General features: G+C 32.3%; 3 protein-coding genes across 3 annotated transcripts; 1 reads left to right on the plus strand and 2 right to left on the minus strand.

Annotated features, from left to right (window-relative positions):
* Nucleotides 1-8,889: 8,889 nt before the first annotated feature.
* LOC145334039 (uncharacterized) lies at nt 8,890-12,111 on the minus strand. Its single transcript, XM_080179317.1, has 6 exons — nt 12,064-12,111; nt 11,936-12,007; nt 11,771-11,876; nt 10,611-10,697; nt 10,357-10,530; nt 8,890-9,705 (listed from the first exon to the last, which is right to left on the minus strand). Exons 1-6 carry the CDS (start codon nt 12,103-12,105, stop codon nt 9,449-9,451), a joined length of 738 nt encoding a protein of 245 aa, XP_080035443.1. The 5' UTR covers nt 12,106-12,111; the 3' UTR covers nt 8,890-9,448.
* Nucleotides 12,112-12,122: 11 nt separating this feature from the next.
* Nucleotides 12,123-17,839, minus strand: LOC145333363 (zinc metalloproteinase nas-1-like). Its single transcript, XM_080178480.1, has 10 exons — nt 17,789-17,839; nt 17,110-17,170; nt 16,284-16,337; nt 15,716-15,783; nt 15,203-15,298; nt 14,731-14,787; nt 14,372-14,426; nt 12,605-12,713; nt 12,429-12,524; nt 12,123-12,128 (listed from the first exon to the last, which is right to left on the minus strand). The coding sequence occupies exons 1-10, from the start codon at nt 17,829-17,831 to the stop codon at nt 12,123-12,125; spliced, it is 645 nt and encodes a 214-aa protein (XP_080034606.1). The 5' UTR covers nt 17,832-17,839.
* Nucleotides 17,840-32,646: 14,807 nt separating this feature from the next.
* LOC145333523 (uncharacterized) lies at nt 32,647-58,119 on the plus strand. Its single transcript, XM_080178681.1, has 10 exons — nt 32,647-32,853; nt 44,439-44,570; nt 46,617-46,726; nt 47,804-47,858; nt 48,699-48,775; nt 49,284-49,354; nt 49,609-49,668; nt 55,630-55,694; nt 56,595-56,672; nt 57,531-58,119. Exons 1-10 carry the CDS (start codon nt 32,764-32,766, stop codon nt 57,651-57,653), a joined length of 861 nt encoding a protein of 286 aa, XP_080034807.1. The 5' UTR covers nt 32,647-32,763; the 3' UTR covers nt 57,654-58,119.
* The last annotated feature ends 2,829 nt before the right edge of the window (nt 58,120-60,948 follow it).

The raw sequence follows: 60,948 nt of genomic DNA on the forward strand, positions 1-60,948 counted from the left end.
GTTGTTCGGAATGTTGAATTTCAGATTGGAGGTCACAGTTTTCGAGAAGATTGTTTTGTTATTTCCAACATGACTGTACCTATGAACCTAGGCAGTTATTGGTTGAACAAAAATAACGTGAAGACGATATTTGCCAAAGACGGCAACAGGATTGAGATGCATGGAATCAGTGTGAATTTAGTAGCTAAACGGAAAATTGTAGTGACGAATTTGGTTCATACAGTTTTGGAGAAAATGGAGAAAGCAAGAACTAAGAAACCTGAGATTAATGTAGCTGAGTTACAAGACCAAAAATGGATTTGTTCATTGAAAAATCGAATAGAAATTCCTGCATTGAGTACAGTGGTGGTAGAAGTTTCAACTAAAGGAAATATGCCTGAAGGACAGTTGTGTTATATAGCTCCTAGACAAGGTTACTGTAGCCGAAACAACTTGTTGATAAACGAAGGAATTACTGAGGTGGGAAAGAACGGTAAAATTATGACTAAAATCACGAATTTTGAAACTGTTACGAAATCTGTTCCTGCTGGTACTTTGGTTGGAAATTTGTTTGTGGCGGAGAAGATAGCAATGCTGCAAGAGAACAGGGTTAAAGAAGATGTGTCAACAACATTAAAGAAGATTCGTTTTATTAAAGATAAATTGAAGTTAGATAAAGTTCCGTTTTTAAAGGATAATGTTTCTTTGAAAGGAAGGATAGTTGGTTTGTTTTTAAAGAATTTCAAGGCATTATCGATTGATCCTACGGATATTGGATCTTGTACTTTGGAGGAGTATGATATTCAGTTGGTTCCTGGAGCTCAACCTTTCAAGAATAGGATGATTAGACTCAATCCTCATCATGCAGAGAAACTAAAAGAACAGATTGAATTATGGTTGGAAACAGATGTGATAGAAGAATGTAATTCACCGTTTAATTCTGGAATTTTTGCTGTTAAGAAGAAGGTTGGAAATACTAACGAGGTGAAAGTTCGTTTTGTCCTGGACTACCGCTCATTAAATGAGATAACTGAGAAGATCTGTTACCCTTTGCCTAACATTGGTGAGCTATTTGACAAACTTGGAGGAAAGAAGATTTTTACGTCTATTGACCTAACTTCAGCATATAATTCAATGCATTTGAAGGAATCTGTCAGGAAATATACAGCATTTTGTTCTAATGGACGGCAATATTGCTTCAAGAGGCTTCCGTTTGGATTGACCAATGCTCCAAGTGCATTTGTAAAGTTGATGGATAGAGTAATGGATTTGAGTCCTGAATTAAGGGCATTTTGCCTAGTTTACCTGGACGATGTTCTTGTATATAGTATGAATGTGGAGGAACATCTGGAACATTTGAATATTCTACTACGAACATTCTGTGAAGCAGGCCTCAAGATTAATCTTGGAAAATGTACATTGTTTGCAGAGGAAGTGAAATTTTTGGGCCATATTATAAATGCAGAAGGCATATTTATGGACCAAGCATATATTGAAAAGATTAAGAATTGGCCAGTACCTGAAACAGGTAAAGATATTCAAAGATTTACTGGTTTCATAAATTATTATGGTTCATATTTCAAGAATTTTTCTGATATTACAGCACCATTGAACAAATTTAGAAACAGTAGTAAAATAGAATGGGATGAAAAAAGTATGGAAGCTTTTACAAAGACTAGAGAATTGTTCTGTAAAGAAATAAGTAAATCGTTTCCGGATTGGAGAATGGAGGCTGAACCATTTGTGTTGGATACAGATTGGTCATCTACAGCTATGTCTGCGGTGTTAAGTCAAAAACAAAATGGACAAGAGAAGATGATATCGTGTTGGTCACGTGTTTGTTCAACTCATGAAGCCAATTATGCAGCACATAAAGGAGAATTATGTGCATTAGTAAATGCTGTTGAAAGATTTGAATGTTATTTGAGACACAAGAAGTTTATCGTGAGAACTGATTCAGCTGCACTGAAACATCTATCTACTTGGAGGCAGAACGGATATTTTGTTGGTCTCACCATAAGGTGGATAAATTTTTTATCCACCTTCAGTTATGAGGTTGTACATAGGCAGGGCAAGATGCATACTAATGTTGATATATTGTCACGTACTGCATTAAAGGATAGTAAAGATAGGATATCTAAATTATCGACAGACGAACAAGGAGAGTTAATATTGGATACTGTATATCAATTGGAAGATCCTAAATTATGTCTTATTGCAGGAATTGGAGCAGAGACGGCCAGTCAAATATCATCCAGATTGAAGGCGAGAGAATTTAGTCGTAGCCTGGAGAAGGATCCTGTTTTAGTTGAGGTGAGGAAATTTATTGTAAATAATGTCAAACCTACGTCCAGAGAATTGTCTCAAATGCCTTATCGTGGTAAACAAATATTAAGATTTTTTGAACATCTGAGTTATAAGGATGGTTTAATTATCCTGACTTCACCTATGCGGCTTCAGAAAGAATTTCAATTTATTGAACGGGTAGTGGTACCTATTGGAATGTACAATAAAGTTTTCTTGTTAGCTCATGCAGATGTTACAGCGGGGCATAGGGGTTATTTGGAAACTTTGAGCAGGATTAATCGTCACTTCATTTTTCCCTATGTATCTAAATATGTAGCGGCGGCAGTTGCAAATTGTGTCATTTGTTTGAATAGACGTAAAAAACCTAAACATAATCATAATATAGAATTTTCTCCTTTGGCTGGGGAAGCTATGGCAGAGTTGGCCATAGATGCTTTAGGTCCTTTGAATGAGTGTGAATATAATGGAGTCATTTGTAAGCACATTTTAATAGTAGTTGACAGTTGTACTAGATATGTGTGGTTGTTTGCTATTGAGGATGTTAAAGCTGAAACAATTATTGAATGTCTGAAGTTTAATTTATTTTCTGTTTGGGGACTATGCGAGCGAATTAGGACTGACAATGCACAAAGCTTCAAATCAAAAGTTTTTAGGGAAGTTTGTTTAAGGTTGGGAATTGAACAAATTTTTATCCCTCCAAGATCAGCAAATTCGAATTACAGTGAAAGATACAACCAATCGGTGTATTCGTTTCTTAAGACTGATTTGCGTTTTCAAGATGGAGATTGGGCTTATAAACTTAAAGCTACACAATTTTGTATGAACACTTCTTTCAATCGGAGGTTAGGATGTTCCCCGTATTTTAAGATGTTTCTAAGAAACCCTAAGCTTCCACTTGACTCATTTGACCCGTTAACACGCTCGAAAATTAAACATATGAATTTTTCAGAGTTATTGGAGTGCCTTGACAAGAATTGGAGGACTGGACAAGATAGAACTGAGAAGTATTTGCAGGTAGAAAATACAGAAAGGATAGGTCGGCCGGTAGCTATAAATTCCTATTGTTATATTTTTTATGACGTCACAACGATTGGTGTAGCTCGTAAACTCTGCTCGTTATGGGTGGGTCCGTGTTTAGTGACAAAAGCAATTTCTGATAGTTTATTCGAGGTCCAACCCCTAGAAAAGTGTAGATTGAAAGATAAAGGGGTGAGAATTGTACCAAGAGATAAAATATATGTTATTGAGAGTACTTTAGACTTGACTCCAGATGAAAAGATTGACTTAGTGATTACAGATGAATGTTTCTCTGTGGATAATACCTTGAAAGTAAACTATGACTTTCCCAATACTTTGAGAAATTTAACTTGTTCAGGCGTTTCTGAAGAGGAGAATAGTTGTGGCGCTAGTCCAGAGGTGGTTGGAAGGCGGAAGGATGGACAGGTAACACCAGATTTTTTGGAGAAATCTTTTTTGGGTGTTGGGTTGTCACAGCAAAGGTCAAATGTATCTCAGGATAATGAAAATTTAGATGATTTAGTTGAGGATCTTAGTGATACTTTGGAAAGTACTCATATTTCTGATAGTGTAGATTCAAATGATATGACTGACAAAACTAAGTTAGACTCTACATATTCTACTATTAGTAAGGATAGTGTTTTTCATGGAGATTATGCCTCTGATAATAGCTTAGTAGACAACAGTTTGGGTGTAGAGGATGTTAACATGGAATCTGCTAGAGAGTTAGAGTCTCGGATGAGTATTTTAGAGGACACTTTTCCAAAATTGCAAAGTAAAATTGTAAACTTGGAACAACGAAGGGGAAGTGTTAAACGAGGTAGAGATGTTGAGGAGGATGAATTAGATAGATCGTTAGATAATGCAAAATTGCAAAAAATGTCTGAGACTATTCCTGTTAAAGGTCGTCCTAAAGGTTCTACAAATGAAGTGCAATTACAAAAATTAGAAGAGGATAGACAAAACAGAGAAAAAGACAGATTAGAACGTTATTCAGTAGCCGATGTAGTAACTAGGAACCTCGCAAAATTGATTAAAAAATAATATTTGCAATAATTTGTATAATATTTGCAGGAGAAGAGATTACCACGAGAACCGTAGGGAGCGTGATGACAAGAGAGGAAGCGGCGGTGATAGACATGACCGGAATGACCGGAATGACCGCAATAGACGAGATGGAGATCGTGGTATGCGCAAGAGGTCACCGGACGCTTGTAGTTCAAAGAGTGGACGTGCTGGACCAGTACCTGTGAAGAAATCCAAGGATGATAGAGGAGTCAGGTACTTGGATATTTTGTTATTTGTTGTTGTGATGCAGTTTTATTGTCTGATTGTTGTTGGTGGTATGTATACGTCACAGGATCCACGGTTAGCAGCTTATGATTGTTCTCAAATAAGTAATGTTGAACTTAGATCAGCTGCCTGTTTGCATGATAGGATGGAACCGGTTAGATCTGTGGAATTATTGGGGTTAGCAGAAACCGATTTTATATTGTCAGAAGCCATTAGTTGTGAGGTTAGACTAAAATTGGAGCGCTGGTTTTGCGGTACCGCGAGTCATGTGCACGTACTAGACGTGCCACATGAAAAACAGGTAGAGTTGAGTATGGACGAATGTAGAAGGGTTTTTCATTCTGGAAAGTATCAGCATGATGGTATTAGTTTTAAAGTAAATATAGACTTGCCAACTGTTCACAGTTTCACAGTTAATGGAACATTGTCACCTTTCTGGGATGTTGGTGGTGAAAATATTCAATGCAAGACACTGGGAATATACGCGCACAATATGTGGTTCAATTTAGGTTTTGCTGTTGGGACTTTGCATATTTTAGTAAAAAATACACCCGTTTTGATCAAGGGAAACGTTGTTATGGATTATGATAAAAAGACGATTGTGGCGAATTTTGAAGATAATCATTTGTGGGCAACATCAACTTCTCCATATTTTCCGTATGTAGTACGAAAACCGGCCAGTAATTTTAAGGTAGTTTTTCAAGATACATTCAATTTGACTACTTGGAATGAACAACTTTTTGTTTCTAACTTGGAAAGGAATATTTTAGTTAAAATTATGGGAACAGAGAAACTTACTTTGCAGCATCTGGATTTCAACATTTTTGTAACAGAATTGGAGGGTATCAAGTTTTTAGAGGAACCGAAGGCGGCTGTTAGAAGTTATTTTGGGGATTTGTTAAAACAGGAAGCTAGATTTGATTTGAATGCTATGTTTTTGGCTAGTAGAGAAAGGAATGAGAGGATGATGGAACTTTTTAGTATTTCTAGATGTGCTCAAACAGAAGTTAGGTCAAATGTACAGATGCATCATGGGTTTAGAATTATATTCCTGGGAGAAATTGCTAAGTATGAAAAGTGTACAGCGGTTGAAATTCCAGTAAAGTTAGGTGTGGATTATGGATGTGCAGTAGGACACTTGATGGTGGATTATAAAGGTGAAACAGTTGGAATACAAGAATATAGTAGAATGATTGTAGCAGTAGAGGATATAAAATTGTTAAATTGTTCGCAAAGTCCGGTATTTTTGAAGTTGACAGCTAATTTGTTCCTTGGGAATCAGGGGCAGGGACTCGAACTTCTGCATATTGCCAATGAAAAATCAGAACACGTGGGACAAAAGATTTTTCTGAACGACGAAAAGGTGTTTATTGCTGATTTTAATAAGACTATTAAATATCAGGAATTAGAGGATTTTGAGGATTTTAATGGACAAGCTTCTAAATTGGATTTTGTTGATCATAAGTTGTCATTTTTCGAACAGGTTACAGGTCCTTGGTTTGGTTTAGAACATTTGTTCAAAGATATATTACCATTGTTTGCCAAGTTTGTTTTGATTGTGTTAATGTTGTTGTTAGGTATAATTCCTATGTTGGCATTGTTGTATTGCTGTTGTTCATGGTGTCATAAAAAAAGATTTACTGAGGAAGAATTTAATGCTAGATCTTAAATTTTTTATGCTGAAATTTAATTATATTGTATTTTTGCAGGTTGGTTACGGCGGCAACAATGAATCAAAAGTTATTGAGCAATGAAGAAGATGGCCGTCACAAACAATCTGACAATGAAGGAAATCATGTCAAACCTGGTCTACCAGTATCTGCATTGGTCAGCAACTCTGCATCCCGGCTGGTGTTGGTAATGTCGCGCGTTGAGCTGCCCACGTTGAGTGTGGGCAGGGCGACAAGGAACATATTTTTGAGCAGTGAGGACATGCCACTGGCAGATTTAGCTCGTCTTATTGATAATGAACCAAGGTTTAAGTTGAATTTGATAAACATGTTATCGGTGCAGTTGGAGATGGGAAGATGCATCCACTCCATAGACTGGCCTGTGGACAGGATCCCTATCTTTACCAGCCAGAATTCAAGACACCTCAACCTGATGGCGGCTGGTGAGCATTCTAAAGCTATAAATAAAAAGTTGTCATGGAACGAGACAACTAGTTTGAATAAGTTGAGTGCGACCATATTTCTCTCTAAGCTTGTTTGCGAAAATTTACCAAGTTTGGTGTTGCTTGCTAAGATTGAATACCTGGATGGAGATGAGAGAAAAAGCTGTCAAACGTTGGGCGAATTGTTACCCATAATCAAACATATGGGGGAACTTGAGGATTGGCATCAACTTTCAAAAATTGACGTCATACCTGCAGATGGTAAAATGAGCCTTCAGACGGTGTTGAGAACGGTGGGTAACAGCGTTGATCCGAGGTTAAAGACGCAGGTTGTGTCAGCTATTCGGCTCCTGGCACATTGGAAAGATGTCGTGAATAAAGTAAGCTTTATTCTGAAGCAAATGCCATCCACAACTTTGTTAGAGTTACAGAAAGATTGGCTTGATGGAAAGTCTGAACAGGATTTGAGTGCTAAAGTGTTTATTGACTCCATTCAGGTGAATGAATACATGAACTTAACAGTCTACATTCCACGCATTGTAAACATGAATTCGGTGAGTTTAATCACCAGTGGAGAGATGCCTGCTGAGATACGTTATGTTAGATTGGATGGTCAAAGAGAAATAATTGATAACCTGGTGAGTGCCACATATGCAGGTAGTCTGTTGAATGATAAAGTAAACGCAAGAGTTCTGACCTGGGAAATGCAGATGCGCTGCAAGCGTCTCCGTCCGACTCTAGCCAAACAGATATTGTTATGTGATCCAAGTACCACTTTAGAGAATGTAGTGAAGGAAATCAGATTGGAGTTGGATGGAAACGTTTATACAAATTTGTTGACAACCAATATTGAGTGGAAGTTTAATCCTGAACACAAAGTAAATGAGTGGTTCGAAGGTGATTTCAAATTGGTTACTCGGTTTGGGGATCCTGTTTGTGTTCAGATGGATCAGCCCTTAAATCCGAACATTCCTGTTTGTCTGGACCTTGAATTGTCAAATCAGCAATGGCGTGTTGATGAACAAGTGAGGGAGGAAATGAGGATGGAACACACGCCTGGAATATTGATGATGCTGGATAAATTTGGAGAGGAGGTTAGTCGCAAGCATCAAAAGATTTTGGATAATCAGGAGGAGGTTGATAACGTTGCAACCTCGATTTCGGTTGCGGTTACTAGTGGATTTGAAAGATGTCTTCATATGCTTGGTGATACTGAGGCAAGGATGTCTCAAGACGGCTTGTGTGATGAGACCGCAAAACTTGGAGTGAATGATGATGAAGCTATCATGCCCATGGATATTGAAGAATCTGGCAAGAAGAGCAGAACATCTGGAAAAAGAAAGTAATAATTATAGTTATGTGTATTAATTCATATTTATTTTATTTTATGTATTTAATATTTGTTGAGGCAGTAGTAGTCTCAAAAAAGTTTAAAATTCATGTTTCATATTAATGCTCTATAATACCATGCTTAAATCTGATGGTTATATGTTAACCAATGTTATTTTTATATCATGTATTTATGATAACTATGTAATTAATGCATTAGGTGTTAATCAATGCATTTTTCAATGATTATATGTTAATCAATGTTTTTTTCTTAAAAAAAATATTAAAAAGAAAAAAAAAACACATAAAGAAAAAAGGAAAATAAAAAAAAAACACAAAAAGAGTTCTAAGGAACCAAAATAAATAAAAAAATGTGTATATGAAGTGTTTAAAGATCTGGAATAAAAATATATAAAAAACAAAAAAAAAATATGACAGGTGTCATACCAGATCAACTATTATCTATTTAATAAGCGTTCAACGCTACTTATAATATCTATGATAAATAACATGTAAAACCTATTGTATATTTAATCTGAAATATTACAGTTTGAAATCCAGGTTCATGTTAAAGCCAGGGAGAAATGTGATGTATAGTCCCTTTCTTCCTGACTTAAGAGCAATGCATGTATTATATAGTTTAGCTTTTAGTTCTTGTGTCAACGGTTTCGGAGCAAGACATTGCTCTGCAACACGACACGAACATAAAAGTGAACAGTTGTCTTAATATTAATGTTATTATTGTATGTTAACCTTGTATTGAATTAATACACTTTATAAGAATATTTAGCTGTTTGTTCTTGCTATTACTATACGTCAAATGATTAAGATTATTGTAACAAAACTAATACTAATTTTTTCATAATTTATTTTATGTACATATTTATTCTACATAATACAATTCTTTTATTTTGTATACAAGGCGTTGCTACAATAGACCTAATCTACAAAAGACCTACACCTACAAAAGACCTACTCAACAAAAGAACTAAACCTACAAAAGACCTACTCTACAAAAGACCTACACCTACAAAAGACCTACTCTACAAAAGACCTACACTTACAAACGAGCTTCTCTACAAAATACTCTACAGTATAGTTCCAATAAAGAAGTGGTGTATATAACTTATTTACAATAGAAATATGTAATACTGAATTAATAGAAATTCTTATAAAATCTCTTATTATACCAAATTAAATGTTTGAAATACATATTTTATATTATCTAAAATTATCAATATGTCAGTGTACATTACAATAAGTATTAAATATTTTCCATGATGTAAACTAATATTTTAGTGATAACCAAATTTTTTATACACATTTATGATTGAAATAAGAATTATTGTTTTAAATCTTCAATAGTATTGAATTGGTTTTATATTTGAATTTGAAAAGTAGGATAAAACATTAAAATGATGCACAATAATTGGCTCTACAAGAAGGGACATTATCAAGATAGTAAACAAAATATGTTCCACAGTTGGTCATTTTACCCCTTGTTGATATTCTACAATCATTAGCATTGCCAGCATCTGAACTAGAGTCAAAACAAATGTCAATATCTACACTTTCTCCAGCCTTTCCAGGTATTGTAGAGTTGGACCATCCAGCTGAATATCCACCACATCGAGAACTACCAGGTGGGAACTGTGCCAGCCTAGTCCCTGAAATGTAGTTTTATTTTTCTCATCTTCATTCAAAACCAATTAATATCCGGTGAATTTGAACTGGTTCTCATCCATATGAAAAAATTATGTCTAGTATCATATTATATACAGTTTTCTACAAATAAAAAAATGTACAATCATAAGATTAAAACCATTTTTTAAGCCCAGGCTTTTGGCATCTTGGGGCTCAAAAATCTGGTTTAATCTTTTAATTGTTCATTTTATTTCTTTAGAAAGCTGTTTGTAATACAATGTGAGAAATAACTATTTTCTATTTCATTTAAGATATATTAAAGCAAAGTTATGCTAATTATATCTCATGAAAAATCCACAATATGTTTAGGATTCCCTTTTATATGATATAATTCTTTCTTACAATGTATAAGCTTCTCATAGTCTTTGGCAAGGTTCATAACTATTTGGGGGTAGGGTACCACTACCAATACTCTTAAAAGAGAAATTACCTCAAGAAGAAAATGTGATTAAAAATTTTATTTTACCTAAAAAAAAAAAAATATTTTTAAAAGTGGGGATTCAACCTCCCACTCCACACTTTAAGGGACTTTAGAGAGTTTAAGGTGTACATGGTGCTGTTTTTATTTAGGGAAGATAATGGATACAAATAAATAACAGTAAATAAGTTACTACCTGCAGGTGCTTGAAATCTGTACCATGACTTTCCACGCCACTTTTGGCTTTTTGAGGTATGGCTAGGTTTTACATGATCACAGTAGCCTTCTTCTTGAGTTTTTAGGTCATTAAAATATTGGGTACTTCTTACATTCTCATCAAGAATCTTGTAACCTTGACATTCATTGGAATCTAAATTTTAGAAAAAATATTGCACACAAAAAAATTATTTTTGATAGAATCTTTTTATGAATACTTGTTTAAGAACTTACTTGACACTAAAGATGTCTTTCTTGTAGGATTAGTTGTTCTAGTAACAGTTGATCTTGCAGTGGAACTGGACAGTGTATTAGAACCGGCTAGAATTTTAATGCAATGATTAAATAAATGAATAAATCTGTAATTTATTTGATTTAAAATAAGATTACCAGTCTAAAGAATTAAATCTATACACACATTAATATTATTTAATATACTGTATACATAATGACTGTTGAAACTATAGTTTTTAAACTTTTATTGATCCCTTAATATTTGAGCTATGTTAGTGAAATACAAAGGATTTGGCAGCCTACTACTGACCGTTTTATAGGATAATAAGAGGTAATTAATAAAAAAAAACAAGGATGACAACATCCATAAAAGCAAAGCACTGAAACGGTAGGACAAACGGACATTAACACTTGTATAGTGTCAGAACTGAATAATCATAATATAAATGTATAAGGGTCAAAACAAAATTGTAAGTAAATTTGTTGAAAAAAACTGCTTGATTCGGTATAATGTTTATGGACTTACTTACATTTTTAGGACTTGATTATAGAGTTGCTTCGCTTATTACATTATACTTTGTTGTTTCAGGAATCAATATACCAAAAATTAGATCAATCAGATGATTAGTTCACATAAAAATTTGTTGTTAAAAAAGTAAAAAAATCAACAAGTTTAAAATGGACGTACGAACATTTAGGTAATGATTATAGAGTTGCTACGCTTTCTAAATCGTACCTAACTACTAAAGGAATCACCATACAAAATCGATAGGACAATTCTAACATTCCTAAATTAATGAAAAAAGCTATCCGTTACAGACGGACGGACGGACGGACGGACCGACGGACGGACCAACCCTAATTATAGAAAAGCTTCGCCTTTAAAAATTAAGTACCTGGTGAGAAGCCCCCACTCCACCACTAATTTTAAATAATAGAATAAAAAATTGGGGGGGGGGGGATTTTTTCATTTTTAGGGGGATTGGCTTAAAACCACCACAGGACCAATAGGTATATACCCTGAAGAGTAGAATCTGATTGATTCAGTGGTTATTGAGATCTTAAGGGACAGACAGGCGGACAGACAGACATTGTTCTACTTTGTATTATAAAAATTAGATAAAAATAACCTGTAGTTTAGCATAAAATATTAAATAGACCTGGTTTTCTAACTGGTTTAGTTGTTGAAACTTCTTTAGGTGTTGTTGACTTTAGGCCTTTATTCTCTGATGACTGAATAAGTTTTTCATATTCAAGGTATTCCCACTGAAAAAAAGGGATACTTATAAGTTAGTCTTACTAAAACATTTAAAAAAAGAAATTACCATGACTTGAGGACGAATTGTACAGTTATAAGCTGAGGAAATTTCCACTATGTCTGCAGCAGATAAATTTTCCTGAAATAAAAAGTTTATTTATAAAAAGAAATAATAAATTAAATGTTATTACTTACTGGATATGCTTTTAAAACTTCTTTCCCTGTATTCATTAACATGCTTCTGTAAAAAGTAACTATGACTTATTTTAGTAGAGAAATATTCCTTTTTATAAAAAATCTTTGGTTTTTATTTAAATGCATAAAATATTCTAGAATAGTTATTTCTTGCATTGTATTATAAACAGCTTTCCGCGGATATAGAAAGTACAATTATGAGATTAAAACTAGTTTTTTTAGCCCCATGGTGCCAAAGGCACCGGCTAAAAAAACTGGTTTTAATCTTATGATTGTACATTTCTATATTCGAAGAAAGCTGGATATAATCTGATGCTAGACATAGTTTTTTCGTATGGTATACGAGAAAAACAATTCATAATTACTTTCCTGTAAGGTTCCTTGACTTTGATGCATTCTGATTTACCAATGCACCCCTTTCCTTTAGGGTAATGCATAATGGAGAAGAAGTCATAAACAGTCTATTAAAATAGATAAAGTTTGTTAAGATATATTTTAACTTATAGAAATTTTTTTGAAAAATTAAACAAATGTGTCATACCTTAAAAGTGTTACCATAAAGTGAAGACCTTTTTGGCAGTCTATCATTAGATACTATTCCATCAGAAACTAATTCTTCTAACACATCTATATACTGGTTTCTATCTGGCCTGTTTATTATAGTTTTACATTTACAAATAATACAATTTATTTTAATGGTTGATTAATGACACATGCTGGATTCCAACAGAAATTTTCTTTTTGGAATTGGGGAAATGTTTAGAATAAAAGATCAAAGAAGATAAAGTATAAAAGTATAGAATAGAAAATCCTAAATATTTCTTAATAATTTGAAAGATAGATTGACTTTCGCAGTAATGGATATTATACCAAAGTTTAAAAGACAGTGACTAGTTAGACAAAACTAGAAAATTTTAATTTGTATCAAAAAAAGGTGTATCAACTTTTTTGCTTTCTATTTAAGATAGCTAGCCGGATCTTTCAGTAAGTAGTAGATGTAAAATTTTTCATAGAATTCAGATATGCAATCGTTTTTTTTTGTAGACCTTTTATTTTTTAAGTAATTTAAGTTTTAAAAAAAATAATTAAGTCGGTTTTAAGGTACTAAAACGAAACAAAATAAAAGAAGAAAATGGCCAGTATGAACAAAAATAGTAAGATCTTTAATTTGACACCTTACTTTTAAAATTCTGTTGAGTAATTATTGAAAAAATAAATTTTTTTACCTCGGTTTAATAAAAACTTTAGACCTAAATATTTTCTCAAACAGACATAAAAAGCATGGGTTCATATATACCTTTAGAATCAGAAAAATATTACGAATCCATTCTAAGCGAAATTGAAAAAGTTTTAAAAACATGTAATAAAAAATAAAAAAAATAAAAAGTTTATTTTAAGAATTGTAACTACTAAACTAGCCAATCACAAATCGCGAAAATTGACGAATCGCGAAGCTTAACCTATAAAGTTAACCAATAGAATTGCCAAAAAAAAAGGAGAACGTTCATACAATAAATACTACAATAAATATAGTGATATTACATAACATGTAAAGAATGAAAAATTATGAACAAATATGCATCAGTCTGTTTATAAACTTCAAAACAATGCATTTAAAAATACATTATTGTTTCTTGTGTTTAAAAAATATCTGCTACATTGTATTGTCTTTTGTTTAGGTTTTGTTTGGGTTTTATTCAAGCTAACCCTTTAAAGCCGAAAATTATGATTCTTAAAATAAACTTATATTTTTTATTTTAGTTTTATAAAAGTTTTTCAATTTTGCTTAGAATGAATTCGTATTATTTTTCTCATTCTAAAAGTATATATGAACACATACTTTTTATGCCTGTGAGAGGATATTTTTAATTTCAAAGTTTTGATTAATCCGAGGTTAACAAAATAGATTTTTTCAATAATTACTTAAAAGAGTTTTAAAAGTAAGGTGTCAAATTAAAGATCTTACTATTTTTGTTCATACTGGCCATTTTCTTCTTTTATTTTGTTGCGTTTTAGTACCTTAAAACCGACTTAATTATTTTTTTTAAAAACTTAAATTACTTAAAAAATAAGAGGTCTACAAAAAAAACGATTGCATATCTGAATTCTATGAAAAATTTTACATCTACTACTTACTAGAACTGGCTAGCTATCTTAAATAAAAAGCAAAAAAGTTGATACGCCTTCTTTAATAATTCTATTCTATACTTCTATCTTCTTTGTAGAAGTTGTATTAAGTCTCTACCCAACTTTTTTTAGTATTAAAAAAAATCTTCAACTTTTTTATCCTGACTTTATAAGCAAATACCTGTTTTGCTCATGAATTGCTCCAATGACATGAACTAACTCATGCAAAATAACACCTGAAATTAATATTATATTGATAATGTAAAAAAGGAATACTACATTTAATTACATCAAAAAAAAAATCCTTTTTAAAAAGAGTTTGAGTCTGCAGAAGCTGTCATATCATTATCAGCTGATGCCACAATTTTCTGTATATTAATATAAAAAAATATTTGTACACATTTCTCATAGAAGCATTTTTTAGGTCTTGGCTGCGGATTTTTTTATTTCTCTAATAGAAAGACTATAAGAAAAAAAATACAATGATTTAATGAAAAGAGCTTATGTTCCCACATTCATATTATGTAAATTATTACTCACCTTTTTCTTCAAAACATTCTTGAGCTGAAAGTGAAATATAAGAATCTTCTCTCATTCCTAGACAAACTTTAGAGTAAAACACTATAGGGAGAAAGGGTTAAATATCCGTATCTCACCATCGCAACCACCTTGTGCAACCTTTCTATTGGGTCAATAAAAATCAACCAATGGTGTCGCTTATATTAACACATCCAAGTAGCAGAAAATAATTTAGAAGCAGATGAAAGAGGTTTTTGAAAAAGGAATGGAGGTAATTGTCTGTATATACATCTATACTGTAGATATGTTGGATAAACATACATATTACATATACTTATGAAGCTTTATCATTCAAATTATATATTTAAAAGCCTTGAAGAACAGTACTTGCCAATAGTTTTAAAAAGTCAAATGTTAATATTTGAAATTACTATGCAGAAGAAAGAATTGAAATTGTTTATTCACCAATCAATAAGAAATCTAAATATTTTACCAATTTTTGCAGTACAGCCTTGTCTATCTTTGTTAATATTCACACATTGATAATCACAGCTATATTTTGAGGGAACTTCATTACATTCTATACATCCTAGAAACAAATAGAAGAGACTAACATTTATGCTATGGTACACAATATAATTGAAGAAGTTCTGACTATAAAATAAACTTTTCTTCACCAGTTTTACTGTTCTTAACTCATAAAAAATAGCATGATCTTTATATTGTTTCACTACCCTTTGGACATAACTATCTACTAATTAGTACCTTGAGGGTCTTTACCCAAGAGGGGAAAGGGTTAGCCAACCTATTTTTTGTTTTTATAAAAGAAGAATTTTTTCTCAAGAAGTGTCATTATACCAGGAAAGTGAATGACGAACATTTTGACCCTTTAAACAAATGTAAAAATTCCCTGAAACTTGCAGAACAAACTGTTTGTGAGGTCCTATTAGACATGTAAAAAGTCAGATATTATATCATTGTATAGGTTTGTGATATTTTTTATTACCTTGGCTAAGTTGACTTTCCAAAACATCCATAGCTTTTCTAACCTTCTCTTTCTCACTTGAGCTAAAACTATACTCTTATTGTGATTAAACTATTCAAAAAATAAATAATTTTTAGATTACAAAAAGACTGAATTGCCCAAAACTTTCAGTTTTTGATTTAGATGTAACATTAAATTTTAAAGAACATGTCCTAACTTTTGTAATTTATAAAAAATAGCTAGTCGGTGCATTTAGTAAGTAGTAGATGTAAAATGATCCATAGAATTCAGATATGCAATCATTTTTTTTTGTAGACCTCTTAGTTTTGAAGTAATTTAAGTATCTAAAAAAAATAAGCTGGTTTTAAGGTACTAAAACGCAACAAAAAAGAGTAAAATTGCCATTTTGAACAAAAATAGTAAGATCTTTAATTTGACACCTTACTTTTTGAATTCTGTTGAGTAAATATTGAAAAAATTTATTTTATTGAACCCCGATGAATCAAAACTTTGAACTTTGGGAGCTCATCACAAATGGCTTAGAGAAAAATCACAAAAGTTAGGACACATTCTTTCTAAAATGTTGTACCTTGATTGAATCTGATATCTTACAATACCTCCAGGCCAGAGCAGTGATTGATCACTAAATAAAAAAGTAAATAATTCTAACCTGTGACTTCTAAGGAGTAAGAGGGTGATTCCGGGGAGTTCAACCCCCCCCCCCCCCATAAAAACTTTGCTCAATAGGCACCCCGAAATTTTTAGTTTTACACCTTTTTATACCCCATGTGAATTTTATCTCTAGATTAAAAACAAGGATGACAACATCCATAAAAATTTTAAAATAGTAGAATAAAAACTTGATAATCATCAGACCTTTAAAATCACGGAATCAATCTAGGAATCTATCTAGCACCTTAATTAATAGACAAATCTTAATAAAACCAAGAGAAAATTTGTAGAATGTGAACTTTTTTAATCCCTGAAAAGTAAATCAAGAAAACTTAAAGATATAGGAATAGATCAAGCACCCCAATCAATAAGCAAATCTCAATTAACTGGGTTTAAATATGTAGAATGTGAAATTGTTTGATACCTAAAATTTTCATCTGTCTATCTTAGATAGGAGCCGAGAAAATCACATTTCCCCCTTTTGGTGTCTAATGGACAGACGGACATTCCGAACTATAGAGTAGCTTTGCTTTTAAAAATTTCTGTGGGAAAGGTGGATAAGTTTATTTTGCCACACTTTGTGCGCTTTCCTTCCCCCCTCCCCCCACACACACACTTCATGATATTTGGGCCCTCTCCCTTTAAAGGTAAAGCTTGGACAATGACATTCTTGGTGCTTACTTCTTAAAAAAAAAAATTTTCAAAGTAAGTTTTTATCTTTCCAATAAGGAAAGTAAATATACCTGACAAAACTAGCCCCTTCTTCATAATTAATTTCACCAACATCTTGGATTATCTGAGCTCCTAAAATTTTATGATTCTTGAATTTTTTTAGTATTTGAACCGTGGATGAAATATGTTTAAGAACCTCTGACCCCTAAATGTTTTTTCCTCAGGTAAAGGTACGTTGAATGGGGTTTAAACCTTTCCATTTAATTTATTTTTAGTGTTTTTCGCTAAAAAAAACCTGGTTGATGGTTTTTATTTATAGTATTCAATATTTATTTATTAAATTGTATGATAAACGTTTCCGCAAATAGTAAATTAAAAAAAAAAGATATGATTGATTCCAAATTTGTTGGCCCTGAGAGACCATAGGAGTGGGCCAAAAAACAAGGATTAATTTTATGGTTTTTGTGTAAAATTAATTATAATACCATTCAATACATAATTTTTAAGCATGGCTCAGGAAAGGTTTTACTCCTCCATATATTGTTAATTAATGATTCGGAGCAACACTGGGAAAAATGAATATAGGACGGGAAGAAAATAGCACAAAAAATGCATATTAAGTCATAAAAATGAGGTATTATATATCTCTTTTTGTAGGGGTTTTCTTTCCCACTTCTCCTCTCATCTCCCTTATTTTTATGACGCCACATGATAATTTTTTGAGCGACATTCTCCCTGTACAAAATATACCTGAAATGATGATCAAACAGCAAAAATGAAAAACTCTCAACATGATAATTCTTATCTGGAAAATGAGATTTTATTGTACTTACTGTATAGAACTAGATTAAACCAATAGTTGCATGAATATACGATTTTTTTCAGCAATTCATGATTAAAAAAATATTTAATAAACTTTGAAAAAATACATTGACAGACATTTCTTTGTTTTAAAGTGAATATGAAATCACTCAGTATTGAAATGTATAACACAGATGAAAGTAGAAAACATACTAAATATACATGCTAAAGTACAACCAAATTTGAAAGTGGTGTGTAATTGGAAGAAAAAGTTAATAAATCATATTTTATCACTTGTTGTGGTCGACGTGCCCCGCTGTTATGACGTCAATTAGTTGTGTTTAAAGTAGTAATTCACAGTAATTTTTTTAGTAGAGTTGCAACTGTATAATTGTGCTTTATCTCTCTTTAAAATTGCAAATGATTAAGTTTTAATTGAGATAAAGTTATAAAGAATAAAATAATCTGGCTTATTCCTATTTGATATAAAAGTTTAGTTTAGATACTAGAAAATAAATCATACATATAAGCAGGGCTCGGCAGCTGCGCGTCAGCCGCTACTAAGCCTCAAATTTAAACCCATTTAGATGCATGATAACTTTTTTGAAAAGGATTGCCATATTTGATTCAGTTATTTTTAAAAAGTTTTAACTAAAAAAATACATACAATCCTCAAGTTAATCTTATTTTCTGTTTGTAAATGATATACTTATAACTTACTTGTAGTCAGAAATTCTTGATCAAACAGGGGAACTGCATATAATCTTAGCCACCTAACTCTAGTAGGAGCTTAGCTAACATTTCCTTGGCCCATAAGGGTCTGGAAGACCTTTACAGTTATGATATGTAGTAAAAAATAAAGCTAATTTTCGCCTTTATAGACATCAAATCAAAATCAAATAAATCATTATGTTTCTATGTATATCAGAGCATTACCGATAGATTTGTGTTACGTTCTATGTGGATTTTCCTTATTTCCTCATAAATATTATAGATGAAATGTTGGACCAAGTGAGTTATAGAGAATGTTCGCTTTGGGTAGGATATCTTCACAGATGTATATCTGTGATAGTAGCTGAGTAAATTAAACTTTTGCTATTTAAATCAAAGGACTTTCAAAGCATTACAGACAGACTGACAGACAAAATATATGCTGAGCTGGAACTTTTAAATCATTTTAGTTGTGAGCCGGATCGGGGTGCGCCAGAGGTGGTCCAGAGGTGGGCCGAAGGTGACCCACAGCCACTGCTAAAAAACATTGACCTTTAAAAGATCTTTGACGCGGTGTTGCCAGATCGCTGGCGACACTCAATAAAATATCCATCTTTAAATACTTTTTTTTGGCTCACCCCTCCAAAAAATAATTTATTCATATTCCAATCTTGTTAATAATATTGTAGTCATAAATATCAAAAATAACACATCATAATGATATTTATAGCTTCAATGTTTAAATTTCCTAAAATTGTCACCTATATGTTTTGCAGGCAACATATCCATACGAGCCAGTAAAACTTTATAACTTAAGCTGGGTCAGTACGGTAATTTATAAAAAACAATATATAATTTATTTTAAAAATAATTATAAAAATGTTTTCACATTCAGATCGCCAATGCTATTTTGATTTTAAAGATCAATATAAAGTGCGCCAATCTGGACCACCTCTGGTGCACCCTGATTCGGCTCACCACTAAATGATTTAAAGATCCAGCTCTGGATACCCATTAATTTATGTAATCTTGACAAAAATGGAGCTATTTATCTTTAATAACATTGTTTTAATTTAAAAAACTGAAAAACTATGTAAAAGTAAAAAAATGAAAGTGTGAAAAAAGAAGATTAAGAGTAATGTGATGTTCGACTATTGGCTTTAACACATGATACTTTTCTAGACAATTTTATAAATTAACAAAAAGATAAAAAGATGTGAAAAGAATAACTTTATTTTAAGCCTTTTTTTATACAAACTCCAATTTCAAAATATTACAAATGGCATAAATTTTAATATCTAAATTTAAGATAACCCTTCTTTGGGCACCATGGTAAACTGTTAATAAAGAAATTAGCTCAAAACAGGCAGTTGGAGATTTTTGATTGTTTAACTTTTGGTTATTGTGGACTTCATTTATTCGTCGGCAATCGTTAGACCACCAAACTTTGTAACATTAAAAGTTTTATTTAAATTATCATAAGAGGTTTTTCCCCACTACAAATCACATTGAATGGTTCTCACTAACTGCCTGTTTATGGTCCATGATTTCATAGTAGGGTTGGGCCGGATATCCGGTGTGGCCGGATATCCGGCCGGATACCCGGCCATTTTCAATATCCGGCCGGATACTGGATATTGAAACTATCCGGCCGGATATCCGGCTCTATAATTTTTTATACTTTACACCAAAAATCTCTGCTTTTTAAAATTTTAAATGGCTATAATTTTCTTATTATTTAAGCTAGAAGAACATTTTTTCTGAACAAGTTTAACTTTATGTAAATTTATATAAGATTTCTGAAGAAATTTTTTTTTGCTACTTTAGTATCTGGTAATTTGGCCGGTTATCCGGCCGGATATCCGGTAATTTGGCCGGATAACCGGATATTTGCCGGATATCATTTGAAATCAGCCGGATATCCGGTATCCGGTATCCGGCCAAAAAAGTATCAGGCCAACCCTATTTCATAGTATTAGTGAGTGTTTCTTACATTCAACAAATTACAATTTTTACACATAAAAATACATAATTATTAATTTTATACAAAAATATTACAAATATATATCATAGTAGAATATGTATAATAAATGATGTTGTGATGAATATTCTTTGTTTGATTTTGACAATTTCATGTAAATCATTGGTCCCATGGTATGGTTCGTTCTTGTTGGAGCTGTTTATATGGTGTTGGCTGAAACATAAGAGACATATAGAAAACTCAAAAGGATGATTAAGTGTATGTAATAATACTTTTATACAAATATATCTCTCGTTGATTATTTGCTACATTGTGTAGGACCAAAGTATTCAAGTTTGAGTCTACTCTATAATTTGGGGTGTAACAACATTCTACTATACTAGAGATGATAAAAATATTCCTAATATTCATTCGAATCCGGTGGATAAGAACCGGTTCTAATCCATACGAAAAAAATAAGTCCAGCATCTTATTATATCCAGCTTTCTACGAATATAAAAATGTACAATCATAAGATTAAAACAGTTTTAATCTTATAATTGAACATTCTATATCCACAGAGAGCTGTTTATAATACTATGCGAGAAATAACTATTACGTGTTTATTACAAATTAAGTCTTTAACATATTTGTTTTAAATCTTTATACTAAAGTAACAGGATGTCTGTCTGTGTGTCTGTACCGAAGGATCTCGCTAACCGCTGAACCGATCGGGTTCTCCTTAACAGGGTAGCTTCTCATAAGTCCCGGGAAGGTTAATAACTATTTTCTTGGGGGGGTGGGACACCCCCAACCCCCCAAAAATGAAAAATACCTCCCAAAAAAAAATTCCCACCCCCCAATTATTTTTTAAAATTTTTCTTTTAAAATCTAAAATGAGAAATTGGGTTATCAAATTCGACTCCACCCTCCTCAAGTGCCCCTAGAGGCCTCTAGGGCCGTAGCCGCTAGTAAATAATAAAAAATTAAAATAATAATCACCAAACCTTTCCATAAAAAACACACGTACAAACAATACAAAAGTTAGCGCTTGAAAACAAAACGCTGCGACCTAGCCTGATACATTTATCTATCTATCATTCTATCTATCTTTCTATCTCTCCATAGTCAGAACCACACACACGCACACACGAAATATCCTTTACCACGCACGCACGCTTTACATGGAGATTTCTTTCTTAAATTTTGATAAATAGTCAGCTTTGAACAAACTTTTAGGAAAATCTTTCATTATAACTGAAATTGCAATTTTTACAGCTGCAGAATGTTACAAAAAGCCTCGCAGCTAAATCTTAAAATACCTAAATTAAACTTAATTTTAACCTTTTTGATTATCAAAATTTTACGATGTCTGTTTATGTGCCGCTTATAACCTTTTACATTTCACTAATTTTAAATTGTGCTTTTCAGTTTTATTTACAATCTTTTCGGGTATAGTCCCTTTCGTGGCAACGCCCCTTAAGATTTGTTGTATTTTATAAATGGCTTTTAAAAGGTTATTTTAGGTTAGGTTAGGTGATTGCCCCGCAGGGGCTGGAAATAAGAGACAAGCTACTGTGTAAATACGAAGAAACGCCCCTTATGGGGCGTTGCCACGAAAGGGACTATACCCATCTTTTCTTTTCCCATATCTAAATTACTAAAGCTGACTAAAATTCATGTCGAAAAAAAATTTCAATTTTACCAAAAAGACCGATGGAAAAAATGTATGGGATCGTAGAAAAAAATCTTTTAGTTATGTTAAAACTTTATGTTGTCAACCATCCAAGAAAATTTATTTCATAGTGATTTAAAGTTTAGTTAAAGTGTCATAATGTGTCCAGATTGTTTGCTTTGAAGAAATGACTCATTAAATAGTAGACTTTTCATGGGCATTTAAAAAAGAAACTGTCTGCCCGCCGACGATAAGATCAAAATTTTTGCAGAACAATGGTTGGACAATCTTGCTTATTATAATAGGGATTTTTTTTTAAAGCGAAGCTTTTCTATAATTAGGGTCGGTCCGTCCGTACGTCCGTCCGTAAGAGATAGCTTTTTTCGTTAATTTAGACATGTTAGAATTGTCCTATCGATTTTAAACTTTGTATGGCGATTCCTGTAATAATTAGGTACGATTTAGAAGGCGTAGCAACTCTATAATCACTACCAGAATGTCCATAGGTCCATTTTAAACATGTTGATTTTTTTACTTTTTTAACAACAAATTTGTATGTGATCTAATTATCTGATTGATCTGATTTTTTTGTATACTGATTCCTGGGACAACAAAGTATTATATTATAAGCAAAGCCACTCTATAATCAAGTCCTAAAAATGTAAGTATGTCCATAAACATTATCCTTTATTAACATTACCGTTTCAGTGCTTCGCTTTTATGGATGTTGTCATCCTTGTTACATAAGGACTTATGATTTTGCTTCTACCTAAGGGAGGGAGGGGACATAGGACTGTTTATTAAACTGGTACCCAAAAAGTTTTATAATAAATATTTTCGTCGTTGGCTTAACAACTTTGGGGACTTTTATTATATTTAATTTGTTGTTCATTAAGTTAAGTGTATAAAAGTTTAAAACACTGATTATAATCTACAGAAGGGAAATTTTTTTATCATTTTTGGGTGTAAATTAATGTATCGGGCATTGTCTTATCCCCTTAGATCCCTGTCTTTTGTTTTTTTTTCAATATGTATTTTCATCTGTGGATGTACGAAAAAAATTGCTTTAACTTATTTTATTTATTGTTTTAGGCAATTTTTTGTCCTAAAATATCCCTTCGAATACAGTATCTTTTTAAAGAAAGTGCGGATCAATGCTACTTAGGCTGCCAAGCCTTATGCAGTAAAATAATTGAAAAATGGTGATTTTTAGTTTTGGGAAAAAATTTTACAATTACAGAAAAAATAAATATTATTAGAATAGAGCAACCACAGATTTAGGTAAAGATTAAAGAACAAAGCAAACTACATTTGATTAGACTTATTTCGTAAATAAAGTTTGAAATTAATATGGAAATTCTAACATGCTTTTTTCTAGTTAAGAGCTATCTATTACGGACAGATGGACAGCACCTATTTCAGAAAAGCCCCGCTTTTGAAATGGATCATTTTAACTTTCTTATTCAGGGGAAAAGGGGACTTAAAGATATGTTTGTTACTTTTAAGATTTATAAACCTAAATTTTACATGAAACAAGGATGACAACATCCATAAAAGCGAAGCACTGAAACGGTAGGACAAATGGACATTAAAACTTGTATAGTATCTGAACTGAAAAATCGGAACATAAATGTGTAAATGTCGAATCAAAATTGTAAGTAAATTTGTTGAAAAACTGCTTAAAATCAGGATAATGTTTATGGACATACTTACATTTTTGGACTTGATTATAGAGTTGCTTCGCTTATAATATTGTTCTTTGTTGTCCCAGGAATCAATATACCAAAAATCAGATTAAACGGATAATTAAAACACTTGAAAATTTGTTGTTAAAAAAGTAGAAAAATCAACATGTTTAAAATGGACGTACGGACATTCTGGTAATGATTATAGAGTTGCTACGCTTTCTAAATCGTACCCAACTACTACAGGAATCATCATGCAAAGTTTTAAATCGATAGGACAATTCTAACATGCCTAAATTAAAGAATAAAAGCTATCTATCTCGGACGGACGGACGTACGGACCGACCCTAATTATAGAAAAGCTTCGCTTTTAAAAATAGATTACTTAATAGAAAAGTTATTTTAAGATTATCAGATTTTCTATTAACTGAATGATTTGATGATATGTGTTGTGGTGCAATGCCAAATAAGAGCATAATTATCTTATTTTCGACAAAAGTTGGGTCGAATTGGGGCATGTGAGTGTGTTCTTGTGTGTGTGTATGTGTGTGTGTGTGTTTCCGTGGATGTTGGTTTATTGAGTGCGCGAATGCATATGTTTGGGGTGTCTAGAAGCGCGTTTTGAGTGTGCGTGTGTTACGTACGCACGTATGTAATAATAAATTTAGAATGTATAGATCCCAAATCCCTTACTAGTACCAATAGAATCATAGTGTAGGAACAATTCCATCACATTATTTGTTAAAATATGTACATATTTTGGTAAAAACTTTACTTCATCCATATAATAAGTCAGCTTTAAAAGGGTGGATTGCTTAGGATAGCCTAAATTTACCTTACCTCGTAAGGGCGAGATTCTTCTTCGATTTTTAAGAGATCATATAGAGAATCCAGAGCATCATCCGCTTGCAATGGGATGCGATACTCTAACATATTTGGCATCCAACTGACAATCAACCCTTTAGATGCACGACCTTTGTCGGAGAAGCCCGTTGCGCCTATTTTTGGGCCAAGGCATTCCCCCTACCCTAACTATTTATGTCGTGAACCTGACTTAGCAGCGGTAGGAACATTTTTAATGCTAAAAATACCTTTTTTATGTCGGCTGATTGGCCATCTAGAGTCATAAATCTATTTATGGAATCTTTGAGGAAAATCAGGGGGAAATTTTGATGGCCTAAAAAAAGGACCAAAACTTGGGTTTAGCATTCAAAGATACAATTAGTACAATCGTTAGTTCTAAGACGTTTGGATCAAAGCTATTTTAAGAATAAGATTAAATCTACTGTAAAATCTTTCTAAAGATTAACTATTCTACTAAGCTTTATTTATTTACCTTTTAGAGGAAAAAACACACTTTTACTGAATCGAAATCTTGGTTACATTTGTTAGAGTTTTATATTGCTTGGTATTTAGGCCTTAAAATGTCTGTTATGTTTTTACTACAGAGAGAAAGATAGATAGACAGTGTTAAAAAGAAAGAAAGTTTGATAGTGAGAGAGAGAGAGAGAGAGAGAGAGAGAGAGAGAGAGAGAGAGAGAGAGAGAGAGAGATGGAGTGAAAGAAAAAGATAGAAAAGATAGTCAGAGAGAGAAAGAAGGAGAAATTCTAAAAGAGAGAAATAGATAAAAAAGAGAGAGATAGATAGATAGATAGAGAGAGAGAGAGAGAGAGATAGAGAGAGAGAGCGAGAGATAGAGATAGAGAGAGAATTAGACAGAAAGAGAGAGAGAGTGAAAAAAAAAGATAGAAAAGATAGTTATAGAGAGAAAGAAGGAGAAATTCTAAAAGAGAGAAATAGATAAAAAAAAGAGAGAGAAAAAGAGGGAGAGAGAGAGAGAGAGAGAGAGAGAGCGAGAGATAGAGAGAGAGAGAGAGAGAGAGAGAGAGAGAGAGAGAGAGAGAGAGAGAGAGAGAGAGAGAGAAAGAGATAGAGAGATATATAGAGAGAGAGAGCGAGAGATAGAGAGAGAGAGAGAGAGAGAAAGAGAGAGAGAGATAGAGAGAGAGAGAGAGAGAGAGAGAGAGAGAGAGAGAGAGAGAGAGAGAGAGAGAGAGAAAAAGAGAAAGAGAATGAAAAGGGGAGGGGATGAAAGATACAAGGTTAAGTTTAAGAAACTTCCCTAGGCCAAAACAGAGACACATAGTACAAAAAATTCAAGAAATTTAAGAAATATTTTTTTGCTTTACTTTAATATAGAGGATTTTGATAATATAAGGAAATATTTTCTCTATATGAGAAAGCCTTAAATGTCACATGTGACGTCATAAAAATCCATCTTTTTGGGGGGGTTTCCTTTCCCACTTCTCCTCTCATCCTTCCTTTTTAGACGTATTTTTATGACGTCACTCGTAACATTTTAAGCTTTCTTATATATAGAAAATGTATCCATCTATCTATTTATCCCATTTGATAAGGTATCAAGGTATCTGTATGCAGAACCAATAAGATCTCGTAAACAGAACGATTGCCACATAATTTTCACTTGAAGCTTAGTAATGGTCGGTGGTTGTACCCAAGTACGTCCAAGCTTTTTTTTCAGGGGTATATAATCTAATATCAAAACCATCCCAAGATAATTGTTTTTGTCGTATTCATTCGAAACCGGTTCTCATCCATACGAAAAAAACTATGTCCAGCATCGTAATATATACAGTTTTCTACGAATATAAAAATAAAATGTACAATCATAAGATTAAAACATTATAATTATACATTTTTTATCCGCGGAAAGCTGTTTATAATACGATGCGAGTAATAACTATTATTAATCTTTATTCGTATCCGAAATTTTTTAGTCTGCTTTGGGGCTAAGGAAAAGAACTGATAAGAGACGCGCTCAATTTTAAGAGAAACTTCATGGTTTCAATTTTTAAAAGCGACGATTTTCTATACTTGGGGTCGGTCCGTCCTTACGTCCGAGACGGATAGCCTTTTTCTTTAATTTTAGCATGTTAGAATTGTCCTATCGAATTCAAACTTTGCATGGTGATTCTTGTAGTAGTTAGGTAAGATATAGAAAGCGTAGCAACTCTATAATCATTACCAGAATGTCCATTTTAAACAAGTTGATTTTTCTACTTTTTAACAACACATTTTTATGTTATGTAATTAATCTGATTGACCTGATTTTAGGTATATTGATTCCTGAGACAACAAAGTACAATATTATAAAGCAACTCTATAATCAAAAATAAAAATGTAAGTATGTCCATAAACATTATCCTGTATGAAGCAGTTTTTCAACAAATTTATTTACAATTTTGCTTCGACTCTTATACATTTATATTCTGAGTATTCAGTTCTAACCCTTTACAAATGTTAATGTCCGTTTGTCTTACCATTTCAGAGCTTCGCTTTTATGGATGTTGTCATCCCTGTTTTTACTTAAAGGAAGATTAATCCTTTATCCATGCAATATTTTCTATTAAGTTGTGCTTCCAATGATCTATAAACGTAAAAACTTTGGACACCAAACATTGATGGGGTTGATTAAGGCCACAGTAAAAGTGTCTGACTATGACGTCAGAAAAAATTAACAACTAACCAATGAGAGGCCGCTATATATTTTACCATTGTGAATACTGGCTTCTCATTGGTTAATTGTTATTTTTTTTCTGACGTCATAGTCAGACACTTTTACTGTGGCCGTTGATTAAATCTTTCAGTGTCCATTCTTTTTGACCAATTGTTTAAATCTACACGAGGCGTAATTTTGTTAATATTTATTGGGGGTGTAAATAAATTTATAGTACTTATGTTATATCCAACAAAATGAAAGTCCTGGAATGTCCCTTAAGGATACATGAATAGATAGATAGATACGACCTGACCTAGGTTTTTCAAGAGTTACGTAGAGAAACCATAAGCACACACACACGCGCGCACACATACGCATACACACATAAAAATATACGCCAACCAGTTTTATTAATGGAATTTGTGTCCGACAGTCCGTCAGTCGCTATTTTCTTCACTACTGTGTGTTTTAAAACCTTTGCTTTTTTAGCATGGTGAAAAAAAAATGGCTTTAGTCAGTGAAATGTGCTTTAAACAGCTTTTAAAAATTAAACAAATTAAAAATTAATATGTATGTAACAACATTTTTAAAGGGAGTGTGAACGTAAATATTTCTCATCTGATTATCAAATCTTAACATTTTCTAAGCACATTTCACTACATTGATCAACCAAAAACGTCCTATTAACAAAAATATCCAGAAATAAAGCCTTGATTTTATGGTATTTTGGAAGGGAAAAAGGAAAAAACAGGGAAAATCTGAACGTTTTTGTTTCTTATAATGTTTGTAGGAATATTTAACTTGTCATATATAGTTGAAACAATTTACTTACTGTTAAGGATTTATTTTATGATATAAAATTGCCAATTAGATTTTTTATAACGTAGTAATTAGGTAATAAAGACCTATTTTAAATTCGTATTATTGACAAAAAAAAATACCTCACTGTCTACAAAGGGTTGAATCTCATAAGTTATTTAAAATAAGAATATCCCTTTTTATTGTGTTGGACAATAAATAACCCACTTTGGAGAATTAGTTTACACTTTTATCAGACTGTTTATAAAGAAATATTGCGTCTTCATTATTTACAAATTTGTAATTAAAGGTGGGCGAGAGATGGGCCATCTAAAGTTAATTGGATACTAATAAAATAACCTGTTTCTAGCTTTGTTATTGTATTTGGTTTTCAATAATAAATATTGCTTATTTTATCAATTTCTAAGTAACTATACATTGGTTTAAAGCAAGGATTATGTTAAAAGTCAGCTTAACCGTTAGGAAAAATCCAGAACTATGTGAAAAAGTTTAATTTTAGCTATAATGGGAAAAAAAGCAATTTAATGCACATTTTATATAATACGGAAAATTTCTTCCTTTCCCTTTACCTTATAAAAATCGTCGGAAAAAGCCGTTTTTTAAGCAAACAAAAGCGCGTTTTGCTCTATCTGTGAGATATTATGAATGAGATAATGTTAAGATATGATATAAAGATGAGAAAAATTTACGTTCACAGTCCCTTTAATCCTATCATATAAAGTAGTAAGCTTTTTTTGTCTGTAGCGAAGAATCTCGCTAACCGCTAGAACGGTATGGTTCTTTTTTACAATGAAGCTTTTTATAGGTCCAGGGAAGGTTTTTAACTCTTTTTGGGGAGGGTATCTCCACCCTCCAATAAATTTTTTTTTCTTTTCGAAACTTAAGTTGTAGATGGAGGTTCGACCTCCCACCCCTAGAGGATTCTAGAGGGCCTAGCTGCTAGAAGAATTATAAAGAGATAAGACAGTACACATGTCATCAAAGTATATCCCCAATGATAATAAACAAAATTACCTACTCTGTAGAGCAAAAAACGCTTTAAAAGTCCTAAACATTTTCATGCATTTCAGCAGTTTTGCAACAAATTACCATACACTTTTGTTTTGACTTATATTGATTTATGTTTTGCTTATTAAGTTCTGATACTATCCTCCTACCATTTTAGATCTTCGCTTTTCATCCTCTAAAAAAATCAACTAAATATCTACTTTTAGAGAATCTTTGCGTTTTATTTTTAAAAGCGAAGCTATTCCATAATTAAAGTTGATCCGTCCTTACGTCCTTCCGGAACGGATGGCTTTTTTCGTTAATTTAGGCATGTTCGAATTGTCCTATCGATTTCAAACTTTGCATTGTGATTCCTGTAGTAGTTAGGTACAATTTAGAAAGCGTAGCAACTCTATAATAATTACCAGATTGTCCGTACGTTCATTTTAAGCATGTTGATTATTTTACTTTTTTAACAACAAATTTTTATGTAATCTAATTATCCGATTGATCAAATTTTTGGTATACTGATTCCTTGGACAACAAAGTATAATATTAAAAGCGAAGCAACTCTATAATCAAGTCCTGGGTAGTATGTCCATCTATAAACATTATCCTGTATCAAGCAGTTTTTCAACAAAACTTACTTACAATTTTGCTTCGACTCTTATACATTTATATTCTGGTTATTCAGTTCTGACACTTTACAAGTGTTGATGTCCGTTTGTCCTACCGTTTCAGAGCTTCGCTTATATGGATGTTGTCATCCTTGTGTTTTTATAATAAAATCTCCAACGATTATTTCAGCCTCATTAACCTTTACTATATGAATGGATATTGTTTATACATGGATATATCGACAGGGGAATATTTGTCGTCAATTTAGATTGATAATATAGGCCACATATATTGGTCATTTCGGTCATACAGTAGGAGGAGAGGGGTCGGGATACAGGGGGTTAATGGGAGATATCGTTATTTTAGCAAGTATTACTTTATTGGAGTTCATGAAAATCTGGTGTAACATCCAATTAATAATATATCGACTATTTGCTGTATTTGTTATGCGTTAAAAACTTTATTTTTACAATCTGATTTATGCTTTTTTTAGTAGCGAATATACACTAAAATTACAGCTGTACGTTTGTTTAAAAATTGCTAAATGTCATGTAAAATGTTCTATATGAGATAGGCTTCTGATTTTCCCTGTAAAGATTCCACTGACTAATGAGCTTTTAAGCTACATCTGAATTTGTTTGTCAATATTTAATATTGAATTCTTTGCTTCGCTTGTAAAGGATGTTTTAGCTTTTACTTATTATTTTTATTTTAAATTCCTTATAATAAAGTAACAGTATGTCTATTTGTCTGTGTGTTTGTATGTTTGTACCAAAGGATCTCGCTAACCGCTGAACCGATCAGGTTCTCCTTTACAGGGTAGCTTCTAATAGGTCCTGGAAAGGTTTATAACTTTTTTTGGGGAGGGTACCACCTGGTCCACCCCGCCGCGCCCCAAGTTTTATTTTTTATTTTTCTTTTTAAATCTAAAATGAAAATTCAACTCCACCCCCCTCAAGTGCCCTAGAGGCCTTTAGGGGGCGTAGCCGCTAGTTATAAATAAGCTAAAAGTGTATAAAGCGAATCTGTTCTATAGTTATATTACTTTCTTTATTTCATTGAACAATGTATAGGATCTCATTTCCTATCTAAGCACACACAGAAAGATATCCTGCTACTTTAGGACTAGCAGCTACGCACCTAGAGGCCTCTAGGAGCACTTGAGGCAAGGGGAGTTAATAATTTTTTTTTTTTGGGGGGGGGGCTGACTCATTTTTATTTTTAGTTAAAAAATTAAATTTAAAATTTTTCTGGGAAGGGTTAATTTTTTTGGGAGGGTGGTGGTTCCCTCCCCCAAAATAGTTATAAACCATTCCTGGACCTATGAGAAGCTACCCTGTAAAGGAGAACCCAATCAGTTCAGTGGTTAGTGAGTTCCTTCGGTACAAACAGACAGACAAACAAACAAACATACATCCTGTTAATTTAATATTGGGATATGTATAAACACAGGTTATTTTTTTAACATTTTATTAATGGAAGACAATTGTTTCACTATTAAATAGATCATCAGTTCCAATTAAGATGTAAAAAATGAGTGTTATAGATCCTTTATATAGACTCTGGATAACCAAATGTAAAATTCTTAAATTGTAAACTACATTGTAACCACAAACCAGTTTAATTTGGCCTAAAAACTCTATGACCTCGTCTGCTTGATTCACCCAACACTTTCTATGTACTAGTTACTTCAAATTTAAAGTCGAAAAATTAGTACATCAATAATAAGCTAATAATTCAAGAATAAATTAGCAGAATTAATAAACTTAATGAATATAATATAATGGTTATTTATTATATTAAAATAAAGAAATCTATATTAAATTGTTTTGAAGCCATACTGAAAAAAGAAATAATTCTATAGTGTTTTTTTATTTTCCTTTGCGTGGACAATAATACTATTATAGATGGACATACACTAAGCTAAAAAGGTCTAAGCGAGTTTTGTAACTTTTGTAAAAAAAAAACATTTTTGGTTAGGGGCGAGTAAGAGGTTGACAGTTTAGGAAGTTTTTTTGGTATGATTTCTCTTAAGACCTGCCTTTTTACAATTTATTTGTATTTGTTTATGAATAAGACCAATGTTTACTTTACATACTTATCAAAAAAGAAATTTGATTTTTAAAATAAATAGGAACTGCTGTGCATGTCTTAATGTCGGTCCATTTGTCTCCTTCCATACGTTTGTTCTTTTCTTCCACAGACTCATATCGAACACAGTAATAGTGTCTGACTGATTATGACGTAACAAAAAAAATTAGCCAATGAGAGGCCACTATAAATTTTATCATTGGTCAATAACGGCCTCTCATTGGCTAATAGTGTCTGACTGATTATGACGTAACAAAAAAAAAAAGCCAATGAGAGGCCACTATAAATTTTACCATTGGTCAATAACGGCCTCTCATTGGCTAATTTTTTTTGTTACGTCATAATCAGTCAGACACTATTACTGTGTTCACTCATATCTTGGTAAAATAAAATGCGCAATTTTTTCCAGTATGGCTTATAAACCGATAAAATCCACTAAATGACTCGGTTATCAGAAATACTGAAAAATCATGTAATATCATCGTATTACAGACAATTTTCTACGAATACTTTATAAAACAAAATTATAAAATTAGTACCAGTTTGTTATCCCGGGCCTTAATTTTCATTTCAATATCCGCGGAAAACTGGTGATTTACAAAGTGTCCTAAAATGTGCCGTGTAACATCATAAAAATGAGGGATGAGAAGAGAAGTGGGAAAGGAAAGCAATTAATAAGAGATGGATCTATTGACGTCTCATGGCTCATTTTTTAGGACACTTCCGGAAATATATGTTGCTGTAAATAACTATTAAATATTTTTTTTTATCTCAGAAATATCAAAAGTGAACTATAATATTATTGACATATTTATGTGTTAAAAAATGAAGTTATTAAATGAAAATATATATAAAAAATGAATCGGTTAATTTGCTGTAATTTTTTGTTACTCTCTGTGGCTGCCACTGGTTTAGCTGGCTCCGCTGGTATATTGACAGAAAAACAGGTAGCGTAGCAACTTTATAATTTTATCTTTATTCGGCATGCAACAGATCTATAGTATAGTTGTATATACAGACAACTACCTCCCTTCCTTTTTCAAAGACCTCTTTCGCCTGCTTCTATATTATTTTCTGCTACTTGGCTGTGTTAATATAAGCGACTCCATTGGTTGATTTTTAATGACCCAATAGAAAGGTTGCATAAGGCGGTTGCGATGTGGAGATGCAGTTATTTAACCCTTTCTCCCTCTAGTGTTTTAGTCTAATGTAATGCTTCCAAATTTTGATTGATCGATTAATCATATACACAAATCTTCGGTTTCAGGACAAACGCAGGAGTGACAAACGTCGGAGTGGACAGACGAAGGAGTGTATAAAATATTAAGTTAACTAAGTATTTCTATACAGGTTAGGTTAGGTTAAGATATAAATATACAAATAAGCCCCCATCCCCCTAGGGGTTAGGCATTTCAAAAACTCATGAGATGGTTTAGAATAGGTTAGGTTAGGTTAAGTGTCCACTCCGACGTTTGTCACTCGAGCGTTTGTCCTAAGACCTAATGTTCTACCAAATATAACCCCAAAAAAATTGGAAATGATTCACATTATCCAAATAGGTTTTGCACCTAGTTGTAGTTCTACTCATTAGATTTATATATATTATTAGATGGGTATACCAACAGTTCTATAGTATACATATATGTATATACAGACAACTACCTCCCTTTCTTTTTTAATGACCCTTTTTGTCTGCTTCTAAATTATTTTCTGCTGTATGGCTGTGTTAATAAAAGCGACACCATTGGTTGATTTTCAATGACCAAATACAGCATGACCCTCAAAAAAGTATTTTTAAGCATCTGCAGCCCTTATTTCTCAATGAATTAAAAAAAAATGCATATGTCCTTGTTCTCCATAGTATTCCACATAAGTAGATATAAAAATATTTTTTTTACCTCCATTAACACCGGAGATTTTTAGAGCTAAAGTTTTGAAAAAGTGACTGAGGAAAAAGTAACTTTTAACATGAAACGACTTTTTTAGCAAAATTAAGGTAGAAATCCTTTTATTTTTGTTACTAGCAGAAACTTTATACAAAAATGAAATAAAAAATTTTGTTTTTGAGTAAAAAGCATTTTTTTACACATATTTTTTGAGTCTTTTTAGTTTAATGATATTTTGAAAAACTTACTTATTAGGCAAAATTTTTTAAGATTAAAAAACCAAATAAATCTTTATGAATATAGCAGGAAAATTGTTTTTGTTTCACAATCCTAACTTTAATAACAAAAAAGTTATGAAGAAAATAAAATTAAAACATAATGATTTTTTTGTCTAAAAAGCTTAATTAACCCCCTATTAAATGATTGAGATGTCAGAAAAGTAGGCAGAGCAACTGTCATAATTAATCCTTTTCTCAAATAAGGGTTAATAAATAACCTAAAATTTGCAAATTATCAATTCATTCAGTAGTATTTTTTGCCATTAAAAATTTATATTTTTTGGTGGAATAAAAAAGAAATATTGAGTTAACTTGTTTTTCTTTGTGTCTCATTATTCAGTTGCCAGAAAAACATAATATAACCATCCAAAAAATAAGAGAAACAAAAAAAATTCTTTTTCTCAGTCACTTTTTCAAAACTTTAGCTCTAAAAATCTCCGGTGTTAATGGAGGTAAAAAAAATATTTTTATATCTACTTATGTGGAATACTATGGAGAACAAGGACATATGCATTTTTTTTTAATTCATTGAGAAATAAGGGCTGCAGATGCTTAAAAATACTTTTTTGAGGGTCATGCTGTAGAAAGATTGCACAAGGTTGATGCGATGGGGAGATACAGTTATTTAACCCTTTCTCCCTCTAGTGTTTTACTCTAATGGTATACCTAACTTCTATGTGATTCGACCTAACGACAGTAATCATATTCAGTTGCAAGTTTCTTGAAATAGATAAATAGAGTCTAAAATTAATTTTCATAACATTAACATGAAATATTGCAATATTAATTTAAAGCATTATTAGAAATTTTCTTTCTCTATTTTTTCTAGTGGGTTGCTATGCTTTACCCCTCCCCCCCCCCCCCTAGATTTATTTTAAATTAGTTTATAAATAAGGAAGAACTTTTCATTAAATCATAAATCTAAATGTAACACTAATTTAAAAACAGCTTTTTTTAGTATTTTCTAGGTTTCTTGGGGAAAATCTGCACAGCCGTTTCTACATACACAAAGACAGACAAATACCCCGTTAGCTAAAGTGCATAAGGCTAGGTCGATATTTATCTTATTCATTGATGACCTTGTTTTCTCTTGTGTGTCAGGAAAAAAGGTATAATTAATATTTTCTCTTGTGTGTCAGGGAAAATGGTATAATTAATATTTTCTTCTCTGTATCAGGGATGAAGGAACACTCAAAAATGACAGGGCAAAATATTCCTTGTCTTATATGCTTTTATAAAATTTGTCCAAATTAGCAAAAGTAAAAAGACAAGGTTTAATAATAATTTCAAAAAATTGCGTTTTTGCCGGGTTTTGTAGCAATGTTCGCCCCAACAAATTATCCCAAAACCTTCACATATATAGCTTTTATATGGACAAAGCCCAAATTGTGTTAAAATTGTGTCAAAATTATCCATGTGACGTCATAAAAATGAGGGAGATGAGAGGAGAAGTGGGGAAGAAAACCGCAAAAAACGTAGCAGGGATGATTTTTGATACAATTTTGATACATTTTGGACTTTGTCTTAAAGATCCCTATTACATTATCCGTGATTAATAGTCCCTTTCGTGACAACGCCCATTAAGGGGACGTTTTGTCATATTTTCACTATATATTTGCTCCTATTTCTAGTCCCTCCTAGGTTCTCTAACCCTGCAGGGCCAATTGCCTAACCCTTCGGGGCAATCTCCTAACCTAACACAACCTAAAATAACTTAAGAGGTGTTGTCACAAAAGGGACTATACCCATTATTTTAGCTGTCCTTTGAGCAATCAACCTATTCTATAATTCCTGGCGTTTTTTTTTTGCCTGAAGGTAAACTCAGATAACTCAACTAAAATTCTCACCTTTTTGGCCGCCTCAAGGGGAAGTTTAAAAAATATTTACACAGATACAAGTTACAAAGTAACATTTTGTTATTGTCTATCCTTATACTAAAGTAACAGAATGTCTGTTTGTCTGTCTGTTTGTGTATACGGAAGGATCTCGCTAACCGCTGAACCGATCGAGTTCTCCTTAACAGAGTAGCTTCTCATTGGTTACGAGAAGGTTTATAACTATTTTGGGGGAGGGTACCAACACCCTCCCAAGATAAATCACAAAAAATCACGATTTTTTTATGCGCTGAGATATTTCAACGCAACATATGTATCGTAGAGACTTGAACCAAAAGACCAAACATTTAAAGTGCCACTAGAGGCCTCTAGGAATTTAGTCGCTAGTACTCTATATAGTCCATAAAACACAGGTCTCATTAATTTTATTTATCTAAGGGTCTTAATTAAAGGATAAAATGTCTAAAAGTTTTATATTGTCACATGCCTAACATTATAGCAGTTAGTATTTATTATACAACGATGGTAGCTTTTAATAGCATTTTTACTTGTGGTTATAATTATCCTTACTTCTTAATTATTTCCTTACAAATTATAAATGTAGGAGTATCCCATTAGAAAATGCATTTTTTGTACAGTCTACAAGAAAATACACTCTGCTAACCTATGCATTTTTTGTGTTTACATGGGGCGTATTCTGTGCTTTTTTGCTGTTATTACATCAGCTTATGACGTTTGTCATGCATTATGGCATATGGTCTAATAAGCGTTGATGAACCCTTATTTTTGAAATTAATAGTAAAAAGAGAGGGTCGTTTTTTTTCCCTAAGTCTACCTCTGCGGGGGGCGTAACCATGCAGTACTACCCATTACCTAATATAGCCTAACCTAACTTAAGAAACAGAGTATAGTGTCCAATAAAAGATGACGTCATACAATACAAATAACCAATGACAGTATACAATTTATCATTGTATAAGGGCCTATCATTGGTCATTTGTATTGTATGACGTCATCTTTTATTGGACACTATACGCTGTTTCCTAACTTCGCAACTCATGGATATAATTGTCGTAGTAACATGTAATTAAAGAATGACACGGAATTTTATGAAAAGAAAACAATGATAAAAAGATTAATAAATTAATCACATTTTGCTTGCTCATAATCGTTATTACCCAAGGGGATAACAGGATCGATTAAGCTCAATAGTGGCAAAGCGATTAGTTGTTTATGATTTACTAGAGGCTTCGCCCCTAGCCTCTAAGGGCTTTTTTTCTGAAGGTTCAGGGGAGAATTTTAAAATTTTCTTTACATTTTTTTTAGATATTTTCTGTATTTTTTAACATTTTATAACTCTTTATAACATTTTATAATCCTTTACAACATTTTATATCTCTTTATAACTTTTTATATTTGTTTATAATGATTTATATTATTTAAAACCTTTGAATTTTTCTTTTTTTTATTGTTTTTTTTTAAATTTCTTTGCCAAAAGCCTTTTTGGGGCTTTGCCCCTACAGGAGAAGAAAGGTTTCACAATCTTTTTGAATTTGATAAAACAAAGTTTAAAAGAAGAAAAGAGTTTAAAAAAAGATTTATAATTGAAATTGTTATTTTGGGGGGAAATTTTTATTTTTATGGGGGTTGGGGGTGTTTCACCCCCCAAGAAAATAGCTTAAAACCACCACAGGACCAATAGGTATATACCCTGAAGATTAGAATCCAATCGGTTCAGTGGTTACCGAACTTCGAGCTTCAGTCGGATGGACTGACAGATAGACATCATTCTACTTTGTATTATAGATTAAAATAGCAATCTAACATGTTTTCCTTCAAAGTGCCAAGCAATCATAGTAACCCTCTTACCGTATTTTTTAAAAATTGAAAATACAGGGGTTACTCTTTTGGCTAACCACTGCAAATAGGACTAACCCTACAGTGCTTACTTTTTCTCTACATAAGCTATGCTAAATCTAAAACATTAGAGTAAAACACTAGAGGGAGAAAGGGTTAAATAACTGGGTTAATCTCCCCATCGCAACCGTCTTGTGCAACCTTTCTATTGGGTCATTGAAAATCAACCAATGGTGTTGCTTACATTAACACAGCCAAGTAGCAGAAAATAATTTAGAAGAAGACGAGAGGTCTTTGAAAAATGAAGAGAGGTAGTTGTCTTTATATACATCTACACTATAGATCTGTTTCTAAAACTACTTTTACGCCCAATATTTCAAATCTATATCGAAATGGTGTGTGGGGGGGGGGGGGTTGTATTTGATAGGCTATTTGAGGGAAACCTCCTTGTATTTTAAATGATAATACAAAATAAACTTTTTATTTTTACTTATTATTCTTATAAATTTGTTATTTTGAGCGTTTTAGAACTAGGTTAAAGGCATGTTTGTCCTATAAAAGTCAAACTCAATTATAACACCTTTATAAAGACCAGAAAAACGCCCACATAAAAACTAAATTAAACAAGGAATATTAGGTTAGTACAAAATCACAGCATAGCTCTTTTGTAATTATATGTAGACTACCTAAAAATAATACAAGTCTTTTCTCTTTGGAGTTTGAGCAAACTCCACGCAAAAGGGCCAGGACCAAACGGGATTCTCTAGAAAGTCCAACATTTCTACAAATGCTCGACATGGGCCTAAAAGGTTATATAAGTAACACATTCACTGAAAAATTATTTAACATAAACCTTAAAAATAGAGTAAAACTTTATTACATAGTGACCGCACTTCTTAAAAAAGTGAGAGTTTGATTTTAAAGATATATATAACCATTAAGATATTTTGGTGAATGATGTTTTCCGCATAAAAAACTTTTTACATATTTGGCCAAAATGCATTTGGAGGGGCGAGGGGGGTTGATTCAACCCACCAATTTAATTTTTAGTTTTCTAATCCTTATATCATCAAAGTTTTGTTTTAACAAAATGAACCTCTCATGTTTTTGTTTTTTTGATTTTGAAAACAGATTTATAGTATAGATGTATATACAGACAACTACTTCCCTTCCTTTTTCAAAGACCTCTTTCGTCTGCTTCTAAATTATTTTCTACTACTTGGCTGTGTTAATATAAGCGACACCATTGGTTGATTTTCAATGACCCAATATAATGAATTTACAAGGCAGTTGCGATGGGGAGATATAGTTATTTAACCCTTTCTCCCTCTAGTGTTTTACTCTAATATTTTGAAAGTGAATAGACTGGATTTCTGTGGAAGTAATGGCACACCAAACAATGTTTTCTATATTTTCTATTCAAAGCAATATCTTTAAAATACAACAGAGTCATAGATCAATAATACTAGTTGATCGGAAATTGTATCTCATTTAAGCAACATTGAAATCCTTATATTAAAGTAACAGAATGTGTGTTTGTCTGTCTTTGTGTCTGTACCGAAGGATCTCGCTAACCGCTGAACCGATCAGGTTTTCCTTAATAGGGTAGCTTCTCAGAGGTCTTGGTAAGGTTTATAACTATTTTGGGGGAGGGTACCACCCCCCTAAAAAAATCAACCCCTCCCAAAAACTTTTTTAAAAAAATTTTCTTTATAAATATCTCCCCTCCTCAAGTGTCCCTGGAGGTTTCTAGGGGCGTAGCCGTTAGTAATATATAATTGATTGATTCCCTGCCCTTATTTTGAAAAAAAAACATATTTGTAAAACGAGAATCATCTTTAATTTTTTGCCAATTTTCTTTGTAGATAACACTTAAAGCATGCTATTTTATAGTATACCTATCGATTTGTGTAAATGATCCTTATTGGGTTGAGAATTGGTAGAGGCATAATATATTTTCTCGTATTCATTCGAATCCGGTGGATAGGAACCGGTTCTCATCCATACGAAAAAACTATGTCTAGCATCGTATTATATCCAGTTTTCTACGAATATAGAAATGTACAATCATAAGATTAAAACCAGTTTTTTTAGCCGGTGCCTCCGGCACCTCGGGGCTAAAATAACTAGTTTTAATCTTATAATTGTACATTCTATATCCGCGGAAAGCCGTTTATAATACGATACGAGAAATAACTATTCTCGTATCTCTTCAAAACCGACCAATATCCTCTCAGCTATTCTGAAAAATTATGTATAGCATCGAATTACAGAAAGTTTTTCACAAATATTGAAATAAAAATCATGAAATTAATACCGGTTTTATCATCTCGAGCCTTTGGCCCCTCCAGGCTAACACAACTGGTCTTATCTTTCATTTTCACTTTCGCGGAAAGCTGTCTATAATACTATGCTATCAATAACTATTCTCCAATTGTAATATTCCAATCTTTATGTTTTAAATTCAGTAGGTATCCGTTTGCGTCTTGTCTGTAGAATGTTAAAATTGCGGATGTTGATTTAATCTAGGATATCCAGCAGACATCAGCATTAGGATATATAAGTTGAAAGGAATTTTAATGTTAGGGGGAGATTTGAAAAGTGCATCAAATTTTAAGGATTTTTTTTATAAAATTCGTTTTTTGTATAATTCTTTATCTAAAAGCGGAAATATAATTTAAGTTAATTAATTTTGACATCTGTGATTGTTGGATTAAAAACTATCTGCGCTCTGATTGGAGAAGTTTCGTACATCATTCAACCAATTAGAGCGCAGGTAGTTTATAATCCACCTATCCTATTGGTCAAAATTAATTAACTTAAATTGTGTTTCCGCTTTTAGATAAAGAATTATAAAAAAACGAATTTATGAAAAAAATTCTTAAAATTTGATGCAGATTTCAAATATCCCCCTAACATTTAAATTCCTTCCAACTTATATATCCTAATCAGCATATTCAAAAGATTAAGGATAGCTGCGGCTGTCTTAAAAAGTGCAAATTTTAATAACTGCGGCTGCTGAACACTAATTAGTAAATTAATAAAAGAAAAGCTTCGCCGCTATAAAACAAGGATAACAACATACTTAAAAGCAAAGCTCTGAAACGATATAAAAATTAACATTATTACCTATAGAGTGTCATAACTAAACAATCAGAATATAAATAAATACAGGACACGGTTTAAGGACATAATTACATTTTTTGAGTCTTGGGTATTTAGATGCTTCGCTTATAACATCGTACTTTGTTGTCCTATGAATCAGTATTCCAAAAAATCATATCAAACGGATAATTGTATAACATAAAAATTTGTTAAAAAGGTTAAAAATCAACATGTTTAATATAGACTTACAGACATTCTTGTTACGATTATAGAGTTTCTACTCTTTTTAAATCATACCTACCCACTACAGGAATCACCATGCAGAGTTTGAAATCAATAGGACTATTCTAACATGCCTATTCGTCCCAGACGGATGGACGGACAAACCGACGGACTCTAATTATAGAAAAGCTTCGCTTAAAAAAAAAACAATTTTGGTGGTAGTATGAATTGGTCGGGATATGGCTAAATTATGTGGTCTACTTAAACTCAGGGATCTTAAGGGATACGACAATGAAAGATAAATTGATGTAAGTATCCAATTTTAAACCAAACAAATGAGAGAATATTTTTTGAGCTAATTTATTGTCCAATGTCCCTCCCCTACCTCCCTGGCGTAAACTCAAGTTCAAGTGGTATTGTGTACATTTGAGAATAAAACTATAGTGATGTCTATGTATAAATGTTTATGTCTGTCTGTCCGATTGTCTTACTCATTGTCTGTCTGGTTTTATATTTGGTTGTCTATATTGTTGTATGTCTGTCTGCCTGTTTGTCTGTCTGTCTATCTGGTTGTCTATATTGTCACTGTCTGTCTGTCTGTTTGTCTGTCAATCTATTATTTCTTTCTGCCAAAAGGCTGATTGTATGTCTGTCTGGTTTTCTAATTGCCTATTACAATCAAATCTATTATTTAAAATCTATCTCATATAAATAATCTCAACCAATTTATATATCTAGGGCTATTTGTCCAAGCATTCAGTCTATTTATTGTAACTTTTCAACTATGAATAAGCAATATGTTGTCTGCTTTTCTGTAGCTACTTTAAATTTAGCAAAGAAATATCCGTATTTCCTTATTTATTGGTGCTTTTTCGGTAAATAAGATAACTACGTTAGATAGTTATTAAAAATTTAACGAGAATATTATCGACCCTATTATATAAAGTAAAGGATGTTTCTTAGAAGATTAAGATTTCAATAACTAATGAACCGATTAAGTTCTACATTTTGGGAAAGCTTCACACAGGTCCTGGGATAGTTATATGCTATTTTATTTTTTAATTAACATAGATCGCGGGTTTGGTTTCAGGCTATTTTTTATAACTCTACCCTAACTCTTCAATTATAGAGCCCCAAGATGCTAGTGGCACAGTCACTAGTAAAAAATAATTTACTTAGCCTGATTGCAAAAGTCAAACTTTTGCTGCTCTACTTAAGGACATAATTGTCTTTGTTTTTTGATAGAACAAACAATAGGAAGACGTGCAAAATGGATTTAGCAAAACAATGGTCACATAGGAGAAAAATGGCAGAAAGTTGACCTTATCTTTTCGCTACTTTGAAATGTGCAAAAAAAAAATTTTAAATTAATAATCTAAACAATAAAGAAATTTGTAAAAAAATATTTTTAAAATACTACTCAAAATATTCCGCCTGCAACAAAATAATTTATTTATAATTTTGTTAAGACTTATAAATTAATTTTATAAATCTACATGTAAAGTTATGACATTCTATTAGTGTTAATGTTTGTTTGTCCTACCTTCTGAATTAAGAGCTTTGCTTTCATGGATGTTGTCATTCTTGCTACTTGTTAAAAACTATGACCGTATGTGAATCACATGTTATTTAATCTGTCCAGCGTCCATCATTTTTTAAAACCTTAGCTTTTCAATGATTAGGACTGATAAGTATGTTTGTGATGTTATGTTGATAGTATCATCCTTTCTCTTCAGAATGACATATCCACATATACAACTCTATTTAGGAAGAAATAGTATGATCGGGTAACTGTCACTTTAACCACTAGCAAAAATACAGCTGCCGTGTTTGTTTTTTGTCAATTTCATTTTTTTGCTGTATTTTTGGCAATATTTTTTATCCACTGTTAAAATTACACCTTTAGTGATGTCATTGTCATTTTCACACCCATGAAATTCAATGAGGCTGGTTTAATATATTTTTGTTTAAATTCATGCTTGTTTTTTACCCTTTTATCGCATATGGACCAGAAACGAAAAAAACCGCAGGGATAGGGCCCCTTATTAGATTGTTTTAAAGTAGCTTGAAATAAGGAGGGGGGGGGGGGGACGGGGTCAGGGGGTATGGTGTCTAAAAAGGTTAGAATTTTATGCATGTTAACATTCTTGTTATAAAAATATAAAATGTATACTGTATTTTATTATTATTTTTTCAAAATTAGAATTTGATTTGGTTGGTTGAGTAATAATAATTACAAACTTATTATTATGTTAACCTTAAGCGAATTATAACTTAACTTTTATTGTATGTATGTCTGTTCGACCGTCACTCTAAGCTTTTCTTTAACCCTATCATTTGCTTCGAGCGTCACATAAAATTTACAAAATATATTATGAGATTTCCAATATATTACTGCATAAAAGTTTGCTGCTGTGTTTTCATAAAAAAAAGTCGGTTTGTTGCCCCGCTTTCATATTATATTGTAGCTTATATAAGTACTAGAGGCTATCCTCTAGGGGCTTTGCACCAAGATGTAATTTAAAAAAAAATGTAAATGTGCCTGCTTCCATTTCGAAAAAAAAATAAAAAAAATTGAGGGGGATTTTTTTTTTTTTTTGGGGGGGGGGGTTTGGGGGTGTCCCACCCTTCCAGAAAATAGCTTAAATCTACCACAGGACCAGTAGGTATATTCCCTGAAGAGTAGAATACAATCAGTTTAGTGGTTACCGAGATCTTAAAGGACAGACGGACGGACAGACAGATAGACATCGTTCTACTTTGTATTATAGATGCCTATATATTAATGAATAAATCCACATTACACTAAAAAGCAAAAATAATTACTACAGGGATCTTAATGGATAAGACCATGTATACCTCCTATTATAAAAACAAAATTACCCCTACTGTAGATTCAAATTAATGGTAGACACTGATAGTTTGTTCAACCCTATCAAAATCTAATAAAAGCCTAAAATGTCCCCAAAGTTTTTGAGCAAACAAATGATAAAACGTGTTCATAAAACTTTAGGGACCATTATAGTTTACAGTTCCCCCTATTCCTGCATTCTTGTTGAGTGTTCATTAAGGTTTCAAGAACAATCCCTTCAAATTGTATGTGTAATATTTTTAAATAGAAATAGATTAGCTTTTTTGTACATAAAGATTTTGTGAATAAGAACAAATGATTTAGAATTATATCAAATCAAATATGTTCTTATTAAAGCTATAGCATTAGACATATTTTATCTTTATCTTTCTCTCCCTATTTATATACCTATTAAAATAGATCTCTCTTTTTCTCTACCTTTTTTTTCTCTCTCTTTTATTTTAACTTTCTCTGTATTAAAATTGCTTTTAATTTTAGATTGATTTTCTGAGAGAGAAGTTAAAAATTGAGTTGAAGAAACATGACAAGTTTTCCCAAGAGTTGGAGAACCTAAGCAGTTTAGAAGATTGTAGAAATAGCATAGATCCTGTGGATTGTATTAAGGGACAGGTAATTAGAAGGCAGAGAGACAGACGAAAAGACAAACAGACAGGCAGATAGGTAGCAGACAGAAAGATAGCAAACAGACAGACAGCAGACAGAAATATTTACATTTAGACAGACAGAAAGAAAGAAAAAAAAGTTATAAAAATATAGAAATTCGAATAGAAAGAAAGATGAAAGACAAACAGACATAAAGACAGACAGGAAAATAGTCAGAAAGAAAGACAGAAATGCAAAAGAAAGATGAAAGACACACAGACATAAAGACTGACAGGAAGGTAGTCAGAAAGAAAGACTTATATACAGACTGAAAGGCAGCCAGAGTAACGAATAGAAAGACAGACAGAAAGATAGACAGACAGAAATAAGACAGAAAGAAAGACAGAAAGACAGGCAGAAATAAGACAGAAAGACAGACAAAAAAAAGACAGAAAGACAGACAGAAAGAAAGATGAAAAACACACAGACATAAAGACAGACAGAAAGACAGACAGAAAGACAGACAGAAAGACAGACAGAAAGACAGACAGAAAGACAGACAGAAAGACAGACAGAAAGACAGACAGAAAGACAGAAAGAAAGATGGACTGAAAGACAGACAGAAAGACAGACATAAATAAGACAGATAAACAGACAGAAAGACAGATAGAAAGAAGTCATAAAAAGACAGAAATACAAAAGAAAGATGACAGACACACAGACATAAAGACAAACAGGAAGATAGTCAGAAAGAAAGACAGAAATAGAAAGAAAGATGAAAGACAAACAGACATAAAGACAGACAGGAAGATAGTCAGAAAGAAAGACTTACATACAGACAGAAAGATAGATAGTCAGAGATACAAAAACAAAGACAGACTGAAAGACAGACAGAAAGACAGACAGAAAGACAGACAGAAAGACAGACATAAATCAGACAGATAAACAGAAAGAAAGACAGACAGAAAGACAGACAGAAAGACAGACAGAAAGACAGACAGAAAGACAGACAGAAAGACAGACAGAAAGACAGACAGAAAGACAGACAGAAAGACAGACAGAAAGACAGACAGAAAGACAGACAGAAAGACAGACAGAAAGATAGACAGAAAGACAGACAGAAAGACAGACTGAAAGACAGACAGAACGACAGGCAGAAAAATAGACAGATAGACAGACAGAAAGATAGATAAAAGACAGACAGAAAGAAAGACTTGCATACTTACATACAGACAGAAAGACAGATAGTCAGAGATACAAACACAAAGACAGACTGAAAGGCAGCCACAGAAACGAATAGAAATATAGACAGAAGGACAGACATAAAGACAGACAAAAAAACAGACAAAAAGACAGACAGATAGACAGACAGATAGACAGACAGATAGACAGACAGATAGACAGACAGAAAGACAGACAGAAATAAGACAGATAGACAGACAGAAAGACAGACAGAAATAAGACAGATAGACAGACAGATAGACAGACAGATAGACAGACAGAAAGACAGACAGAAATAAGACATATAGACAGACAGAAAGACAGACAGAAAGACAGACAGAAATAAGACAGATAGACAGACAGAAAGACAGAAAGACAGACAGACATAAAGACAGACAGGAAGATAGTCAGAAAGAAAGACTTACAAACAGACAGAAAGATAGATAGTCAGAGATACAAACACAAAGACAGACTGAAACACAGACAGAAAGACAGACAGAAAGACGGACTGAAAGACAGACAGAAAGACAGAAAGACAGACTGAAAGACAGACAGAAAGACAGACAGAAAGACAGACTGAAAGACAGACAGAAAGACAGACAGATAGACAGACAGATAGACAGATAGACAGATAGACAGATAGACAGATAGACAGATAGACAGATAGACAGACAGACAATACATATTTTAGGAAAGCTATAAGAATTTAAAGGACAGTTTAAGTACAGCTACATATAATTCCAAGAATCTTTTATGACATGTTATATAGATAGAAAGATAGACACACTCAGAGATAGATAGATAGACACATAGATATACATATAGATTATACAATTTATGTATTTTTTTAAGGAAAGTTATCAGAATATAAAGGACAGTTTAAGTACAGCTATTACAAAGAATCTTCTTTATACTGGAGGAAGATATCAATTAAATGATGTACAATCAGATTCGGAATCTAGGCATTTAAGAGTCATATTTAAAAACAAGGATGACAACATCCATAAGTAGCGAAGCACAAAATTTCGTGGATGGGACTGACGGTCATTGTTGTTTTCTAAAAACGACGGGAAATTTAATTTTGATATCTTTAACTGAAAAAATTTTGAAAATCGATTAATAAACACCAAAGATATGGGGGGAAATGTAAAAAATATAAAAATAGCCAAAAACCTGCAAAAAGGCAGTCTGACCGTCATTGTTGATTTCTTCAATTGAGCAGAAATTTAATTTTGATATCTTTAACTGAAAAAATTTTGAAAATCGGTCCATAAACACCAAAGATATGGGGGAAAATTTTAAAAAAATATGAAAATAGCCAAAAACCTGCAAAAAGGCAGTCTGACCGTCATTGTTGTTTTCTTCAAACGAAGGGAAATTTAATTTTGATATCTTTAACTGAAAAAAGTTTGAAAATCGGACCATAAACACCAAAGATATGGGGGAAAATGTAAAAAATATAAAAATAGCCAAAAACCTGCAAAAAGGCAGTCTGACCGTCATTGTTGTTTTCTTCAAACGACGGAAAATTTAATTTTGATATATCTAACGGAAAAAATTTTGAAAATCGGACCATAAACACCAAAGATATGAGGAAAAATGTGGAAAATAAAAAAATAGCCTAAAACCTGCTAAAAAGCCGTCCGACCGCCATTGATGTTTTATAGTTAATTGTGCTCCTTAATGATGGGAATGTTGTCAAAAAATTTCAGCTTTCTATCTTTTATAGGAGCTGAGTAAATCCCATTTCCCCCATAGCGTTACGGACTGACGGACTGACGGACGGACAAAGTGAATTATAGAGTAGCTTCGCTACTAAAAATAACTGTTTTTCTTAAATTGCGTAAAATTAAGGACACCCATGGAAGTTTTAGAGGTGATACGTTTATAACACCTTGTTTTAATTTCTTAGAAATAATGTTTTAAAATTTATACAATAATGATATAAGAATTGCTACACACTATAATATATTTTTTTGTAACAGGAAATTGGAATCTTCATATTAAAAATTTCCTAAAAATATGATCTGATTTATTAGTAATTGGATTTGGAAGAGTTCAAAAAATACAAACAGAAGAAATGATATTGATAGACAGGAAATTAAAATTATTCAATATTTTTAGTTTTTTTTCAGTCGTTCTGTATGTTAGTCTGTCAGAAAGTATTTTGATTATCTGTTTTTATAATTCTATTTAACCTTCGGCAAAGAACATAAAGAATAGAATATAATCCAGGTAGAAGATTCTGCCTGGCTAGCCTAAAATAAACTTGGAACAATTGAAAGACCAAAAAGTCTTTCTGGCTTTCGGTAATATCGCATGATTTCAGAAATTATCCAGATATATTATTAAAATAAATGCCTTTTTAATTGTTTACTAAAAGCCAGAAAGACTGGCCTTCAAAAATCTTTCTTCAATACATAATGGATTAAAACTTTATATTATGTGCAAGACCATAAACAAAATTATATTAACGCGAATTTTGTAAATTAAATGTAATGATTTACAATATATTTTCTTTAAAAAAAAATATAATTTAATTTTTGTCCCAACTGGACAGATGTACAATTTAAGTTTAAGATATATTTTTAATGCACATGCGTAACTTTTCTTAAATTTTTTAAATAATATTTTAGGTTTTCAATTCTATACTTTATCTTCTTTGACCTTTGCCAATCTGGGTTCAAGGCTAAACCAAATAAGATAAGAAAATGGACACAAAATTTATCTACATCTTCTTTGATGATTAACAAAACTGTCACTCTTTTGTTGGAAAACTCGAGCTCAACCATAGACATGTTTTTCTTATATAGATCTGACATGGATCTTTATGCCATAAAGCATGTCCTTTTGCAAATGTTTAAAATTGTAAGTTTCTGTGTAGTAGAGTTGTTGCAAATATAGGTATTAAAAGAATAATTTTAATTGAACGCCCAGGCTAATGGAGAGACCGCCAGTTTACAAGATTTCAATCAGCTACAGCTGGCGCTAGAACAAACTAATCAAGCTGGGTAGGTAGACAGAAAGTTGGATAGATAGATTGGATATATTAATATAGACAGACACACAAACATTATTTTACAGATAGACATCCAATTGCTGCATAGAAAGACTGAACATAGATTTCTAATGGCTGGCTAAGAAATGTCAAATTTCAAAATGTCTTACACACAGACGTCCAGACAGGCTTTTTGGAGACCTTTGTTTTGGAGGTCCTTAGGGCCATCTACAAAAGACGAAAAAGCCTAAATGACGAGAAAGCCTAAAAAAATATTTGTTAGAAAAAGTAAATACTTTCAATTACAGGATGGATATCAAGACGAAAAAAGTCCTTCAAAAAATTAGCATAATACGTCATAAAAACAAAAGATTATCCGTGTTTTCTGTACCACTCCTCCTCTCCACATTTCTCATTTTTATGACGTCATTGAGGGACTTTTTTCGTCTTCGATGAATATTTGAAAATAAATAGTGAAGAAGAAACGTAAAAGACTAAAATTAATAATGTTTTAATTTTAGGGCAAATGAAACCCGGTTAGTTTTCGGCGGTAACTTAACGGAGGAGGAGTTTCAACGCCAGAAATTTTTACAGGAAAATAGAATAATAAAAAATAAATAATATTTTGTCAAAGTTTTTGTCTTTATTTCTCAACTTTCAATTAAAGTTTTATTTTCCAAGGGCGATTTCTCTTTGGAGGGTGAAGGTATCTACCCCTAAAATAGTTACAAACCTTCCCTGAATAGAACCTTTATTGTAAAAACCATAGGTCCAGCAGTAAGAAAAAGATAGACAAACAAACATACTGTTACTTTTATAAGAAGATTATTCTATATAAATATTTATAGGATTTTTTGGGGCCAATCAAGGATTCAATAATAACTCTAGCTAGAGAAATTGGTCTAGGTAACATTTTTTTTATTAACAGTGCAGCTTTTCTAAAACTAGAAATTATCTATCGTTTGTAATATATAGATTCTAAAGAATCTATTGAGTTCTACATTTCAGGGAAGCTTCTGGGGGTGGTTTTGAGCTATTTAATTTTAGATTCAAGTCTTTAGAAGGTATTAGGATATTTTTGCTCTTTCCCGCCTTTTTGGATATAAATCTCCTAAGTGCTAGGGATGCAGCCACTAGTTCTTTATTAAATTAGGTAAATTTGTTGAATCATAGGACGATTAGGCAAGATGCTATACGTTTTGCATCTCTATGATTATATCTCTAAAAGTTTGTACCTATTACATATCTAAATTTATTTTTAAATATTATTATCAAATTTTCATGTATTTTAAAAATGATAGCGCTGCAACTTAATAATAATAAATGTATGTCTGTCTATTAAAGCTTTACTTTTCATTTAATTGTTATATTTTATTGATTGGTAACTTATAGACATAATTGTCTTTCTCGTATTCATTCGAATCCGGTGGATAGGAACCGATTCTCATCCATACGAAAAAAACTATGTATAGCATCGTATTATATCCAGCTTTCTACGAATATAAAAATGTACAACCATAAGATTAAAACCAGTTTTTTAGCCCCTAGGTGCCGAAGTAGTAATCTTATAATTGCACATTCTATATCCGCGGAAAGCCGTTTATAATAAGATGCGAGAAATAACTATTCTTAAATTTTGTGTGGTCACTTTTTAAACAATACTGAAATAAATATTTGTCTGTCCTGTCTGTGTTTTTTCCTCAACGAAAAATATTCATTTTAACAGCAATGATAGCATCGAACATAAATAGGTAACCTGAAATGTTTTTGTTAAGCCAAATCTTGGAAAGTGCAACGAAAGTGAATATTCCAATTTCTAATGATATACATATTTTGTATGTCAATCAGTCTGTTCTTTGACTCTTAATCAAATCGAAAACATGATTTATTCACGGCTGCTAAATAAGATAGTTGTCTAAAATTATTCCTAATCAATATGCATCTTTTCATCAACTGCCTTTGTCCGTCCGTCTGGTTATCATATATTAATTATACAGAAATAGTTTTATTGTTGTTTTAAAAGTTGTCATCCTTGTTTCATATAATAAATTCAAAATAGTGTTTATTCATAAATAAGCATGACTTACATGTAATAATAGTCATGGTGCTTTCAAACAAAGTCCTAGTTGATCACTTTCACCACCCCCCATTCCTCTTATTTTTTAAATAAATTGAAAACAAGGTAGTATTTTTCTTCCCTTTTCCAACCCCTACGGGGCATATACCTTCGCTTGCGGTGCCATAGCCCTGCCAGTACCAAATATAACCTAACCTAATATGACCTAAAAAATAAAGTAACAAGCGTAAAACTACCCCCTAATTTAGATTTATTTTATAATAAAGGGGGGGGGGGGGGGGGTTGTACATTGCCCGCCTGTTTACTTTGTGGGAAAGCGCCATATTCATTTTATTGCATGTAAAAGGTATCATAAAGTGTAAATTTCCACGAAATTTTTCGTAAAAATATTTTGTGTAATGTTTATTGCAGGATATACCAACGTTGAGGTGCTTTTGTTTTTTAACAGAACAAAAAATTTTAAAATTGGCACGTTTAAAATGAACCTATTAAGTATATTCTGCTACGCTTTCTAAATCGTACCTATTTGTCATGCAAAGTTTTAAATCGATAGGACAATTCTAACATACGTAAATTAAAGATATGAGCTTTAAAATTGTGTTTTAGGGTGGGATCCTTTCGTTTGCCTATCTTGTAAAGCACGTATTCAAATGAAAATATGCTATTGTTTGTCATTCATAGAAATGCAGAAAAAATGTAGATAATGACAACAACAAACTGTAATACAGGACAGACAAAATTTAATTGTCGACAAAGTATAGTAAAAAACTCCAGAAATAAGGTTTTTTTCTTGGACATCTATAATACAAAGTAAAATGATGTCTGCCCGTCTTTCTCTTAAGATCTCGGTAACCACTGAACCGATCGGATTCTACTCTTCAGAGAACACACCCACTGGTCCTGTGGTGGTTTTAGGCTATTTTCTTTGGGGATGGAACACCCCTAACCCGCCCAAAAAAATCCCCCACCCACTATTTTTAAATAAATCAAAATTAGAATTAGATTAGAAACCAAGTTAGAATTGTACACATTCAAATTAAAGGAAAGGATTATTTTTCATCATTGCCCAGTCGCTGCATCCTTGGTTAATAACAGTATTTTATTTAATAGTTGAAATCTTCAGCTGAAGCAGAGCTACTATGCAATTTATTTATTTGTAATTTCAGTGACGTTACAACAGATCTATAGTATAGATGTATATACAGACAACTACCTCTCTTTCTTTTATAAATACCCCTCGTCTGCTTTTAAATTATTTTCTGCTACTTGGCTGTGTTATTATAAGCGACAGCATTGGTTGATTGTCAATGACCCAATAGAATGGTTACACAAGGTGGTTGCGATGGGGAGATACAGTTATTTAACCCTTTCTCCCTGTAGTGTTTTACTCTAGTAATAGCGTTACAAATCTGCCAGTTGTTGTGGTTGCCATATTTTTCGGTTACTTATCAAACCTATGTAGAATATACCTCGATATTATGACAGATTAAATATTTTCTTCAATTTAGGTTGCTATTTCCCCTGTCATTTATTGGTCCGTTTATCTAGTAGGAGGGGAGGGGATTGGGTATGGGGGGATAAGGGGAGATCGATATTTTAGCCAACTGCAAGGCTCACTTTATTAGAGAACATGAAAATCTCGTGTAAGATCAAAGTAATAATTTATATATTTTACTAATATAAAACTAAGGAGAACTCATTACCTAAGAAACACTTTCAAAGATTTTATTCATAAATTATATCATTCTACAAAATTTTAAATTTATTTATCCTTGTTTAAAATGGCAATTAATCACTGAAATTATTTTCTCAATATTTAACAAAATGTTTACTAAATGTAGGTGATTTTTTTGCAACTTATTATATTTTTGTTTTATCAGAAAACGTTTTGCATTGATTATCCTAGTAATAAAGTAACAGGATGTCTATCTGTCTATTTATTTGTATGGCTGTTTGTACCGTAGGATCTCTCTACCCGCTGAACCGATGTGGTTCTCCTTTACAGGCGAGCTTCTCATAGGTCTTGGGAAGATTTAAAACTGTTTGGTTATTGTACCACTACCCTCCCAAGAGAAATCTTAATCGCCCCTAGAAAAAATTAACTCACCCCTCCCCACCCCAAAAAAAATAACTTCTGATTTTTAAAACTAAATTTAAAAATTCATAAAGCAACATTGGGTATTATATAATGGGTATTTATTAAAATGCTGAGATACATGATAGAAAATGGCCTAAAACCAATCTAATATTTTATAAATCATATGGCCTAAAACTATCACGAGGGGAGCTTTAACTCTAGTTGTCGAGTTCGTAGTTAACACACAAAAAAACCTTACTATGGTAAATATTTAGTGATTTGACCCTAGAATCATTGATCCCTTGATCATTCCTATCTTCCTCGGAAACTAAGGAGCAATTGGTCCAGCTGTTTACGAGATCTAATGGGACAAACGTGCGCACTTACAAACATCCTACTACTGTATGGAGAAGAATATGATAGTTTTGCTGATTTTTTATAATTGTATTATTAAAGAAACACTGATATTTTTGCCATAAGGTTATGGGAAAATTTATGGATAAAAATTAAAAGTGTCATTGTCAACAACAAAGAAATTTGTATAAAAAAATTTCATTACATTTTTAAAAGCGAAGCTTTTCTATAATGATGGTCGGTCCGTCCGTACGTCCGAGACGGATAGCTTTTTCCGTTAATTTAGGCATGTTAGAATTGTCCTATCGATTTCAAACTTTGCATGATGATTCCTGTAGTAGTTAGGCACGATTTGGTAAGCAGAGCAACTCTATACAAGTTACCAGAATGTCCGTACGTCCATTTTTAACATATTGATTTTTAACTTTTTTAACAACAAATTTTGATTTGATAACTTTTCGGATTTTTGGAATAATGATTCCTGGGACATTGGACAACCATGTACAATGTTATAGGCGAAGCATATCTATAATCAAGTCCTAAAAATTATCCTGTATTTAGGCTGTTTTTGACTAAATTTACCAACAATTTTGTTTCCACTTTGGTTCATTAATAATTTGATTTTTCAGTTCTGACACTCTACAAGTGTTAATGTTCGTTAGTCCTACTGTTTAAGAGCTTTGTTTTTATGGATGTTGTCATCCTTGTTTTCAATTTAAATTAAAATTTGAATCATTATATTATTAGATTCTAACTAGTTGCAACGCCCGATTGGGGCTTCTAGGAGCATTATTGAAAGATGGGAGAGGGGGGAGGCCGGTAAATGTGGACCAATCATTACAATTTAATTTAGAAAAAGAATTTGAAAATATTTTTCGGGGGAGGGGAGGTATCTTAAAATATACCTATAAACCTTTCATTGACCAATAAGAAGCTTCACTGTAAGAAGAACCATGTCAGTCCAGTGGTAATTGAGATCTTAAAGTACACACACACATTCATTATATAAATCCAGTATGCCAATGAACAAGATATTTTAATTTGTTATCAGTAAAATCTCGAAAACGGTTAGACCGATAGGTCTTCATTTTTTGGAGTTTGTCTAATAGAGAATAAGAAAAATTCAGTGAAAAAAGTAGAACATTACGCTTTAAGAAAAACTATTAAAAAAAATATATTCTCAATTTCATTTGTTATCTTTTTTTGAACGATTTTCAGAAAGGATAATTTTGCTTATAATTAAACTATTTATACAATTATAATCAATGATTATTTTATATAAAAGGTAAACTAACAATAAAACTCCATAATGGTACAGACAGATGGACGTACAGACATGTCATAATTAATAGGTAGCTGCGCTGATAATAAAAAATGCCTGGTAGGAACGGAAGTGGTTCAAGGGCACGTTTTATGAACACTTGTCTTCTTGGGTTTCATACGGGGACAGGGTACCACAATATAAACAAATAGTGGGGCGTTGTATAAACCCCAAGTCCCCTCCTTTCTCAAATATAATTTAGGAGGGGTAAAAACCCGCAATCTTCGTTGTGATTTGACCCAAAATTTATTACATTTGTCCAAATTTCGTTTTTCCTACATGTACATGTTGTGCTGTACGAATTGATACTCCTTGTTAGCTGGGTATCTTTTATTTTTTATTTTTATTTTTAACAAGACAGCGGAAATAAGGTTAATAAACTATCACTAAACAACACACATCAAAATATTAATATTATACGATATAACCAGGGCTCGGCTGCCGTGCTTCAGCGGCCTGCAGGCCTCAGGGAAATCAACATGTTACTTTTTTAAAATCAGCTGGAAGTCTAAACCTGACCCAAATATGGCGATCCCTCTTTTCAAAAAAAATTTTCAAGCATTCAAACGGGTTTCAATTTTGGACTTAGTCGCAGTTGTCGCACGGCTGCCGAGTCCTGTATATAACGAGTACAATAATTATTTATAATAAAAGAATCTCAGATAAAAGAATTTAAAATGTGCTTGAAATTACAAAAAAATAATCAAACAAATTATATAGTTTTGTCAAAATAGATAAAGATATGAAATAGGCTTGTTTATATTTGCAAACCTTTTGTATAACTCAAAATGTCTGTCTGTCCGTTCTTCCGTCAGTCCGTAATGCTATGTAGAATAAAGCAAAAGTTGTTACTCTATAAGTCTCTTGTCTTTGGAAAATATTTTTAATTTTCAAATTTACTCAAAAGGTTTTAGTTTTTACAAAGCATCTTCTTATCAACTTATTATGTCCATATATATGACTTTTTGCGGAGTATTAAAAATGTTATTGCTTTTTACCACTATTTTTAAATGTTGTCATCCTTGTTTTTAATTTCAGCAAAGAGGACAGCTTATCAAACGATAGAGCCATATTTGTTGGACCAAGTAAAATACTTTTTTGATGTAAGTATTATTTATTTCTTCTATCTATCTATCTATCTATCTATCTATCTATCTATCTATCTATCTATCTAGCTATCTATCTATCTATCTATCTATCTATCTATCTATCTATCTATCTATCTATCTATCTATCTATCTATCTATCTATCTATCTATCTATCTATCTATCTATCTATCTATCTATCTATCTATCTATCTATCTATCTATCTATCTATCTATCTATCTATCTATCTATCTATCTATCTATCTATCTATCTATCTATCTATCTATCTATCTATCTATCTATCTATCTATCTATCTATCTATCTATCTATCTATCTATCTATCTATCTATCTATCTATATATTTATCTATCTATCTATCTATATATCTATCTATCTATCTATCTATCTATTTATCTATCTATCTATCTATCTATCTATCTATCTATCTATCTATCTATCTATCTATCTATCTATCTATCTATCTATCTATCTATCTATCTATCTATCTATCTATCTATCTATCTATCTATCTATCTATCTATCTATCTATCTATCTATCTATCTATCTATCTATCTATCTATCTATCTATCTATCTATCTACATATATATCTATCTATCTATCTATCTATCTATCTATATATCTATATATCTATCTATCTATCTATCTATCTATCTATCTATCTATCTATCTATCTATCTATCTATCTATCTATCTATCTATCTATCTATCTATCTATCTATCTATCTATCTATCTATCTATCTATCTATCTATCTATATATCTATCTATCTATCTATCTATCTATCTATCTATCTATCTATCTATCTATCTATCTATCTATCTATCTATCTATCTATCTATCTATCTATCTATCTATCTATCTATCTATCTATCTATCTATCTATCTATCTAGAAAGACAACCAGAGGAATGTGGCAGATATAGCTGAGTATGCTAGAATCATTTTCAACGGAGGTCTCAGTGTTTCATTGGTAAGCAACTTTGCTTTCACAAAATATGATTTTGATGTCCCTAGAGGCCTCTATGGGCGTGGCCGCTGATAGATAAAATAATAGAACCATGTAAGGTTGCGTGATTTTAATGATGTATTTTTTACATGTATGGCTGGATAAACGAGAGAAAAAAAAAATAATTGGGTATAGTCTCTTTCATGACAACGCCTCTTAAGGGGCCCGTCGTCGTATTTTCATAGTAGCTTTTGATAGGTTATTTTAGGTTAGGTTAGGTATATGTTCATTGGTCAGGGGATTCTCCGCAAAAATTCCAACTTTCGATCCTAAATCTTAGAATATAAAGTTGTTTACTGCAATACAATTTTTTGAAGCCTTTTATAGTGCCTATAAAAAATGACGTCATACTGGCCTACAATGGGTCAATTAAAATGTATACTGGCATGTCATTGGTAATCTAGTCTTTGTATTAAACCATCATTAGTCATTTGCATTGTATGACGTCATTTTTAAAAGGCACTATAAAGCCATTGATAATCTAGTCGGTGTATTAGCCCATCATTTAGTCATTTGTACTGAATGACGTCATTTTCTAAAGGCACTATAAAGAGCTTGCAATTGGGTCAGTTGAATTTGATTTGCCGATTGTGTACACAGTTTCCTCGGTGTTTCCTCATCCCATCTCATTATTTACTACTAGCTTTGAATGTATAAACGTTTTATACATTATACATTCAAATTTTAATTTTTCAAATCTTGATTTTTTTAAAGTTTGAAGCATTTTTAGCTAGTACTAAATCTTGAGGAATATCGAAGAAACTGTGTACACAATCGGCATCTCAAATTCAGCTAACCTGCAAATGTTTTTTTTTTCTTCAGGGTATCCGAGATTTGTTCCGCGTGATATATTACTTCAACATTTGGGTCGACGATCCGATAACATTCGATCTCTTCGACGCTCTCTTCAACTTTGGTTACAGAAATGATCTATCTGGTATTTAGTGACAAGCCCACGAGACAGCATTACCGACGAAACCTACCAACTCTTTCTATTTTAATATTCGTGGAAAATTGTCTGTAATACGTTACTACACATAATTCCGGCTGAAAACCGGGTCTAACCCAGCGGATATTATTCGGTTTTTGAAGCCATTCTGGAAAAGCAAGGAATAAATTTATCTAGGAGGGAGAAAGGTGGGGAGATAAAAAGAAAAAGTACCGGGTCATGTGATGGAAACGAAGTTGCGGGTTTGTCTTTTTTTTCATAGTACCTTTTTAATGGTTATTTAGGTTAGTTTAGGTTAAGTTAGGTTAAGTGATTGCCCCGCAGGGTTAGGCAATTGGCCCCGCAGGGTTAGAGCCCCCGGCAGGTGCTATAAATAAATCTGAAGATATGACGAAACCCGCTACTTCGTTTTCTTCACATGACCCAAAGTACCTGTATTGAATAGTTAGCCCCAACTCTAAAAATGCAGAACACAGTAATAGTGTCTGACTGATTATGACGTAACAAAAAAAATTAGCCAATAAGGGCCACTATAAATTTTACCATTGGTCAATAACGGCCGCTCATTGGCTAATTTTTTTTTGTTACGTCATAATCAGTCAGACACTATTACTGTGTTCAAAAATGCAATCATTGAGATTTAGCCACAAATATGAAGTTTTGGGTTCGTTTATTTAAGAAAAATTTCTACAGTGTTTTTATTGTTTTTTTTTTCTGGGAATCGAACCCTTAACATTTTGGCCATATAAAAATGTGATTTAATAGAAAATTTTCGTTACAATTAACTTTATTAAATTGCGCCTATCAATTTTAGATATCAAAACTGGTGTTGGTTTACTTTTAAGTTTTCATAATTTGATACGCTAATATGAACGTTAAAATGCTTTTTGGAATAGTTATTTTGCCAATTTTAGGAGAAAAAAGATAAATCAACTTGAAAAAATTATAAAAGATTATTTTTTTTCTTGCATTTGTCTATCCCTGTCTGTATAACGAGCAGCTATATTAGTTCAGCTAGATTATTATTTTTGCTTTAGAAAAATTGGGTATAGTCCTTTTCGTGACAACGCCGCTTTAAGGGCGTTTCGTCGTGTTTTAACAGTAAAATTTCTCCTATTTCTAGCTCCTAAGGGGGGCTTTAACCCTGCGGGGCCAATTGCCTAATCCAGCGGGGCAATCACCTAACCTAATCTAAAATATCCTATCGAAAGCTAATGTGAAAATACGACTAAACACTCCTTAGGAGGCGTTGTCACGAAAGGGACTGCACCCGAAAAATTTTATAATTTGTTGATTTTTTTAAAAGTTTTTGTTGTATCTATTTGTATTTTATATTTATTTATAATATGAATTAGGCTTTTAATCAATTTAAGGAAAAAATTGGGTTTATTTTCAAATACGGTTTTTAAGCAGTAAGATTTATTTTTATTTTTCTCTAGGGATAATTACTCAAAATGTATGCTTTTATAACTTCTCTAAAATTGTGTTGTAATTTAAAAATATATCAAAAAATGCAAAAATTTCAGAATGATAGAAAAATGAATAAAAGCTACCCAAATAAAAAGAATGAAAATGAAAAGTGTTTATGTGAATGTTTTAATTTTCCTGGCCAATTCTAAGTTCTGTTTCTCCTATGTACAGGTAAATCTTTCAGATGAGCAGCAACTCTATCTATGATGTCTGTCCGTCCGTCCGTATGTCCCTTTAGATCTTGGTAACCGCTGAACCGATTGGATTTTACTCCTAAGGAATATATATTTACTGGTACTGTGGTGGTTTTAAGATATTTTCTTGGGGGGTTGGAAAGCCCTACCCCCCCCCCCAAAAAAAAAAATAAATCTCCTCCAATTTTTTAAGGCAGGTTCTCAATTTTTTGAAATGTCACCTCTTGTGGCAATGCCCCAAGAGGGTAGGCGCGAAGCCGCTAGTTACAGGATAAAGTCTGTAAGTCCAAATTCCTGTACATCTTAATCTAGATAATCTTTAATACAAAACATTATTTATAGTGATTTTTAGTAGCGAGACTACTCTATAATTAACTTTTTCTGTCCGTCTGTAACGATATCAATGAGCATCCTTATAATTTACTTGTTCTGTCGGTCAGTCTGTTCTGAAAAAATGTATTTTCTTGTGTTTCTTGAATTATATGATTTATTGCATGCTCTAGTTCTTTCTTTTCACTTTTTATATCAACTGAACACCTTCTCTATAATTAACTCTTGTTGGTCACTCCATGATTTATTTGTGCTTCGAAAATTATGGATGTTGTTATCCTTGTTTGACTTTATATGCATTTTTTAGAACGCTAAAAACCCGTACTTCTCTTCTCCCAACGTGCAATCTAATAATGAAGATGTTTACGGCAGCTATGATGAATCTCAAGGAAAAATAACTATAGATTAAAGTTCAGTTGGCTAATTTTATCTTTTTTAAAGACCATATTTAACAAAAGACTTTAAAACAGAAGCGTGCAGAAAAAATATTTGAGGAGGTTATCTACACCCCCCCCCCTCTCCACTCCCATGAAAAAATCTAGTTGGCAACTCCCCTAAACCTCTCCTAACAAAGGTCTACACTCACTTGCACCCCCCCCCCCTTAAAACAGCCAGAGGGGGTATCAAAAATTTTGGTTATCGTTTTTACATTAATAGTTATTTTTGCACCAAGGACAAACAAATACAAATGAAGATTATTATTATGACTCAGAATCTCAATATACAGGTATATAAGGAAAGAAAGCTCTAGAAATGAGCCGTGTGACGTCATAAAAGATGAGTAATGAGAGAAGAAGTGGGAAAAAAAACTCCTTAAAAAGAGATGGATCTATTGACGTCACATGCCTATATTTTCGGACACTTTGTAGAGCTTTGTAAATAATTAGTGGAAAAATATTGGATCTACTGCAGTTCACGGTAAAATATTGCTGGTAAGCAATATTTTCAAAAATCTATGAATTTAAAAGGCTGCTAGCTGCCAAACAGCTGAACGTACAGATCATACCCGCACACCATTTTAAGCGGCATAAGAAGACCTACACATAATCTGTAATAGTCAAGATCCAATGATGCACAGGGAAAGCTTTACTGAAGAAAAAACGCGTAAAATAGGTCTTTCTCGCGCATTTCTCTGCACTGCGAGATAATTATGCATTATTGATTTATGGCTATTCCAGATTATTTGTAGGCCTTCTTATGTCGCCTAAAACAGCGTGCGGGCATGATCTGTATGTTCAGCCGTTTGGCAGCTAGCAGCCTCTAAAATTCATAGATTTTTGGAAATATTGCGCACCAG

This window comes from Acartia tonsa, chromosome 12 (genome assembly GCF_053477335.1).
Source record: "Acartia tonsa isolate MP-2025a chromosome 12, ASM5347733v1, whole genome shotgun sequence".
Classification (NCBI taxonomy): Eukaryota; Metazoa; Arthropoda; class Copepoda; order Calanoida; family Acartiidae; genus Acartia; species Acartia tonsa.

Bases quoted from the DNA above. Each gene is read 5' to 3' on its own strand.
- LOC145334039 (XM_080179317.1), bottom strand. From the start codon at position 12,105: ATGTTAATGAATACAGGGAAAGAAGTTTTAAAAGCATATCCA. The intron at 10,531-10,610 runs GTAAGTTCTTAA...TCTAAAATTTAG, and splicing joins AAAGACATCTTTAGTGTCAA to ATTCCAATGAATGTCAAGGT. The intron at 9,706-10,356 runs GTAGTAACTTAT...ACTACATTTCAG, and splicing joins CAGATTTCAAGCACCTGCAG to GGACTAGGCTGGCACAGTTC.
- LOC145333363 (XM_080178480.1), bottom strand. From the start codon at position 17,831: ATGTTGAGAGTTTTTCATTTTTGCTGTTTGATCATCATTTCAG. The intron at 14,788-15,202 runs GTAAAATATTTA...AAGTTTGTCTAG, and splicing joins AGGCTGTACTGCAAAAATTG to GAATGAGAGAAGATTCTTAT. The intron at 12,525-12,604 runs GTATGACACATT...CTATTTTAATAG, and splicing joins TTTATGGTAACACTTTTAAG to ACTGTTTATGACTTCTTCTC.
- LOC145333523 (XM_080178681.1), top strand. From the start codon at position 32,764: ATGAATCGGTTAATTTGCTGTAATTTTTTGTTACTCTCTGTGGCTGCC. The intron at 44,571-46,616 runs GTAATTAGAAGG...TATTTTTTTAAG, and splicing joins TGGATTGTATTAAGGGACAG to GAAAGTTATCAGAATATAAA. The intron at 55,695-56,594 runs GTAAGTATTATT...CTATCTATCTAG, and splicing joins AAGTAAAATACTTTTTTGAT to AAAGACAACCAGAGGAATGT.